This window comes from Oncorhynchus kisutch, linkage group LG1 (assembly GCF_002021735.2).
Source record: "Oncorhynchus kisutch isolate 150728-3 linkage group LG1, Okis_V2, whole genome shotgun sequence".
In the NCBI taxonomy this organism is placed as follows: domain Eukaryota; kingdom Metazoa; phylum Chordata; class Actinopteri; order Salmoniformes; family Salmonidae; genus Oncorhynchus; species Oncorhynchus kisutch.
In genome coordinates this window covers 50,848,491-50,901,962 of record NC_034174.2, presented here as the reverse complement: position 1 = coordinate 50,901,962, position 53,472 = coordinate 50,848,491, and the positions used below count along the sequence as shown (strand labels likewise).

The window sequence follows — 53,472 nt, the reverse complement described above, 5'->3', positions numbered from 1 at the left end:
GCAAAAACCAAGCCATGAGGTCGAGGAAATGTCCGTAGCGCTCCGAGACAGGATTGTGTCGAGGAACAGATCTGGGGAAGGGTACCAAAACATTTCTGCAGCATTGAAGGTCCCCAAGAACACAGTGGCCTCCATCATTCTTTATTGGAAGAAGTTTGGAACCACCAAGACTCTTCCTAGAGCTGACCGCCCAGTCAAACTGAGAAATCGGGGGAGAAGTGCCTTGGTCAGGGGGGTGACCAAGATCCCGATGGTCACTCTGACAGAGCTCCAGAGTTCATCTGTGGAGATGGGAGAACCTTCCAGAAGGAAAAACATCTCTGCAGCACTCCACCAATCAGGCCTTTATGTTAGAGTGGCCAGACGGAAGCCACTCCTCAGTAAAAGGCATATGACAGCCCGCTTGAAGTTTGCCAAAAGGCACCTAAAGACTCTCAAACCATAAGAAACAAGATTCTCTAGTCTGATGAAACCAAGACTGAACTCTTTGGCTTGAATGTCAAGCGTCATGTCTGGAGGAAACTTGGCACCATCTCGGTGAAGCATGGTGGTGGCAGCATCATCATGCTGTTGGGATGTTTTTCAGTGGCATGGACTGGGAGACCAGTCAGGATTGAGGCAAAGATGTACAGAACAAAGTACAGAGAGATCCTTGATGAAAACCTGCTCCAGAGTGCTCAGATTGTAATGGCGCCGACAGAGAGGGCTGCCTCGCATCTCGCTATTTTTTTTTTTCTTTATGTATTATTTCTTACATTGTTAGCCCAGAAATGTTTTTGTGTTATTACATACAGCCGGGAAGAGCTATTGGATATCAGAGCGACAGTAACTCACCAGCACTACGACCAGGAATACGACTGTCCCGAAGTGGATCCTTTGTTCGCACCCCGATTGAACTGATTCCAGAAGCTGACCCAAAACAATGACGGCAAAGGTACTCAGAGCGGTATTCTAGTCCGACTTAGGAGGAGCGCACACCACCCACAACTTCCGAGTATATTACTCACAAACGTTCAGTCACTGGATAATAAAGTTGACGAGCTCAGGGCGAGGGCTTCTTTCCATTGAGACATCAGAGATTGTAACATACTCTGTTTCATGGAAACATGGATCTGTCGGGATATACTGTCTGAGTCGGTCCAGCCAATTGGATTGGGAAGAAGAAGGGCGGGGGTGTATGTTTCATGATTAACGGCTCATGGTGTAATTGTGATAATGTACAGGTCCCTTTGTTCACCCGACCTAGAATACGTCACAATTAAATGCCGACCCTATTATCTCCCAAGAGATTTTCCTTTGTTTATACTCACGGCCGTATATATCCCCCTCAAGCCGATACCACGACGGCCCTCAAAGAACTTCACTGGACTTCATGCAAACTGGAAACCACATATCCTAAGGCTGTATTTATTGTAGCTGGGGATTTTAACAAAGCAAATTTGAGGAAAAGTCTGCCAAAGTTCTATCAACATATCGACTGTAGTACTCGCGCTGCTAAAACAGTCGACCACTGTTACTCCAACTTCCGGGATGCATACAAGGCCCTGCCCCGCCCTCCTTTCGGGAAATCTGACCATTACTCCCTTTTACTCCTCCCTTCCTATAGGCAGAAACTGAAACAGGAAGTACCTGTGCTAAGGACTATCCAACACTGGTCTGACCCATCGGAATCTGCGCTTCTAGATTGTTTTGATCACACGGACTGGGATAAGTTCTGGGTAGCTTCAGAGAATAACATCGATGTATATACTGACACGGTGACTGAGTTTATCAGGAAGTGTATAGGAGATGTTGTACCCAATGTGACTAATAAAAAATACCCTAACCAGAAACCGTGGATAGATGGCCACATTTGCGCAAAACTGAAAGCATGAACCACCGCATTTAACCATGGCAAGGTGATTGGGAATATGGCAGAATAGAAACAGTGTAGTTATTCCCTCCGCATGGCAATCAAACAGCCAAAACGTCAGTATAGAGACAAAGTGGAGTCGCAATTCAGTGGCTCAGACACGAGACGTATGTGGCAGGGTCTACAGACAATCACAGATTTCAAAAGGAAAAGCAGCCATGGCGTGGACACCGACGTCTTGCTTCCGGATAAGCTAAACACCTTCTTCACCCCCTCTGCGTTCTGAGTGCATGTGCAGACCAGCTAGCTGGTGTGTATACGGACATATTCAATTTCTCCCTATCCCACTCTGCTGTCCTCACATGCTTCAAAAGCAAAAGTAACTGAACTAAATTACTATCGCCTTGTATCACTCACTTCTGTCATCATGAAGTGCTTTGAGAGGCTAGTCAAGGATCCTATCACCGGGGCCTCCAGAGTGGTGCAGTGGTCTAAGACACTACATCGCAGTCCAGGCTCTGTCACAGCCGGCCGCGACCGGGAGACTCGTGGGGCGGCACACAATTGGCCCAGCGTCGTCCGGGTTAGGGGAGGGTTTGTCCTTGTCCCATCGCGCTCTAGCGACTCCTGTGGTGGGCTGGGCGCATGGACGCTGACACAGTCGCCAGGTGTACGATGTTTCCATCCGACACATTGGTGTAGGTGGTGGACACACGACTCTCGACCTTCGCCTCTCCCGAGTCCGTACGGGAGTTGCAGCGATGAGACAGGACTGTAACTACCAATTGGTTACCATGAAATTGGGGGAGAAAAATATCAAATAAAATTAATACCTGTCACCCTAGACCCACTTCAATTTGCTTACCGTCATAACATAACAATTTGTAGATGTCAGCCCTCATGAAGACACTGTCATGGAAGAGTCATGTGAAAGCTATACAAGTGGGATGGAGGACGGCAGCTGGAGGAAAGAGATGTTAGCCCTCATGAAGACCCTGTCGTGGAAGACTATGGAAGTGGGGTGGATTCACCCACTGCCTGGAATGGCAGGGGCATCAGCAATGAATAATGAATCAGACCTTGACAGAATCCCTGAGGGCACATCGTTGGCCGTAGACCTGCCTGCTTTGACCAGTGAGTTCAAGCTGAAGCACAATTATGTGGATAAGCTACTGAAACTATTGCAAAGCCATCTCGTCAAAACTCCTCGAGAAGTGGCCTGTCCTCTGAGCAGTCATGCTTAGTCCAGTGACCATTTTCCCAACAGTACTGACCTGTGGACTGAAAAGGCAGACTAACTTTGTGTTCCTAGAGGACACGTGGCTGACCTAGATGAGATCTTGACGAATGGCCTGGACTACAGAGGGAGGAACATCAAAATAACAGTCCAATGCTTTGTGTGTGATACTCCAGAAAGATCCATGGTCAAGAACCCAAAATGTTACATGGGGGGACTGGTTCAAACCGATTGACATACCAGGAGACAACTAACCTAACCTTGCGCACAAATGCATAACTCCACGCTCAAACACAGCCAGAGAACCATCACGACAACACACCACTGTCTGACCTCCCGGTTGACAAGTTGCTGTGTTTCCCCATGGATTACATACACCAGGCCTGCCTAGGGGTCACCAAAAAACTCCAGGTGACCGACCTGGTGTAGAGGGGAGAAAGGGATGAGAATCTCTGCCAGTCAGGTGCGGGAGGTGAGCAGCTGGTTCCTACAGTTGAGGTCGTCGATCCACTCAATCATTGCCCGCACCCCCGAGGCCTCAATGAGTTTGAGAAATGGAAGGCAAGAGTTCTGCCAGTTTCTCTTGTACACAGGGAAACTGGTGCCTAAGGCTGTCCTCAGAGAAGGACCTTCCTACCATCCTTTCTTGACCTTCAGTGTTACAGTTGGGTTGCAACACTAGTACCAACACTGGTACAGCAGCATCACCACTATGCTCACAACCTGCTGCAGTACTTTGTTGAAAAAGGACGTGAACTTCACGGGGCCACCTTCCTTGTCTACAAAACGCATATCATGCTGCACAGCAGATGGTGTCAGATTTGGTGGCCTGGACAATTGCAGTGCTTTCATGTTTGAAAACCACCTGCAGACAATCAAGAAGATTGTGCGATCAGGAAAGAGTCCGATGGCTCAAATAGCCAACAGACTGGAGGAGAGTCTGACCAGGCCTACCTGTTGGAAGATGGAGAGAGCTGTGAGCTTGTGGAGCTAGTTGAGAAAGAGGGAAAGGTGCTGTTCCACCATCCAGAACCTCTGCTATTGGACCCATGCAGCTCATCCAAGATTGGTGTATACAAATACCACAGGAGAAACACAATTGTAAAATGGATACCGACCACGGAGATCCACGGAGATCTGGCAGAGGGCCATACGAGTGGACAGAGGACAGAAGACCACTTTTGTGTCAGTGCTACACCAGGTCTGAAGATGCCTGCTGTAGAGACTAACACACACAAACACAGTGGCTGACTTAGCTGAGATCTTGACAGGTGGAAGGTGTTCCAATGCCACTAGTGGCACAAAAGTGGGCCTGACAGAGCTGACTGCTGAAGATGCAAAGTTGGAACTCTCTGGAGAGGAGATGCCACTCTTAGACACACAGGAAGACGTGCCACTGCCCAGTGACTCTCAGAACTCACCACATTTTTGAGATGCCTGCTGTGGAGACTGACACAAACACGGTGGCTGGCCTAGCTGAGATCTTGACGAATAGAAGATGTTCCACTGTTGGAGGTAGGTACTGTTGGACCAATTTATTGTCATTTTGGCCTCCATTGAATTCATTAACAGTGCCCCACAAACAGTCCTAGTCAGGCTTGTGAAATTGCTAATGTTTTCCACTTTTCAGATAGGTACTAGTTGTCCTTCCCTTAATGTTCTTCTATCTTTTTAGATGACTTTCCAAAATCTGTGAAGTGGTCTAAGGTTCCGGAAGGGAAGTCAGCAGTTGAAAGCGTGGATGAAACGTTACCTGACAAAAGGCCAGTGAAAAGACAGAGGGAATACAGAGACAGCAGCTGTGATGAGGGTATGACACAAACTGATCTGGTAACAGATCAATACACCCACTGAATCTGATCTGGTCTCTGTAACCCTTAACCCTGACTGCATTTTTGACCAAAGTATCCTGTATGCTATTTATGTTGATTAGTCCGTTCATGAAATGGACAAAGATGTATATGTACCCGTGAAGAACTACTGATTCATCACAGTATCTTGTTCGTGTAAAAAGGTGATTCTCCACAGAATGTTGACAATTCACACTACTACTAGGCCTATTTGAAAAATCCAATACAGCCATTGATGGACCCTCAACATCTTGCTACCTGGCAGCAGACAATATCTTAGATACAGACTACTCCCAGACAGACATGTTGCATGGTATTAATATTTTTTGCTATACTGTGTCATTATTTTCAGTGTCTGGAAGTGTCTGTCATCAACACAGGAAAAGTAGCCTACTGGCCTAGTGATTATTACAGTTGGAATTCTGCCATCATCTAGCTGTCAGTGGATAATGACATGATTTCAAACTTTTAAAGCTGCAATATGTACATTTTTGGATGCGACCTTACCAAATTCACATAGAAATGTGTGTTAGAGATCTGTCCTTCTCATTTAAAGCAAGTCTAAGAAACGGTAGAGCTGTTCAATGTGCGCTATTTCTATACTAACTTTCCTTACATTTTGTTGTTGCATCTTTTACTTTCGGTTATGTACACCAGCTTCAAACAGCTGAAAGTACAATATTTTTGGTTATGGAAAATATATCTAACAGCAGTCAGATATTCAAATTTTAGCAACCAGGAAATGGAGGAGTAATTTCTGCATATTGAAACAGAGACCCAAAACACCATTCTGAGATGGCAAGTACACAGCCACCCAGCAAACAGCTCCTTCCCTGGCACCAGAGATTAAATTAATTAATGGTATTTTAACCTTTTATTTGAGTTTTATTTTAATTAACCTGGAACTTAGATACTAGTAAGAGTGACAATGACTGTGAAATTGTTCATCTACTTTGAAGACCCAAATTGTCCAAAACATGTTACTGTACCAAAAGTATGTGGACATCTGCTCGTTAAACATCTCATTTGAAAATCATGCAAAAGGGTCCCCCTTTTGCTGCTATAACAGCCTCTACTCTTCTGGGAAAACTTTCCACTAAATGTTGGAACATTGCTGCAGTGGCTTTCTTCCATTCAGCCACAAGAGCGTTCGTGAGGTCGAGCAGTCGGCATTCCAATTCCATCCCAAAGGTGTTCGATGGCGTTGAGGTCAGGGCTCTGTGCAGGCCAGTCAAGTTCTTCCACACCAATTTCAACAAACCATTTCTGTATGGACCTTGCTTTATGCACGGGGGCATCGTCATGCTGAAACGGGAAAGGGCCTTCCCCAAACTCAGTCCTTCTCAAATAGTGGGGTGCGCCCCCCTGGGGGGGCTTGGAGCGATGCCGGGGGGGCGCGTGTGACCCCGGGGAACATGCTTTTTTTTGACACAGGGAGTAGGGTTTTTTTGCAGAGCACAGAGCAGGAGATATGAAGTGCAGATAACAAACCCTTAAGAGACACCATGGAAAGATATTTAACAGGGAAGAAAAGAAAGGCGGAGAGAGACGGAGATCATGAGACAAACGTAAGTCTCCCGAAAGCTACGACGAGGAAATATGACGAAGCGTATGTAGCGCTTGTCTTCACTGTGGTGGGAGACAAGGAAAGACCGGTATGTTTACTGTGTCTAAAAATGTTGGCAGCGGACAGCATGAAGCCAAATAAATTAAGGCGTCACAAAGACATTACACCCCAATCACGCTGATAAGCCGCTTTAGTTTTTTTCATCGAAAACGTGCCGAATATTGACAACAATCGTCCCGCTTTGTGAATGCTACTTCAGTAAACCAGCGAGCACTGTTAGCATCATTTAAGGTGGCGTACCAAATTGCTCAGTGCAAAAAAAAACACTCCATTGCAGAGGAGCTGATACTGCCTGCAGCATTAGACATGGTCTCTGTCATGCTGGATGTTGCAAGTGCTGCAAAAATAAAAACTATCCCTCTGTCCAATGACACTGTTGCCAGACGTATAAATGACATTGCTAACGGTCTTAAAGAACAGCTGGTAGATAAACTCAAAGACAAACGTTTTGCCTTACAGTTCGATGAAGCAACTGACAGCAACAAAGACGGTTTGTTTATCGCTTACGTACGTTTTGACATGACAAACACCCTGTGTGAGGATCTACTTTTTTGTAAATATGTCAGAGACAGAGCCACAGCTGAAGAGCTATTCAAAATGCTGGACTGCTTCCTGACTGAGAATGGGCTAAAGTGGGAGAATTGCATTGGTGTTTGCAGTGATGGTGCACAGATCATGGCAGGGATGAGAAAAGGAATTTGGGCACTCATCAAGAAGGCCTCACGTAATGCTGAATGGACACACTGTGTTATACACAGAGAAGCACTGGCATCAATGCAACTTTCCTCTGAATTAAGTGAGGTTATGACTGACATTGGAGGTGTCGTCAATTTTATAAAGACCAGACCACCAAAAACAAGAGTCTTCTCTGCTATCTGTGAGGAGATGGGAGCTGAACATCAAGCTGTGCTGTTTCACAGTGAAGCAAGGTGGCTGTCACGAAGAAAAGTCTTGTCCCGAGTTGTTGAGCTCAGAGAGCAGATAAGAATGTTTTCGGAGCAGAAGCACAAGTATGACCTCGCAGAACATTTTTGTGATGAGAACTTCCTGGCAAAATTGGCCTACCCGAGTGACATATTTGGAAAGCTAAATTAACTAAATCTACAGCTTCAAGGGAAAGATAAACACCTCCCTCAGGTCACAGACAAGATCAGCTCTTTCACTCGAAAGCTTGCAATGTGGGGCAGGCGACTTGATGAAGGAAACACTGATTCATTTGAGAACCTGCATGAATTTGTTGACACTACTGACTATGATGCCACCTCAGTGATTCCATATATTAAGGAGGACATTTCATCACTGATGGGATTCTTTAAAAAGTACTTCCCTGAAAACAGTTCCCAAAATGACTGGGTGAGAGATCCTTTCAATGCACCAGTTCCAACTGGTTTCAGCTCTGCAGAGGAGGACAAGTTCATTGATATGACGTCTGACTACACATTGAGACTGAGGTTCACATCACAGACACTGAGTGAATTCTGGCTGAGTGTAGAGAGGCAGTATCCACTCTTAGGGCAGAGGACCATGGGCATTCTTCTTCCTTTTGCAACATCTTATATTTGTGAGACTGGCTTCTCTGCTGTTGCTGCACTGAAGACCAAGTACAGGTCCCAGCTAAACATTGAGCAGGAGCTGAGAGTTGCAGTATCATGCTTCAAACCCCGCTTCGAAAAGCTATGCTCTGCAAAACGTACTCATTGTAGCCATTAATCCTGACCTCCTCATTTTGATTTTTAAAAATCAGCACAAATTGCTTTATTCATTTTTGTTTTTTAGGTCAAAGTGTTTCATATATTGTGCTCCTGAGTTAATGTTGCTGATCAATTCAATTTGAATGTATTATTATTTATTGATTATATTTCATTTTATTTTTCAGTATCAAATGGTAAAAAAAAATTTTCAGTTTAAATAAGAATTGAATTTTTAATTTCAGGCAAATTGATGCACTTTAAGTCTTTTCTGTTACAGACTAAAAAACAATGTTAATAAAGTTATTCTTTGTTGTAAGTTGATCTATATTTCTTTCTTTTTTCTTTTTTTTCTTTTCTTTAATGTTAATAAGGATACAATGTTAAGCAGAGGTGTATTTATAACAATTTTAAAGACAAATTATACTATTTACAGTTGCGGCGGAGAGTTGGGGGGCGCAAAATGTTGACTTCTTCCTGGGGGGGGGGGGGAATAATTGAGAAGCACTGCCCAAACTGTTGCCACAAAGTTGAAAACAGAATCGTCTAATGCCATTGTATGCTGTAGCGTTAAGATTTCCCTTTGCTGAAACTAAGGGGCCTAGCCCGAACCATGAAAAAACAGCCCCAGACCATTATTCCTCCTCCACCAAACTTTAAAGTTGGCAGTATGGATTGGGGCAGGCAATGTTCTCCTGGCATCCACCTAATCCAGATTCGTCCATTGAACTGCCAGATGGTGAAGCGTGATTCCTCACTCCAGAGAATTCCGCTTCCACTGTTCTAGAGTTCAATGGCGGCAAGCTTTACACCACTACAGCCAACAGTTGGCATTGCGCATGGCGATCTTAGGCTTGTGTGCAGGAGCTGTGCTATGGAAACCCATTTCATGAAGCTCCGTCTTGTGCTGACGTTAATTTCAGATGCAGTTTGGAACTGTGTAGTGAGTGTTGCTACCGATTACAGACAAATTTTACGCGCTTCAGCACAAAGCAGTCCCGTTCTGTGAGCTTGTGTGTGGCCTACCACTTAGGGCTGAGCCGTTGTTGCTCCTAAATGTTTCCACTTCACAATAACCGCACTTACAGTTGACCGGGACAGCTCTAGCAGGGCAGACATTTTACAAACTGACTTGTTGGAAAGGTGGCATCTTATGACCGTGCCACATTGAAAGCCACTTAGCTATTCAGTAAGGCCATTCTGTTGCCAATGTTTGTCTATGGAGATTGCTTGACTGTGTGCTCGATGTTATAGCCCAGTGTCCCTGCTCATCTGAGTGAACATGCCTTAGACATGCTGGAAGGAGGCATGAGGACTGCAGATGTGGCCAGGGCAATAAATTACAATGTCTGTACTGTGAGACGCCTAAGACAGTGCTGCAGGGAGACAGGACGGACAGCTGATCGTCCTTGCAGTGGCAGACCACGTGTAATAACACCTGTGGGTGTTATTACACCAGTGGGACAGGTACAGAATGGCAACAACAACTGCCCGCGTTACACCAGGAAAGCACAATCCCGCCATCAGTGCTCAGACTGTCCTCAATAGGCTGAGAGAGGCTGGACTGAGGGCTTGTAGGCCTGTTGTAAGGCAGGTCCTCACTAGACATGACCGGCAACAACATCGCCTATGGGCACAAACCCACCGTCGCTAGACCAGACAGGACTGGCAAAAAGTGCTCTTCAATGACGAGTCACGTTTTTTTCTCACCAGGGGTTATGGACGGATTTGCGTTTATCGTCGAAGGAATGAGCGTTACACCAAGGTCTGTACTCTGGAGCGGGATCGATTTGGAGGTGGAGGGTCCGTCATGGTCTGGGGTGGTGTGTCACAGCATCATCGGACTGATCTTGTTGTCATTGCAGGCAATCTCAACGCTGTGCGTTACAGGGAAGACATCCTCCTCCCTCATCTGGTACCCTTCCTGCAAGCTCATCCTGACATGACCCTCCAGCATGACAATGCCACTAGCCATACTGCTCATTCTGTGCGTGATTTCCTGCAAGACAGGAATGTCAGTGTTCTGCCATGGCCAGCGAAGAGCCTGGATCTCAATCCCATTGATCACGTCTGGGACCTGTTGGATCGGAGGGTGAGAACTAGGGACATTCCTCCCAGAAATATCCGGGAACTTGGTGGAAGAGTGGGGTAACATTTCACAGCAAGAACTGGAAAATCTGGTGCAGTCCATGAGGAGGAGATGCAGCGCAGTACTTAATGCAGCTGGTGGCCACACCAGATACGGACTGTTACTTTGATTTTGACACCGTTGTTCATGGACACATTATTAATTTTCTGTTCGTCACATCTCTGTGGAACTTGTTCAGTTTGTGTCTCAGTTTTTGAATCTTATGTTCATACAAATATGTACACGTGAAGTTTGCTGAAAATGAACGTAGTTGACAGTGGGAGGATGTTTCTTTTTTTTGCTGAGTTTATAATACATGGATTTATTATACTTCTTAAAATGGAGATGTTTCAAAGATCTGTATCAGTGGCTTGTAGCTTCTATCTCAAGGCCATCAGACTGTTAAACAGCCACCACTAACATTGAGTGGCTGCTGCCAACACACTGACTCAACTCCAGCCACTTTAATAATGGGAATTGATGGGAAATTATGTAAAATATATCACTAGCCACTTTAAACAATGCTACCTAATATAATGTTTACATACCCTACATTATTCATCTCATATGTATATGTATATACTGTACTCTATATCATCTACTGCATCTTTATGTAATACATGTATCACTAGCCACTTTAACTATGCCACTTTGTTTACATACTCATCTCATATGTATATACTGCACTCAATACCATCTACTGTATCTTGCCTATGCCGCTCTGTACCATCACTCACTCATATATCTTTATGTACATATTCTTTATCCCCTTACACTTGTGTCTATAAGGTAGTAGTTTTGGAATTGTTAGCTAGATTACTTGTTGGTTATTACTGCATTGTCGGAACTAGAAGCACAAGCATTTCGCTACACTCGCATTAACATCTGCTAACCATGTGTATGTGACAAATAAAATTTGATTTGATTTGATTTGGAAGCCAGGAGACGCTAAATGTGTTTATGTTTTTTTTTTTTTTTTTTTATTTCACCTTTATTTAACCAGGTAGGCTAGTTGAGAACAAGTTCTCATTTGCAACTGCGACCTGGCCAAGATAAAGCATAGCAGTGTGAACAGACAACACAGAGTTACACATGGAGTAAACAATTAACAAGTCAATAACACAGTAGAGAAAAAAAGGGGAATCTATATACATTGTGTGCAAAAGGCATGAGGAGGTAGGCGAATAATTACAATTTTGCAGATTAACACTGGAGTGATTAATGATCAGATGGTCATGTACAGGTAGAGATATTGGTGTGCAAAAGAGCAGAAAAGTAAATAAATAAAAACAGTATGAGGTAGGTAAAAATGGGTGGGCTATTTACCGATAGACTATGTACAGCTGCAGTGATCGGTTAGCTGCTCAGATAGCAGATGTTTGAAGTTGGTGAGGGAGATAAAAGTCTCCAACTTCAGCGATTTTTGCAATTCGTTCCAGTCACAGGCAGCAGAGAACTGGAACGAAAGGCGGCCAAATGAGGTGTTGGCTTTAGGGATGATCAGTGAGATACACCTGCTGGAGCGCGTGCTACGGATGGGTGTTGCCATCGTGACCAGTGAACTGAGATAAGGCGGAGCTTTACCTAGCATGGACTTGTAGATGACCTGGAGCCAGTGGGTCTGGCGACGAATATGTAGCGAGGGCCAGCCGACTAGAGCATACAAGTCGCAGTGGTGGGTGGTATAAGGTGCTTTAGTGACAAAACGGATGGCACTGTGATAAACTGCATCCAGTTGGCTGAGTAGAGTGTTGGAAGCAATTTTGTAGATGACATCGCTGAAGTCGAGGATTGGTAGGATAGTCAGTTTTACTAGGGTAAGTTTGGCAGCGTGAGTGAAGGAGGCTTTGTTGCGGATTGATTTTCGATTGGAGATGTTTGATATGAGTCTGGAAGGAGAGTTTACAGGAAATATTAAATATTTACTAAATAAATAAAAAATATTTTAAAAAGTTACACACAAAATAACAATAATGAAGCTACAGTATATACGGGGTTTTTGGTACTGATTCAATGTGCGAGTCAATGTGCGGGGGTACAGGTTAGTCAAGGTAATTGAGTTAATATGTACATGTAGGTAGGGGTAAATTGACTATGCATAGATAATAAACAGCGAGTAGCAGCAGCGGGACGGGGTCAATGCAAATAGTCTGGGTGGCCATTTGATTAATTGTTTAGCAGTCTTATGGCTTGGGGGTAGAAGCTGTTAAGGAGCCTTTCGGACCTAGACTTGATGCTCCGGTACCGCTTGCTGTGCGGTTGCAGAGAGAACAGTCTGTGACTTGGGTGGCTGGAGTCTTTGGCATTTTTTTGGTCCGTTCTCTGACACCACCTATTATAAAGGTCCTGAATGGCAAGAAGCTTCGCCCCAGTGATGTACTGGGCCGTATGCACTAACCTCTGTCGCGCCTTACGATCGGATGCTGAGCAGTTGCCATACCAGGCGGTGATGCAACCAGTCATGATCCTCTCCATGGTGCAGCTGTAGAACTTTTTGAGGCTCTGGGGACCCATGCCAAATCTTTTCATTCTCCTGAGGGGGAATAGGCGTTGTTGGGCCCTCTTCATGACTGTCTTGGTGTGTTTGGACCATGATAGTTTGTTGGTGATGTGGACAACAGGGACCTTGAAGCTCTTGACCCACTCCACTGCACCCCGTCGATGTGAATGTGGGCTGATTTATCGGCCCGTCAGGAAGTCCAGGATCCGGTTGCAGAGGGAGGTGTTTAATCCCATGGTCTTTAGCTTAGTGATGTGCTTTGTGGGTACTATGGTGTTGAACGCTGAGCTGTAGTCAATGAACAGCATTCTCACATAGGTGTTCCTTTTGTCCAGGTTGGAAAGGGCAGTGTGGAGTGCGATTGAGATTGTGTCATCTCTGAATCTGTTGGAGTGGTATGTGAATTGGAGTGGGTCCAGGGTTTCCGGGATGATGGCGTTGATGTGAGTCATGACCAGCCTTTCAAAGCACTGCTTGGCTGCAGACATGAGTGGTACAGGGCGATAGTGATTTAGGCAGGTTACCTTGCCGTTCTTGCGCACAGGGACTATGGTGGTCAGCTTGAAACATGTAGGTATTACAGACTCGGTCAGGGAGAGGTTGAAAATGTAAGTGAAGATACTTGCCTTTTTGTCTGTGCATGCTCTGAGTACACGTCCTGATAATCCATCTGGCCCAGCGGCCTTGTGAATGTTGACCTGTTTAAAGTTCTTACTCACATTGGCTACGGAACAGCTGGTGCTCTCATGCATGCTTCAGTGTTGCTTGCCTTGAAGCGAGCATAGAAGGCATTAACTCGTCTGTTAGGCTCGCGTCACTGGGCAGCTCGCGGCTGGGTTTCCCTTTGTAATCCGTAATAGTCTTAGTCCTGAATTGACGCTTTGCCTTTGATTGTTTGTCTGAGAGTATATCAGGATTTTTTTCATCGATGCACTTATTCATGAAGCCGGTAACTGAGGTGGTATACTCCTCAATGCCATGGGATGAATCCTGGAACATATTCCAGTCTGTGCTAGCAAAACAGTTCTGTAGTTTAGCATCTGCGACATCTGACCACCTCCGTATTGAGTGAGTCACTGTTATTTCTCTGCTTAAGTTTTTGCTTGTAATTAGGAGGATAGAATTATGGTCAGATTTGCCAAATGGAGGAAAAGGCAGAACTTTGTACACGTATCTGTGTGTGGAGTAAAGGTAGTCGAGAGTTGCTTTTCCTCTGGTTGCACATGTGACATGCTGGTAGAAATGAGGTAAAACAGATTTAAGTTTTCCTGCAATAAAGTACTGCATTTTGTAGTCATTGAGGCAATCATTTACTATTCAATATATATTTTAAACCTTTGTGTACAGTATCTCAAACAGACACACTACAGGTTTTCATTCAAAAAGTGAAGGTCATTAAAGAAACACAACAAGAGATCCTCCTTCATTTGTGAAAGATGTGGGCTGCTAAACAAGGAGACCTGGCCTGGCCATGTAACAGTTAGTTCTGACTGAGTTTCAATATCCCCATATCACCCCTTGGCCCGATAATTATTTAGAAAATGGGTCATGAAATAAATCAACTAGGCTCACCAATTTGCCATCAACATTAGTCTACTTCCTCAATGGCCAATGAGCACAAATGTGTGGCTGGCACACAGCTCTGTTGTCTGCCACAACTTTATGGCGGTAAAACAATTTCACAAGTGTGCAAATACTGACATCAAACCTGTTGTCTTAAAAACGTTATGCCCTTTCCCAACAGCATTTCTGATTCAATTCCTGTTACGTTGCAGACTCATCATCTCAGCCTTATAGCTGGGTCCAACCCCGGAAGAGTGTACAAGGAGGGTGATGAGGACCCTCACAACGAGCCAAGTTTGGAGGCTCTATACTGTAGCCTGAAAGAGAAACGGGGGGAAATTGCACTTACTGTAAAAACATGAGTGTGTGCAATGCTATCAAACGTGAGTTCAATTACAAAACAGTTACTTCACAGCAAGCCATGGTAATAGATTCTTCCCAAACACAGATTACGCCTTGCTCCTTTATGCTGGACTAGGGCTGTTACGGTGAACGAATTGCCGCCACACTGGCAGTCACGAGTCATGACCTCAGTCAAAAACCACGTGATAATTTAGTTATGGTAACTAGGCTTCTCCAAAACTGCGCTCTGATGCCGCCAATGGCCATTAGTAGCCTACCAAACTTGCTAACTGCCAGTTGCTAATGGTCTGGTACTCAGTGCTCTATTGTCCCCACAATCACTCGGACATCAATGGAAATGAAATCGAAAATCTAATCAAACACTTCACAAGAGCCCATAAACCCATGTTGCGCAACATTCCTATAGGCTATGCAATAGTTTTGATGGTGTCTATTAAAAAGAGGATCCCATCAGCTTTCTATAGGAGAGGCCTACTATATTTATTTCTTAACTTCCCTAAAACTAAGCACATTGCTTTGCTTTCCAACCGGCTGGCATGAAAATTAACTGCGAGAAAAGCGTCCTCCATTCGCTATTGAAGTGCATAGGATGACATATTTTTTTCCCTGCCCCCCTTGCTGAAGGAGAGAGAGAGACACAGCTGAATGTGAGTTCTCACATTTTTCAAGATGTTTTTTTACTAAAAGATAGATTTGGAGTTAGATAAACTTAGATTTTTCGGCAGGGACATGTATGGGATGCTATCCACCACAGCATAACCTTCACTCCAGATCAAAACACCAAACCTATAACCTAATTTTGGACAGAATTACCTGGAAGGATTAATACTGCCAAGGACACCATCCAACCTGGAACTGAGACAGACCAGACACAACTTCAATTAGCACAGATGTGTGAAGTGAGAGGTGTCTGTCAATTCATAAGGGATTGTATGACCCTTATTTGTATAAAATGGACAGAGCCCATTCTTAAAGTCAACCAGCAGCTTTTATTCACGAGTACTGCCCATTACACATTTTACCACAGGTGATAAACTGAAAATGACGTCATTAGTTTCAGTACTAGCCCGTGTCATCTCCGCTCTAGTACAATGGCTGTATGGTTCTCACATGTCTCTCCCTATTAAGATAATATATGACCGAGCCAAGGTAAGCTTGTGTAGATAAGCCTTCTAGCCAGTCTGGCTATAAGTTCATTAATTTCTACCATGGTACAGACAGACATTGTTCTAATTCTTGATTATATTTACACACATTATATTCAGTACTAGGATTAAAAAGAAAATTCATACATATACAGTAACATAATAGTATTCTGATTAGTACATATACAGTAACATAATAGTATTCTGATTAGTCAGTCCTGATTTAAATTTATACATAATTAGTCATCATTGATAAAAATTCCCTTAACAGTGTCAAAACCTTTAAACCCAAAAAATGGCAGGCTAGCCGACCCAAATCCAGAGTCCTTGAAGCCCCCTCCTGCTGTTCAGAGACCATCCACTGGCATTTTCTACAAGAAATCTGCCTCCAGAAATAAAAGCTTCTCCCAAGTGGGTGTGACACCTACTCCTGTTGCCTGCTGCACTGCTGCTTGGATTCCACCTGGCGATCTGTTCACCGTCTGCCCTGGTTGTCTCCCCCTGTCTGGTACAGGTACCCCACCACACTCCTGCCTGTTTCCCAAGCTTTCGCTCGCCTCCAGCACACAGGCACTGTTGAGTGACTCTGAACTTGGCTAGCCCTAAGTCGTTATATTTTTTTCTTATGCATTTTGCTATTTGCCTCATATTGACTATGAACTTCCTTGTTTACCCAACCGTGGGACAGACTATGTTTGTTCCCACACTGGGGACTCTGACTCTCTATTGGTTACACAGACTTTTGGCCTCCCATCCTATTCTAACCACCTCTCGCCAGCTTTGTATTCATGTTACCAGATGAAATTTGCTGTACAATATGATCTTGTTGCCATCTAATGCACATTCACATGTCATAAATCAACACGGCAGAGCTCTCCCTGTCCTCTGCCGTGCCCTGATTGTATTACCGCTGATGATATCTGAAAATGTGCATGTACACCCTGGCCCGTCTACTGTTGCTAGCCCAAATTTTGACTTGTGCTCTATCTGCTTCACTGATTTCTGCTGGGTTTTCTGTCTGGGTTTTCTGCACATTAACACAAGAAGCTTATTACCTAAAAATTGATCAATTGAAAGTGTGGGTTCACAGCTCCAATTCAGATGTGTTGGTCATTACTGAGGCGTGGTTAAGAAAGAGTGTTTTGAATACTGATGTTTACCTTTCTGGTTATAAACTTTTTTGGCAAGACAGATCTTCTAACAGTGGGGGAGTGGCAATCTTTACCAAGAATCACCTTCAGTGCTCGGTTGTGTCCGCAAAGTCTGTCCCCAAACAATTTGATTTGCTGGTTTTAAGCATTAAACTTTCAAATAGCTCTTTGTTGACTGGTGCTGGGTGCTATCGTCCTCCATCTGCACCCTACCTGCCCTAAGCTCTCTCCTGGTCTGAATTTGTCCTGCTAGCTAACCTAAACTGGGACATACTTAAACCACCTGACCAAGTCCTAAAGCAATGGGACTTCCTAAATCTTACTCTGATTATTATCAACCCCACAAGGTATGAGCCCAAACACCCAGAAAAGGCTACCCTCCGTAATGTTATACTCACAAATAATCCTGATAGGTATCAGTCTAGTGTTTTATGTAATGACATTAGTAATCCCTGTTTTACAGCCTGCGTTTGTAATGGCTGCTAAGAGAAACAACCTGTCCTGATTTGTCATAAATGCTTGCTAAAAAACTTTAATGAGCAAGCCTTCCTTCATGACCTGGCCTCTGTAAATTGGTATAGAATCAGCTTGATCCCCTCTATTGAAGACGATTGAAGACGCTTGGACCTTCTTTTTTGATATTTTCAGTGATATTGTTAACAAACACACCCCAGTAAAAAAAATAGAATTAAAAACAGGTTCAGCCCCTGGTTCGACTGTGATCTGGCAGAGTTACTCCGCCTCAAGAATTGCATTTTGCTCAGCACACGCATACTCAGGCTGACTGGCTCTCATTCAGGCAAATGAGAAATAAGTGCACTCAGGCTATCCGGAAGGCCAAAGTTAGTTACTTTAAGGAGCAGTTCTCTCTCTGTGGGTCTAACCCCAAGAAGTTCTGGAAAACGTTTAAAGACCTGGAGAAAAAACCCTCCTCCTAACAGCTGCCCATGTCCCTTAAAGTTGATGATGTGGTTGTTACTGACAAGAAGCACATAGCTGAGCTTTTTAGTCAACACTTAATTGAGTCAGGATTCCTATTTGACTCAGCCATGCCTCCTTGCCCATCCAACATTTCCTCATCTCCCACCCCTTCTAATGCAACTAGCCCTGATGCTCCTCCCTCTTTTCCCCTGTCCCGTTACAAAGCTTCTCCCTGCAGGCGGTCAAATGAGTCCGAGGTGCTAAAGGAGCTCCTTAAACTTGACCCCCAAAAAACATCTGAGTAAGATGGTTTAGACCCTTTCTTCTTTAAGGTTTCTGCCCCTATAATCGCCAAGCATATATCTGACCTTTTTAACCTGTCTCTCCTCTCCAGGGAGGTTCCCATTGCTTAGAAGGCAGCCACGGTTCGTCCTTTATTTAATGGGGGAGATCAAGCTGATCCTAACTGTTATAGGCCTATTTCTATTTTGCCCTGTTTATCAAAGGTGTTGGAAAAACGTGTCAATAATCAACTGACTGGCTTTCTTGATGTCTATAGTATTGTCTCTGGTATGCACTCTGGTGTCCGCTCAGGTGATGATGTCACCATTGCCCTTGATTCTAAGCATACCTCTCTCAAAGAGTGCAGTGTATAAAGTCAGAACATCTGTTGTCTCAACCACTGCCTGTCAACAAGGGAGTACCCCAAGACTCGATCCTAGGCCCCACACTCTTCTCAATTTACATCAACAATGTAGCTCAGGCAGTAGGAAGCTCTCTCATCCATTTATATGCAGATGATACAGTCTTATACTCAGCTGGCCCCTCCCCAGATTTTGTGTTAAATGCTCTACAACAAAGCTTTCTTAATGTCCAAAAAGCTTTTTCTGCCCATAACCTTGTTCTGAACACCTCCAAAACAATGGTCATGTGGTTTAGTAAGAACAATGCCCCTCTCCCCTCAGGTGTGATTACTACCTCTGTGGGTTAGAGTACTTGGGAGTATGGCTGGACGGTACATTGTCCTTATCTCAGCACATATCAAAGGTGCAGGCTAAAGTTAAATCTAGACTTGGTTTCCTCTATCGTAATCACTCCTCTTTCACCCCAGCTGCCAAAATAACCCTGATTCAGATGGCCATCCTACCCATGCTAGATTATGGAGACATCATTTATAGATCGGTAGGTAAGGGTGCTCTCGAACGGCTAGATGTTCTTTACCATTCGGCCATCAGATTTTCCACCAATGCTCCTTATAGGACACATCACTGTACTCTATACTCCTCTGTAAACGGGTCATCTCTGTATACCCCTCGCAAGACCCACTGGTTGATGCTTATTTATAAAACCGTCTAGGCCTCACTCCCCCCTTTCTGAGATATCAACTGCTGCCCTCATCCTCCACATACAACACCCATTCTGCCAGTCACATTCTGTTAAATGTCCCCAAAGCACAAACAATAATGTTTGTACACTATTTTGTGCCTCTACCATCTTGTGCTGCTGCCATGTTGTGTTGCTACCATGTTGTTGTCATGTTGTTGTCCTAGGTCTCTCTTTATGTAGTGTTGTGTTGTCTCTCTTGTCGTGATGTGTGTTTTGTCCTATATTTTTATTTATCCTGCTAGGTTAGTTCTCATACCTACTAGGTTAGTTCTCCTAACCTCCCAGGTTAATTATCCTAACCAGCCTCTCCAGCATAGCTAAAATGTTACAAGGAAATAGCAATTAAGCAGCCACGCAAAACGATCTTGGCAACCAATCTGCCCAATTAGCTATGTTTTCAGTTATGTTGATCCTCTTATTTTGATCTTCCCACTTACACTCTCCACGTATACAGTTACCAGGGGAGAATGATGACTGCCCCATTTCATTGAAGCTACGGAAATTCAAGGTTGACCGCAGTACTGCAGGCATTGTTAGCAGAAAACATGATCCCCTATTACAGTGAATGGAAAAATTGCAATCTTTGTGGTCATTCTACCACAGCCACAATTTCAGGCTTTTTCTTTTGCTTTTTGGTCTCAATTTAAGGTTAGGGTTAGCAGTGTGGTTAAGGTTAGGGATAAGGTTAGGTTTAAAATCACATTTTAAGAAGATCATTTATAGAAATAGGCAGGGTTTATGACTGTGGCTGTGGTAATTAGTGACAACTGGTCAATCTTCGTGTAAATAAAAAAGTTTTGAAGACAATCAAGGTACCAATAATTGCTTCTAATAAGCCAGACGTATGTCCTTGAACCGATTATTTAAAAATATAAGGATATAAGGATAATAAAGTTGCTAATGGCAGCCTGCAGTACATCAGTCGGCCTTCAGCTTGAGTTACTCAATAAGAGGGGGCAGCACTCGTCACTTCCTGGAGTAGCTCAAACTGCACATGTTATGTCTCCATGAGACGCCATCTTAACCGACTTAATTTGGCTACAATGTGCTATTGAGTCTTCACATGAATGAAAGGTGTCACTTGATTGATGGCTTTGTCCATTCATACTGTATATACAGTCATTGCTCTCTTCCCCGGCCTCTATTTGGCAAATCTGACCATAATTCTATTCTCCTGATTCCTGCTTACAAGCAAAAACTAAAGCAGGAAGTACCAGTGACTCACTCAATATGGAAGAGGTCAGACGCTACGCTACAGGACTGTTTTGCATGCACAGACTGGATTATGTTCCGGGATTCATCTAATGGCATTGAGGAGTATAACACCTCAGTCATCAGTTTCATCAATAAGTCCATCGACGATGTCGTCCCCACAGTGACCGTACGTACATATCCCAACCAGAAGCCATTGATTACAGGCAACATCAGCATTGAGCTAAAGGCTAGAGCTGCCGCTTTCAAGGAGCGGAACACTAATCTGGACGCCAATAAGAAATCCCGCTATGCCCTAGATGAACCATCAAACAAGCAAAGCATCAATACAGGATTAAGATTGAATCCTACTACACCGGCTCGGACGCTCGTCGGATGTGGCAGGGTTTGAAAACTATTACGGACTACAAAGGGAAACCCAGACACCTGCTTCCCAGTGACCAGATGAGCAAAATGCCTTTTATGCTCGCTTCGAGGCAAGCAACACTGAAGCATGCACGAGAGCATCAGCTGTTCTGGATGACTGTGTGATAATGCTCTCGGTAGCCGATGTGAGCAAAACCTTTAAACAGGTCAACATTCACAAAGCCGCAGGGCCAGATGGATTACCAGGACGTGTACTCAAAGCATGCACAGACCAACTGGCAAGTGTCTTCATTGATATTTTCAACCACTCCCTGACAGTCTGTAATACCTACATGTTTCAAGCAAACCACCATAGTCCCTGTGTCTAAGGAAGCCAAGGTAACCTGCCTAAATGATTATCGTCCCGTAGCACTCACGTCGGTAGCCATGAAGTGCTTTGAAAGGCTGGTCATGGCTCACATCAAGAGCATCATCCCAGATACCCTAGATCCACTCCAATTCGCATACCGCCCCAACAGAGCCACAGATGACGCAATCTCAATCGCACTCCACACTGCCCTTTCCCACCTGGACGAAAGGAACACCTATGTGAGAATGCTGTTCATTGACTACAGCTCAGCGTTCAACACCATATTTCCCACGAAGCTCATCACTAAGCTAAGGACCCTGGGACTAAACACCTCCCTCTGCAACTGGATCCTGGACTTCCTGACAGTCCACCCCCAGGTGTTAAGGGTAGGCAACAACACGTCTGCCCCTGATCCCCAACACTGGGGCCCAGTGAAGAGGGCATGACAAAACCTTTTCACCCTCGGGAGACTGAAAAGATTTGGCATGAGTCCCTAGATCCTCAAAAAGTTCTACAGCTGCACCATCGAGAGCATCACCGTCTGGTATGGCAACTGCTCGGCATCTGACCGTAAGGCGCTACAGAGGGTAGTGCGTATGGCCCAGTACATCACTGGGGCCAAGCTTCCTGCAATCCAGGACTCCAGTCACCCAAGTCATAGACTGTTTTCTCTGTTAACGCACGACAATCGGTACCAGAGTGCCAAGTCTAGGACCAAAAGGCTCCTTAACAGCTTCTACCCCCAAGCCATATGACTGCTGAACAATTAATCAAATGGCCACCGGACTATCACATTGCCCCCCCCCCCCCCCCTCCATTTGTTTGTACACTGCTGCTACTCGCTGTTTATTATCTATGCAGTGTGGCACTGGTAACCCTTGTATATAGCCTCATTATTGTTATGTGATTGTGTTACTTTTGATATTTTTTTATTTTTATTTTGTTTATTTGGTAAATATTTTCTTAACTCTTCCTGAACTGCACTGTTGGTTAAGGGCTTGTAAGTAAACATTTCACGGTAAGGTCTACACTTGTTGTATTCGGCGCATGTGACAAATAAAGTTTGATTTGATTGGCAAAAGATACCAAAGATGGTGGATAAATGAAGATGGGTCACTTAGGCGGTTTACAATTGAAAAAAATGGTCAGTTCCAGTATACTTAATAACTGAATATATCTCCCATAGACACCAATGCAATAGCAGTTGGATCTGGTCTTAGATCATTGACTTTCATAGAACCAGAAAAAAAACTATACAGAAAAAAACATTGAATGGCTATCCATTTATCCATCCACATCATATGATGCTGCCTGCCGCTCTTTACAACAAAATGTAACAAAAAATTAAGGTATCATATTTCTCAGGTGAGTATTCACAGAGGAAGAGGCAAATGGCGAAGGTTGATTCTACCCTAAGTCTGACCATGCAGATGTTAAGCAGAACAAGTAAGGAGGTTTTGTATGGGGGGCAATGAGTGTCGAATTTGTTCAAGATAAAAGTGAATTCCAACAGTATTTTGATAGGTGAGGAATATTTTATTAAATTTAAGTTTTATAATGGTAGGTTGTTACGAGTATATTGATGTTTTCTACAAAAGATAATTACGTCTGACAGGGTTTTCCAAACTTGGTCCTGGGGACCCCAAGGGGTGTGTCACGATCGTCGTAAGGAGCGGACCAAAATGCAGCGTGGTATATGTTCATGATGATTTTTTAATTAAAGAAAGCACTGAATACAAACTATACAAAACAATAAACGAATCACAACCGTGCCGCTATACTGAGACCTGTGCTAACACAAGCAACTAACATAAACAATCACCCACAACCCAAAATGACAAAACAGGCTACCTAAATATGGCTCCCAATCAGAGACAACGACTAACACCTGCCTCTGATTGAGAACCATATCAGGCCAAACACAGAAACAGACAAACTAGACATCCAACATAGAATGCCCACTCAGATCACACCCTTACCAAACAAAACATACAAACATACAAAGCAAACTATGGTCAGGGTGTGACAGGGTGCATGTTTTGGTTTTGCCCAAGCACTACACAGCTGATCCAAATAATCAACTAATCATCGAGCTTTGATTATTTGAATCAGCTGTGTAGTGCTCGGCCAAAAATATAAATGTGCATCCCTTGGGGTCCCAGCAGTTTTGGAAAGACTGGGCTAGAATATTCCCTCCCACCTGCCTTTCGCCGATACGTATTTACATGGTTATAGCGGACAATCATCTTGTCAATATAATAAATAATCTTTTGTATTCATCCTGCAATCTACCTTGACGATGGTATGATTAACATGATGAGTTAAGTGTAGGCTTTATCCTGTGGAAGCGATTTCTTGAATATTGTGCAAAATAAAATACTAATTTAAACACTCATTACAAAGACCGCCCCCCGGCCGCAGGGTAATTTACTGACTCGTTTACAAGTTTCAACAAGAGGGTGGAACATGTGTTTCATGATGTCTATCGACTGATTTTGAGGAAAGCTAGTGTCCGTTTAACTGCAAGACAACCTTTTTTAACACGGCCGACACAAATGTTACATGGGTATAGCAAAGTCATGTGTGTGAGAGAGAGAGAGTCCTGTCTGACATTGGTACCGACTCTTCTGCTCTCCACCCCTAAGTACTTCAACAAAGATATAAGCACCAGAGCAGTGATTTCACAAGAGGAAGCAGTAGCAGACCAGAGTGAGAGAAGAAACTATGGCAGAGAACAAGATGGGGCAAAACATTGGGGCTGGGGCTGGAATTCTTGCCAAACGAGTACAAAAGTCATTGAATCGTGCTCAGGAAAAGGTAAGCAACAAGTTAGTGAACCGTGATATCTCTATGTTATCCTGAAATCAAGATTGCCACAATTCATTAGGCTACTCTACAACTACAAGCTTAGTCATTCGGGCTACTTGGAACTTAATGATGCTTAACTGTTGTTGGCCAGGGCCCGGTTTCCCAAAAAGCATCTTCAGGCTAAGTTCATTGTTAGAACCATAAGATGAAATTAGTTTTAAGATGCTTTGGGAAACCAGGCCCTGTTTATGTATTTTGGTCAGTGTGGAGGAACCTACTCTGAAAAGAGTTTACCAAGTTACCAATTAGTTCACACCAAAAGCAGTTAAGTTACACTAAAGCTACCACTACAAAAAAATATAGTTTACTTAACTAAAGTTACTGTGAAAAAGTAGTTCACTACATCCAAACTACTTTGTGAAAAATTATCATATATTGATCAGAACTGTCAGACTATAAATTGCAAGAACAGATCAATTTGGGGTCATATGTTAACAGAATTTGTGATTTATCCTATTAAACACAATAATTATGTTTCAAGTGAGAATTAGGCAGGTTTGATGCCGAAAAATAAAGGAAATTATTGCCAACTTCACACTCATATTTTCTTTTCTTTTTGCAAAAAAAGTTGTGTGTAGTTCCAGTAGGAAAAAAGTAATTAACTACTGAAAACACTACCTAGATTTGAATTTAGTTGAATTACCACCAAGCTACTGCAAAATCATAATCTACTGAATGTAGTTGATGTTGATATCTCAATGACCCCAGGTTAATTCCTCAAGACAAAAAAAACAACAGTTTAAATAATATTCCATTGACCTTTTATTGTGAACTAGCCTATATCAAGTTAGTTGTCTATCCCAACAGAAAGCATCCACATTAATGTTGTGCTCATCTGTTAATGCCATTTTGTTGATGTTGCTTGTGCAGCTGCATGTGGACACAAAATCTTTCACTTCCTGCCTCTGCATACACTTCCTCTCCCTCACTGCTCTTACTCGGTGGCTTTGTGGTTCACTTGGCCTTGCTGGCATACTGCTCTGCTAGTTTCACTTTGCTGCTGAAACCAACAACAAAAAAGGACAGGGAGCATGGTTTGAAATGTCTGTCAGATGAAATCGGTTCAATTGTGCCCATGTTCCATCCTATCATTTGGGGTCAACAACATATGTCCTTTTTGGGAAAGGGGAATAATATACATTTTGTTGGCCTGGGTTTGGAAAATAGTGAACGTTACACCAGTAAGTTACAATAGTTGTTTAGAATCATTATGGAATACAGTGTAGGGCCTAGATACTGTAAGTATCATGAAGGACATGAACCACCCGAGCCACGGCCTGTTCACCCCGCTATCATTCCGAAGGTGAGGTCAGTACAGGTGCATCAAAGCTGGGACCGAGAGACTGAAAAACAGCTTCTATCTCAAGGCCATCAGACTGTTAAATAGCCATCACTAGCCGGCTACCACCCAGTTACTCAACTCTGCACCTTTAAGGCTGCTGCCCTTTATACATAGACTTGGAATGACTGGCCACTTTAATACTGGAACACTAGTCACTTTAATAATGTTTACATCCTGCTTTACTCATCTCATATGTATATACTGTATTCTACTGTATTTTAGTCAATGCCACTCCAATATTGCTCATCCTAATATTTATGTATTTCTTAATTCCATTCTTTTAATTTTAGATTTGTGTATTGTTGTGAAATGTTAGATACTACAGCACTGTTGTAGCTAGGAACACAAGCATTTTGCTACCCCTGCAATATCATCCTCTAAATATGTGTATGTGACCAATACATTTTGAATTGAAGGGTGATTGTCAGTACCTCACGCAGGTCAACCTGAACAACGGTACAATACCTATTATAGATTCATGCCCATTAATGTTGATTGAATGAAAGCTGTGGATATATCAACAGCTTTTGTTTTTGTCCTGTCATAGGTCATGCAGAAGCTAGGGAAGAACATGGAGACTAAAGATGAACAGTTTGAGCTGTACTCCCAGAACCTTCTCAAACAACAGGTACCGATGAAGAAAAGCTCTACTTCAGTGTCATGCTGTTTCTGTCTCCCATGGTGAACTGCAACACTGATGCAATAGGTGTTTGTATTGATAAGCCCACTTTTTGTAACATGCTGTACTAGGCCTATATGAGTCATACTGACTGTTACTGTTGGTTGCTCAAGCCTCTCCATCCCCTAAAGGCCTTCCCACACTGTACGTCGGATGCAGTCTTTATTACATGTTACACTGTCAAATTCAAATCTTGATTATCAATCTGGCCAGATTGTACGATTTGATTCAGTTCTCTCGTCACATTCTGCAATTGTCATGCATTGCAAGGATACTTCAGCGAAGTAGGCTACATCAACTGCGTCAACTGGGCGTATCAAGCATGGCATCGAAAGGTGTCCTTGTCGGCAGTGTTCCTCCTATTGGTCAGTCACCCCAATCCCTGGTGACTCATATGAGCTCGTAACACTAGCCAAACTCCACGATAAAAGCTCAACATTTCTGACACTTTCAGAACGTTGTCGGAGCTTACAACACACATAGTGGTACATAATCATCAGATCTATATATACCCTGTCATACTGAATGAGAGAAGACGTCAGACAATCGTTTATGACCAAAAAACTTGCCCACGACGTGGACATTTTGTCTGGGACAGCAAAGCCGTGGCATAAGATGGAAAAATCTTTAAAATTTTTGTTTACATTATTCTTTTTTTAATGTAATTTCATTGACTTAAATGCTGTCAAATGGCCAACTGACTAGCCACTGGTTGGTCGCTCATTTGAAAAAGTACTGGAAAACCAGAGGTTGTTTTGTCTGCTAAATCAGTGGTTCCCAAACTGAGGGGCGCGAGGGTCCGGCATTAAATTTAGTCTTGAAAGTTGTAATAGTAGAATGCACAAGACACATCACTTCTTCTTGTCATGTTAGTTATTGCATACCTTAATTAAGAGCTATTTATAATTTGTCAGAAATGTCCAGATCAACTAGCTTTAAAACTGCAACATTTTTGTAAAAATCTCTCCACTAGGGCCTCCAATGTGGTGCAGCAGTCTATGGCACTGTACACATTGCTGGAGGCGTCACTATAACCCCGGGTTTTATCCCAGGCTGTGCGACAGCCGGCCGTGACCAGGAGACCCATGAGGCGGCTCACAATTGACACAGCATTGTCCGGGTTAGGGGTGGGTTTGGCTGGTCGGGATTTCCTTGTCCCATCGCGCTCTAGCGACTCCTTGTGGAGGGCCGGACACCTGCAAGCTGACTTTGGTTGCCAGTTGTACGGTGTTTCCACCAACACATTGGTGCGGCTGGCTTCCAGGTTAAGCGAGCAGTGTGTCAAGAAGCAGTGCGGCTTGGGAGGGTCGTGTTTCGGAGGACGCATGGCTCTCGACCTTCGCCTCTCCTGAGCCCGTACTGGATTTGCAGCGATGGGACAAGACTGTAACTACCAATTGGATATCACGAAATTGGGGGAGAAAAAGGGATAAAAGTACCCCAAAGAAATCTCTCCACCAACAAGAGGAATGTGAACAGTTTGTCATGAACAGCGCTTGTTCCCATAAATATAGACGTGGCGCGTGCGCTGGGGGGGGGCTGTTCCCCTATGCTGGAAGGGGGGCCCCCAGAGTTAAAAGGTTTGGGAACCCCTGTGCTAAATTACTGTTTTTGTGTTCACATAGAAATGTCCTCTGATAGATTCAGCTTGTAAAGTGCATTTGGAAAGCATTCAGACCATCACTTTTTCCACATTGTTACGTTATAGCCTTATTCTAAAATGTATTAAATAGTTTTCCTCGTCAATCTACATACAATACCCCATAATGACAAAGCAAAAACTGTTTTTTTTAGGAATAAAATAAATAACAGAGATCACATTTTACATAAGTGTTCAGACCCTTTACTCAGTACTTTGTTATGGCACCTTTGGCAGCTCTACAGACAATTCCTTTGACCTCATGGCTTGGTTTTCGATCTGACATGCACTGTCAACTATGGGACCTTATCAAATCATGTCCAATCGATTGAATTTACCAATCAAGTTGTAGAAACATTTCAAGGATTATCAATGGAAAAAGGTTGCATCTGAGCTCAATTTGGAGTCTCATAGCAAAGGATCTGAACTCTTGTGTAAATAAGGTATTTATTTTTATGCATTAATAAAAACTTGTTTTCACTTTGTCATTTTGGGGTATTGTGTGTAGATTGATGAGAAATGAATAATTGTATCAATTTTAGAATAAGGCTGTAACGTAACAATGTGGAAAAAAATCAAGGGGTTTAAATACTTTCTGAATGCACTGTATGTTGCAAGGGAGCTATCTCTGACATTCGGTTAACTGTTTATATGCCCTCAGATCTGTTTGCATTTTTAAATATCTGTATTTTGGGTCATTTCACCAAATCAACACATATTAAGAAAAGGTTTTTGAGTGGCTTAGCGGTCTAAGGCACTGCATCTGTGCTAGAGGAGCCACTACAGACCTGGTTTGATTCTAGGCCGTGATTGGAGTCCCATAGGGCGGTGCACAATTGGCCCAGCATCGTCCGTGTTAGGGCTTTGCCGGGGTAGGCTGTCATGGTAAATAATTTTTGGTAAATAATTTTTTCTTAACTGACTTAAAGGTTAAATAAAGGTTAAATATATATACAATTTATATATTTTTTTTTTTTTAAAGAGCGACTGACGCTAAAAAGATACTTCTTGTTTGGAAAATGGTTGATGTGCCATTGATATAAGTCAAACATTTATTCTAGTGTCAAAATTGACTACAAAGTGTGAATGGGTTAATTTTGGTCATAAAGTAGTCTTGTCCAAAAATTTGATTTGGGAGAAGATAGGAAAAAAATTAAGGTTACCATAACAGTTTTCTGTGGGTTGGGCTTATTTTAATCCTGCCCACAGCTGTCAGCACCCAAGTAACCTGATCATAATGCCTATGGTCAATTTGGTTTGACATTTGATATCCCTATTGGGCTTAGGGATCATCAGGAAATTACACAATGTACATGGGACAATATTTTATAGGTCAATATCTCCAAATGTTAATGACTTAGAAATCTTAAACCAACTATAAATTGTAGAAGTTCATATATAAATATCGACAGCATTTAATAAGACATGATAATATTGTCCCATTTACATTGTAATTTATTGATGGTCCCTGACTATCCCCAGAGATTGGCACATTTGTTTTGACTTTGGATAGCCTCTCTTCCCACCTATGAGCACACACGAGACACCCACATCAAACCTTACCCCAAAACCAACTCAAGTTTGAATTCCGTCATGGCTGCTAGCATTTAATTAACCAAACAATGGCCACCCAACCTGGTTTCAGAGCATTTCGTATTATTCTGTATGTAAATCTGAGACACTCAATTTAGTTTTTGTTATTCCATTTAGTATATGTTAGGTATGGTTACATAAGACAGATGGTTACTTAAGGCTAAAATGGTGGGGGTAGGTGTGTATCCATCTCATCACGGTCAATGTGAGCTAATTAACTACTTTATAACTACTTTTTAGCTACTTTGAAACTACTCAGCATGTTAGCTAACCCTTCCCCTAACCTTTAACCTGACCGTAACCCTTTAACCTAACTCCTAAACTTAACCCTAACCCCAAGCCTACCTAACATTAGCGAACTAGCTAATGTTAGCCACCGAGACAGAATTCATAACATGTCATAAATGTTGCAAATTGGTAACATAATACGTAATGTAAAAAATGGAGTGTCTTGGATTTCCGTAGAGAATCATATGAAATGCTCTGAGACCAGGTTGGGCCACCATGCCTTGCGTAAAACAATATACTCCTTATTCAGATTTTTTTTTTTGTCATTAGTTTCTCTGGCTCCTTGAAGCATCAAAATATAAATAAAAAGGTCATCCTTGTTCGAAAAGGACAGTGTCACTTTTAAAACACATACTGTACATTCTTTACTGTTATTGTTTGTGGTATGATTGTACATCTTGAATTGTGAAGATCCTGGTGTCTTTGTCTTTCAGTGTTTTTGGAGATGTATCCTCTGTAAAGGTGACGTCAACTACTTTAATGGGTCTTTGATTGATGGATGCTCTCACTGTAAGAAATGTACTATAACAACTCCCTCATTGAATCTTCTGTCTTTTCAACCAACAGAATGATGGGGGAAGACTATTCAAAGAAGTCCAAGCGTACTTCCGTGCAGTGAAAGGTAAGGAGCTATTTCATCTCACTCCATAGCAGAGGTTTCTCATGGGCACAGGAGCACCTACGGTTCTGATTAGTCTAATCAAATCAATTACATAACCGGTGGCTTAATTTAAGTTGTTAAAACAACAAAACTGGCAAAACAGGCAGGGTTGGCTTAGAATGTTGACAAATGTTATCCAATTTTTTATTGAAAACATAAATACATTTGCACAATGAGCACTTGTCTCTCAAATACATTGTTACAGTTGTTGGTTAGCTAGCTAGCACATTTTTTTTACCATATTACCATTGAAATGAAATCAGTCAAAACACCTTAAAATGAGACATGGTATCAAGAACATGATGAAACTAGCTGAAACGAGCCACTTGTAGTGCCCCCACAAGGTAGTTTCTTGTCATTGTTCCTAGCTATCTGGCGATCCAGAATTACAACTCACAGACCTCTGCCCCATTAAGGCTTCCGTATTGTTTTCATGATGTTGTCTGCTAACCCATCTATAGATTCAATACTTATTTATTATTATTATTATTATTTTAGTGTTGTCCTGTGCATTTAGGCAGTTCAGGCTGCCATATTCATATTCAGGTCAAAACCAAATATCTATAATCTTTGTGTAGTCATGGCCACAAGATCAGAAATCTTTACCCTATTATTTTTTTCTCTTTTGGCTTTGATGTAGTTGTAGGCCTATATTATGTACAGTAATGTGTTAAATTTGACACATTGGCCCAAGTCTCTTTTTGTAAACTGACCATACTTTCAAATCCTCTCTGGTGGCATGAGGGAGAAAGTAAAGAGGGAAGTGAATTCCATCTATTATTAGATTTTTTTGTTGTTGTTGCAATGCTGTCTATACTGTCAATTTAGAAAAGCAAAGAACTGAGGACCATTAAAAAGGGTAGACTCGGCAAATGAATGTATTATTGATTTGAGAGAGAAATGATTGTGTTAGTATTGTTTGTTTTTAGTGCAACCGTTTGCATACCACTTCAAATGAAGCCCATGTTGTTTTGGCCTTGCGTAGGTGTAGCCGAATCAGAATTGTGCCTCAAATCCAAAACGTTCTTTCCATTATGATTTCTGTCATGCCAGGTTGTATTTATTAGGTCTACACTTGACACTTACCTGTGATTTCTGCTATCAGAATACGAAGATCCCATTGAAAAGACGGGTCTGATTGTGGAGGTGGTCAGGGATGGATTGTGTGCGGATTTCTCCTGTCTTGATGTAATCAGGCTACCGAAAGTGTATACAGTGGGCGATGTCATCAGAACCCCTCCCACAAGTCTCCAAAAAATGTGTATTTTGGGACCGAGGCAACTTTTCGTTATAACGTCGGGGAAATAGATTCCAAGTCTGTGAGGAAAGTGTTTGCTGGACTCAAATGCTAGCCAGCTAACTAATATTTAGAAAATAATGTTTGTCTGGCTAGAGTTATGCTAATCCGTTTGCAATCACTTTAGTATTGCTTGCTGGCTAGCTAGCTACAGAAGTTAGCTGCCTAGTTAGCTACTGCCAATTGTGTTGTTATCATATTTAACCTATTCCACCGTTGGTGGCATTTGAATATATAGCGCGGGAAAAGGGAATCCGGAAACACTGGACACGTTAGACACATTTAAATGTAGACTCATGACGCCTTCGGAACTATGATCAGAATACTAAAGCTGCATGAACTGTGAAGTCTAGACACAGCCTTATTAGTGTACACCGTAGTAAAATGTTTTGCTCCAGAAAAGAATAGTTTTTTTTTTGACAACTTCATGTAGTCCCACCTTGTTTGGTAGTGAATACTACCCTTGACAGTGTCTAGGCACTACATCCCCAGACACTGTCCCCTAGCCTAGTTAACAAGTGATCTGATAGGCAAGTGGTGTTATCTACACACAAACTTTTTTATGACAAATGCAGTCAATTTTCCTTCTGTCCTTCTCTACAGTGATGCATGAGACATCCAAGCGACTGTCCCAGACGTTAAGAGACGTCTACGAACCTGACTGGCAGGGAGGAGAGGACCTGTCTGTCATCATGGAGGTGGGCCACAGCTGGGTATTTTGTTGTGATCTATAGTAGGGATGGGCGCGATTATTCGAATATCCAAACAAATGTTAGAATTAGATCACTTGGGAGAGTATTCATTTGAGAGAAAAAATATAGGTATATTTTTAACAATGAAAAGGATTTGTCAAAATTTTTATAAAACTGACATTGCTACATAACCTACAAGGATAGATCATTATATATATTTTTTTATAATACAAGTTTTTTATAATACCTGTAGCATTCACACGTGTAGCTTGTTACTCTCGGTCAATCAAATTGCCGTTCCAGTCACAGGCTTCATGTGTAGCAAGGGAAGTGGGCATATTTAGAATCAATGCAAAATGGAATTAAAATGACAGAATTAAGTTGGCTAAATGAGAAAACGTGTAGCGATCTTTATATGTACCACAGAAGAACCAAGAAATAAAGAGTGACACCTCAGCTGTCTTTTTGGGCTTTTATGTAGATCTGCAATGGTATTATGAAAAGACAGGACAGGAATACTTCAGTCTTCAATGCACCATCTGACAAGTTGTTCTGTCATTGTTGACTCATTAATGTGATGACTGCTATTTATCGAATAAATACCTACTATGTTTAATTATTACTCAATTAAATTAATCATATAACAATTAACTCATTAGGAGTTTGGGGCACCACGGGTTAAGTTGTTTACAGAGTTACTATCTCCCAACTTAAACTCTAAAGATCTAAATATTTCTTTCATCAATAACAGTCAATTATTAATTACTTCCTCATCAGTCTCATTCTGAACGTCGTTGACTTCGTAAATCTGCACGAACCCTAACTTAAGTGATGAATCAGCAATACACATATTGACATTATTATGTATTTACTAATTAACTAAATAATAACACAGAAATACATAAACACACACACACGGAATAGGTTATGGTTACTAACACAATGCAGTGTTCCGTCCTGTTGACACAATGTCTGTGCTCACGTCGGCGTGGTTATGACTGGGCTCAGGTTTATATGAAAAGCCATCATCTCATTTAAAGGCTTAAATCACATTTCTATCTTTTCAAAAATAGTTAATCTAAATCTGATATGCACATTGTGAAAGCTCTAAAAGTTACGATGTTTCCTTTTATAACGTCTTTCTGATCATGTTAATGACATCACAAAATATACATTAATTTTCCATATTCCATCGATCATCATTCCCAACATTCTTTGTTCGAAATATTGTTTCATTATCCACTTTTGGATGTTGGAGTTTTGGCGGCAATGTCTCTGTGTAACAAAGGATTTTCAGTCTTCCATTTCTGCAGAGTGGGGGAGAGTTTCTGCAAGGTATTTATGTCATAAAACAGGCCAAACTCCCCCCTCTCCTCTCCTGTGGGAGGGTCTGGCTATCCTCAAATCTTTGCCGAGCTGACGGCTCCATTTGATCCTCACAAAGGATAGACAGTCATGACTGGAGCATGAAGAAAAGTGAAACAAATATTCTGTCTCATCTCTTAATACATTGCTAGGTGCTTTCAGTGTTGACAGTATTAAAATACAACTCATGTACAAAAACTTTGTAATACAGACAAGCTACAAAGTGAAATTGCATTTATCCCATTCAGACCTTAAAGAGCTAAAAGTACATCTCCCATAATGCAACCCTAGCATACGTTGGCAGCTCAGATAACCATGGGCATCACAGAAAGACTTTCTAACTAGCAACAGCAATACTTTTTAGCACTCTGTAAAACTATATCAATAACAATGATACAACCCTGAAAGTTACATGTTTCAATAGTCCCACACTCCCTTATAACAATACCTATATCATTAACCTTGGGGTGCTTTATTTATTTAACTTTGTGGACTTTTACACAGGAGTAATCTGTGAAACATACCTTTCTCTCTGTGATTTCTCAGACTGAGGAGAACTGGAGCTACGGGTAGTACCAGGGTGTTAGAAGGTTCCGTAAGCACCCAGGTTTAATGAAATAAAAACCGAAGATGTTAATATCATCCAGCTACTGTAGCTGCCAACTTAACATCATCAGGCAGTACTAGTAGCACAACAAATGAAAATATAAACTAAAGTTCCTGGCGGTCATAGCGATCTGATTCCCTCATCTGTCTGAACTTGGAACATTCCTGTTAGCGGGCTTGGGCCACTGACCCTTAACCTGGATGTTCTGTTCTGTGTTGTGTACTGTTCTAATAATTTGAAGTTTAATGCAATAACCATTTTAACTCTCCTACAGAAGTAGGCTACAATGATCAATCAACAGGTCTGCTGTTGTTTCATATGAATGTAGTTGTTGTAGACATGTATGGGGCCTTAATTAGCCTTGCTACTTTAGCTAGCTAGCTGGCTAACTTACCTCGCTACTGTAGCTAGCTAAATTCTTTACAACGATTTGATGCGGTCAAGATGGGCTCTACCAGATGGTATGATAGATAACCTATGACATCAACAAGTTTGTCTAACTAGAGTGAGTCGGTTTGTCTACTTTCTACCTCTCCCTAACGACCACACATACTGGCACCTCCTCGTCCTCTCTCGCCTCTCCCCCACCCGAAACAAGCACCTGCTCTCTTGAGTAGCGCAAGCAAGTCTCCATTGACGTTTCCCCCGCAAAATGTTTTCTTTAAACCACATGTATTTCTACTATCCGGATATCCTAAAAAATATCATGATATATTTGAATAGTGAAATCATTTCAAATGTCCAACTCTAGACTATAGTTAGAATCCTGATTTAACAATGATTCTATTGACAGAAACATTTGTTTGAGATTTAAAATAACTGGAGCCTACAAGAATACCAGTGTGTTGACCAGAATTTCATTTTGAAAGACGAGCGCTTTTTAATTTGTTTTGTTTATTTATTCATACCAAAGAAAAGAAGTGAAAGAAAAAACAGTACAGATAAACAAACTGGTAAAAACGGTGTGCAGGTGTTGTAAGCCCACATTTTGTTACGTTACAGCCTTATTCTAAAATGTATTAAATACTTTTCCCTCATCAATCTACACAAAAAAAACTGAATTTCACATGTACGTATTCATGTACGTATTCAGACCCTTTACGCAGTACTTTGTTGAAGCACCTTTGGAAGCGATTACAGCCTCGAGTCTTCTTGGGTATAAGGCTAAAAGCTTGGCACACCTGTATTTGGGGAGTTTCTCCCATTCTTCTCTGCAGATCCTCTCAAGCTCTGTAAGGTTTGATGGGGTGCGACACTGCAGAGCTATTTTCAGGTCTCTACAGAGATGATCGATCAGACATGATTTCAAGTCTGGGCTCTGGCTAGGCCACTCAAGGACATTCAGAGAATTGTCCTGAAGTCACTTCTGCATTGTCTTGGCTGTGTGCCTGAGCCCTAGGACCATGCCCCAGGATTACCTGACATGATGACTCCTTGCTGTCCCCAGTCCACCTGGCCGTGCTGCTGCTCCAGTTTCAACTGTTCTGCCTTATTATTATACGACCATGCTGGTCATTTATGAACATTTTGTTTATCTTGGACATGTTCTGTTATAATCTCCACCCGGCACAGCCAGAAGAGGACTGGCCACCCCACATAGCCTGGTTCCTCTCTAGGTTTCTTCCTAGGTTTTGGCCTTTCTAGGGAGTTTTTCCTAGCCACCGTGCTTCTACACCTGCATTGCTTGCTGTTTGGGGTTTTAGGCTGGGTTTCTGTACAGCACTTTGAGATATCAGCTGATGTACGAAGGGCTATATAAATACATTTGATTTGATTTGCTTAGGGTCGTTGTCCTGTTGGAAGGTGAGGTCCTGAGCACTCTGGAGCAGGTTTTCATAAAGGATCTCTCTGTACTTTGCTCCATTAATCTTTCCCTCAATCCTGACTAGTCTCCCAGTCCCTGCCGCTGACAAACATCCCCACAGCATGATGCTACCACCACCATGCTTCACCGTAGAAATGGTGCCAGATTTCCTCTAGAAGTGATGCTTGGCATTCAGGCCAAAGAGTTCAATCTTGGTTTCATGGTCTGAGAGTCCTTTAGGATCCTTTAGACTGTCATGTGCCTTTTACTGAGGAGTGGCTTCCATCTGGCCACTCTACCATAAAGGCCTGATTGGTAGAGTGCTGCAGAGAAGGTTGTCCTTTTGGAAGGTTCCCCTATCTCCACAGAGGAACTCTGGAGCTCTTTCAGAGTGATTATCGGGTTCTTGGTCACCTCCCTGACCAAGGCCCTTCTCCCCCGATTGCTCAGGTGGGTTGAGCGGCCAGTTCTAAGAAGGGTTTTGGTGGTTCCAAATTTCTTCCATTTAAGAACGATGGAGGCCACTGTGTTCTTGGGAACCTTCAATGCTGAAGACATTTTTTGGTACCCTTTCCCAGATCTGTGCCTCATCACAATCCTGTCCTGGAGCTCAATGGACAATTCCTTCTACCTCATGGCTTGGTTTTTGCTCTGACATGCACTGTCAACTGTGGGACCTTATTTAGATGTGTGTGCCTTTCCAAATCATGTCCAATCTATTGAATTTACCACAGGTGGACTCCAAGTTGTAGAAACATCTCAAGGAGGATCAATGAAAACAGGATGCACCGGAGCTCAATTTTGAAACTCATAGCAAAAGGTCGGAATACTTATGTAAATACGTGTTACATATAAACATTTTTTGAAATAGATTTCTAAAAACCTGTTTTCGATTTGTCATTATCGGTTATTGTGTGTAGATTGATGAGGAAAATGTTTTCTTTAATCCATTTTGGAATAAGGCTGTAAAGTAACAAAATGTGGAAAAGGTGAAGGGGTCTGAATATTTTCCGAATGCACTGTATATGAAAACCACACCACAAATATAAGTTAAACAAAGCATATTCATTATAATTGTACATGATATACTCAGTAAACAAGAAGAAACATGTTTGACGCTACATGGAGGGGATTATTGGCTAGTTTGGTTCATCAAGCTGACCCCCTGTCTTCATTTGAAGTTATTGAGGGATGATGAGGTTTTGGCAATGTGAAGATAAGAATTCCACAGTATGATACCTCTGTATCTGATAGAGAATTAAGTATGTGATGTGTGGCAGTGGGGAGGGTGAAGGTAATCTCAGTGTCTCGTGTTATATAGATGGATTTCAGAATTAACCTTGAAGAATCCATTGAAGTGTTTAGGTAAACTGTCTGGGAGGTATGAATATTTGTAATGCATAACTGACATACATTAATGTTCTAAATGGACAAGATATTTAGTTTCTTAAACAAAGGTGCAGATGGAGCCAGGTAATTAGAGGATGTGGCTAGACTTGCAAATGTATTTAGTATTATGAATAATTTGTGTAGGTAGGAGGCATGTGTACTGCCCCAGACAATATTACAGTAAATGAGATATGGGTAAATTAAGCTATAGTATAGAGTTAGGAAGCAAGCCTGATGAACCAAACCACTAATCTTTCTGATGATACCAACCGATTTCTTCACTTTGCTGCGGACAAATTGAATATGATCTTTACAGGATAACTTTTCATCAATTAGAACTCAAAAGGAATCTAGTGGATGTGACTTGTTCCATTTCATTTCCCCTAATTGATATTCAGGTTCTTTTTTTTTCTTCTTTTTTACAGTATTTCTTATTCTTACTAGTGAATACAATAAAGTTAGATTTTTTTCTTTACATTTAAAGATAATTTGTTTGTCTGGAACCATTCAGGAAATATTGCCATACCTGAGTTGGCTTCATTAATCAGTGAATCAAAATTGGAATCATCAGCAAGGAGAATGGGAAGTATGGTAGAAGACACAGCAGCAAGTTCATGAATATACTGTAGATTAGGAATAACAAAGGTCCGATTATTGAACCCTGTGGCACACCACAGGATATATTGGCCCTGGTAGATGCACTGCCGTTTGCATGAACAAATTGTGCTTCTTCATAATAAATGTAGCTATATAACCAACTATATGTAATATTATGAAAAAAATGTAATAATACAATTTAGAAAGTAATATTTCATTATCCACCATGTCAAACGCTTTGGATAAATCTGAAAAGATGCCAAGAGCGTATTGTTGTTAAGGGCTGTAAAGATTTTTTCCAGAAGTTGCAAAAGAGCAATGTCTGTGTTGTAGTTTTTACGAAAACCATATTGGTGCTCATATAGAATAGTGTTGATTTAAATGTTTTAAAATGGTCTTATACTGTACATTCTCTTAGTGTTGGGCAGTATTATTATTTCCATGAAAGAATGTTTCAGGTGAGGCAGAGGCACTTCTTTCTGTGAATATTCTGGAAATGTCGAAAGCAGGCTGAAGTTTTTTGTTTTGTTTTTTTACCTTCCCATTATTACAGAGTGAGGACTTGCTGTGGAACGATTACGAAGAGAAACTAACAGACCAAATAGTCCGCACCATGGAGAATTACACTGGCCAGTTTCATGAAGTCAAGGTAGCTTCTGATGTACTTATATCAACTGTTTTTGGTGCAATATATCTGGTTCACATCGAAACTTATCTCCCCATGTGTTTACATTGCTGCTTTGTCTTACAATCAAGAGACTTATAGTGTCACTTGACTCATGGGGATTATGGTTTAGAAATATCACTTCTCCCCGTGCCTCTTAGGAACGATTGGCCAAACGCGGTCGGAAGCTAGTAGACTACGATTCCTCACGTCACCACTTGGAGGCGCTGCAGAATGCCAAGAAGAAAGACGATGCCAAAATCACAAAGGTGTGTTGAAAATTAAACGGAAATTCTATCTTTTTTTTGTCAACATATTTGGATAAAGGTACTGAAGGCATTTGAATGCCATTTCTCTCTAACCAGGCAGAAGAGGAGTTCAACATAGCCCAGAGTGTGTTTGAGGAAATCAACAAAGAGATGAGGGAGGAGCTTCCTGTTCTCTATCAAAGGTAAAGTCAATGGACCACAGCACATCAGGGTCATGTTCATTATGCATGATTTTTTTTTTTTTTTACTGAAATGGGTCAACTACTGTACTTATGAAATACAGAATGTTCATTTTCTGTTACAAAATGTGTTTTTCAGTTGCATGCCATAATGAACTCGACCAGCTTACTGTAAACTAGTAGGGTTTCCAAAAGACTGGGCCTGAGAATGGTTGCGTATGCAGGGGCCTATTTCATGGGATGGAGTGTTCAGAATGTGTAGAGCAGACATGGTAGAATTTATCTAACATGTATACTGAACAAAAATATCAACACAACATGTAAAATCTTGGTTCCATGTTTACATGAGCTGAATTAAAAGATCCCATAAATGTTCCATATGCACAAAAAGCTTATTTCTCTCAAATTATGCACACATTTGTTTACATCCCTGTTAGTGAGCATTTGTCCTTTGCCAAGATATTCCATCCACCTGACAGATGTGGCATATCAAGAAGCTGATTATACAGCATGATTATTACACAGGTTCACCTTGTGCTGGGGATAATAAAATGACACACTAAAATGTGCTGTTTTGTCACACAACACAATCTCACAATGTTAAGGGAGGGTGGAATTGGCATGTGGACTGCAGGAATGTCCACCAGAGCTGTTACCAGAAAATTGAATGTCAATTTCTCTACCATAAGCTGCCTCCAACATAATTTTAGAGAATTTGGCAGTACGTCTAACCGGCCTCACAACTGCAGACCACGTGTAATCACGCAAGCCACATCCTCTAATTACCTGGCTCCATCCGGTTTCATCACCTCCGTCCGTGATCATCTGAGAATTGCACCCGGACAGCTGATGAAACTTTGGGTTTGCCAAACCGAAGATTTTCTGCACAAACTATCAGAAACAGTCTCTGGGAAGATCATCTTGACCTGATTGCAGTTCGGTTTCGAAATTGTTCACCTTCGATGGCCACTTTCACACTGGAGAAGTGTGCTCTTTACGGATTAATCCCGGTTTCAACCGTACCGGACAGCGGCTTGCTGACGAGCAGTTTGCTGATGTCAATGTTGTGAACAGAGTTTCCCATAGTGGCGGTGGGGTTATGGTATGGGCAGGCATAAGCTACGGACAATGAACACAATTGCATTTTATCTATGGCAATTTAATTGCTCTGAGATACCGTTACGAGATCCTGAGGCTCATTGTCATGCCATTCATCCGCCACCATCACCTGTTTCAGCATGATAATGTACAGCCCCATGTCACATGGATCTGTACACAATTCCTGGATGCTGAAAATGTCCATCTTCTTCCATTGGCCTGCATACTCCCCAGACATGACACCCATTGAGCAGTTTGAGATGCTATGGATCAATGTGTACAGCAGCTTGTTCCAGTTGCCACCAATATCCAGCAACTTCGCACAGCCTTTGAAGAGGAGTGGGACAACATTCCACAGGCCACAATCAACTCTATTCAAAAGAAAGGCGTCACATTCCCAGTCATTTGAAATCCATAGATTAGGGCCTAATACAATAATTTTAAATGGACTGATTTCCTTATGAACAGTAACGCAGTAAAATCTTTGAAATTGTTGCATGTTGAGTTCATATTTATAGTCAGTGTAGAATGAAGAATCCTTTGTGTCTAGTATATTTCTAACCGCAAACAGCCTGAACTTATTTGCACCAAGTGGCTCCAGTGTAACAGACTATTTCCCCTTTTTGTCTAAAGCCGGATTGGCTGTTACGTGACCGTCTTTCAAAACATTTCCAACCTGAGGGATGTCTTCTATAAGGAAATGAGCGTGGTGAGGTTGTTTTTGTCCTACATTCTAAATATGGATTTTATTCTCCCAAAAGGAATAAAGCTATTACAGCATTTTTTGACACGTCTGTATCACTGATATAAATAATAGATGTTACTCTGTGTGATGTCGTATGGCATCTCACTGTTCAGATTAAGAAATGTCTGCAGGTCAACTGAAATTGACTAATAGAATAACCACTATTGATTGCAGCTGAACCATGAGCTTTACAGTGTGATGAAGAAGCTGGAGACTCAGCATTCAGGAAAAGCGTTCATCATCAAAGGCCTCAACAGGTCAGTTGTTTTAGATGACCATGAGAATGCATCACATTGGTTTAACCTCTCATAGTCCATATGTGATATACTGTATATATTGCTAATCAAGTAAAAGTCAAGTCATTTTATTTTCAATTGAGAAAACCAATATTTACTTTTGACTTTCTCTCAATAAGTCTGAAATTTGGGAAATTATCTGAGAATATCAGACCAAACGTTCTGCCACCAGCCAGATCAACTCACCCTCTATCTCCTCTCTTAGCACCAAGTCCAAGAAGAAGAAATCCCTGCTCATCTCAGCACCCATCCCCTGTAACACTGCCTTCCCCTCGGACCACACATCCCTCCAAGCATCCGCAGCCCCCGAAAACAGCAAAGAGACTGTCCTGTCCAGCCACGAGACCCACACCCAGAGCATCTCTGAGGAACACGTTTCCCTCGCAGGAGAGGCAGATGAGGGCACTCACAGCGTCCTCACGTCAGAAACGTCCGACTTCTCAGACGAGCTTAGCTCCAACGGCGCTGCTACGCCCAACAGACGGTCGGCGTGTGACAGCGACAACTGGGTCGGAAGCGACGTCGCGTCAGAGGGTCTGAATGATGTCCCAGAGGGTGGGGCTTCAGAGGAGCAGGGCCCTAGCCAATCCGTCGGAAAAGGGCAAGTTCAAAGGTCAGAGGTGACTGGGTGTGAAGTCACAATCAGTCAGGAGGCTCTTCCAATGTCCACAGAGAGCGACGGCCCACATGACACTGAGCAGGAGAGTGCACCTGTATCTCCAGAGAATGGGGAAGCCCCACCTCGTCCTGCTCCACGCTGCTCCTTCCCCCCCCCTGAGAGGCACTCCTTCCCTCCTGCGGAGGCCAGCCAGGTGGAGATGAAGGTGGAGGAGGGAGAAGGGGCTTCCCAGGCCCTGCAGGTAGGTAATGCAAAGAGGACTGGAAATTACTCAAACTCCCAGAATCCACCTGGTTTCCTTATCAAGGTGATTCTCTATTGTAATAGTGGTACTCTCTTTATAATATATTATAGTTTTAATTCAACGTTACTATTAACATTTCTGCTGAGTGTCTAACAAAGTTGTTTATGTGGCGCTGTGATTGATATCAGGGAGTGGCGCTGGAGGGTCACGCTTCAGAAGACGGGACACTGCAGTTTGATGTGGAAGACGTGATTCTCATGTTCGCTGACGCAGAGGAGAAGGTATGTTTGTGTGTATATTTGTATGTATGTCAGCCTCTGTGTCCTTGGCAGCGGTGGGGGTAATGCGTTATGTAATCAGATTACTCTTACGAGTAACAGAGTAAAGTAGCGGTCTACTTTTTCACATTTGGTAATATTATTACAGTTACTTTGTCAAATGTATCTCAACTTGTTTTTTTATTTAGTTCTCGAGCGAGCAGAGAAAGGCTGTTTGGAGAAATGTCATGACAGCTGCTGTCCATGGAAATGTATTAGGGATGGGCACGTTTATTTGAATATCCCAACGGACATTGGTATTAGATTACTTGGATAGTATTAATTTGAGAATTAAAAAAATATAAGCCTATTTTAACAATGAAAAGGGTTTGTCTAAAATGAAATAAAACTGTGACATTGATACATAGCCTAAAAGGATATACCATTACATTTGACATTTTTATAAAGCAACAGTTTCATGACAGCTCCCCATTAAAAAAGACACACCGGTAGCCTTCACAGGTATAGCTTGTTGTTACTGTCGGTCAATCAAAGCGGCGATACAAAAATTATGGAATTAAGTTGGCTAAATATGAAGAAGTAGGCTATAATGATCAACCAACAGGTAGGCTGTTGTTTTATATGAATGGAGCCTCGCTACTTTATCTCGCTAGCTGGCTAACTTAGCTGGCTACTGTAGCTAGCTAGCCTCTACCAGATGGTATGATAGATAACCTATGGCAGCAAGAAGTTTGTCTAACCTGCGTGAGTCGATTTGGCTACTTTCTCTCTTTCCCTCTGTGCCACACACATAGACTGTTACACACTGCCCCCCCCCCCCCCCCCCCCCCCAAAAAAATGTTTACTTTAAAACATGTCTTTCGACTATCCGGATATCCGAATAAAAATGTCATGATATTATTCGAATAGTGAAGAAATGTAATCGTTAAATGTATACAGGGTGCACCTGATCTTTGCCATGGATCGCTTCTGTGATAGCAAAGTCCATAGAGGGCTTTCCCATCTAGTGGCAAGTGTGCCCTCTATTCATTTATATTCGTCCGTGTACATGCGGTCTATAATCAGAACTGGCGGCTCGAGATTTTGAATGAATAGTTTAAAAAAAAACATTTGTACAGATATATGGCTAATAAAGCAGCCCATATACAGTGCGTTCAGAAAGTATTCATACCCAGCAATCTTCGAGTTTTTCCACAGATTTTCAATGGGATTCAAGTCTGGGCTTTGGCTGGGCCACTCAAGGACTTTCACATTCTTGTTCTAAAGCCATTCCTGCATAGCTTTGGTTGTATGCTTGGGGTCATTGTCCTGTTGGAACGTATATATCTGTCATTTGCACTCTGAAGCAGGTTCTCATCAACCTGTATTTGGCTCCATTCATCGTTCATTCATCCAGACTCCCAGTCCCTGTCGCGAAATAGCATCCCCATAGCATGATGCTGCCCCCACCATGCTTCACGTTAGGGAAGGTGTTAGATGGGTGATTAGCTTTGCCTGGTTTTCTCCAGACATAGCGCTTCACTCAGGCCAAAGAGTAACATTTTTGTCTCATCAGACCACAGAATCTTTCGCTTTATGACCTGTCTTTCCCGTGCCTTTTTGCAAACTTGCATGCTATCATGCCTTTTTCTCAGTGGCTTCTGTCTGGCCACTCTCTCTCATAAAAGGTGTTTGATGGGGTTGAGGTCAGGGCTCTGTGCAGGAGAGTCAAGTTCTAACACACCAATCTCGACAAACCATTTCTGTTTGGACCTCGCTTTGTGCACGGGGGCATTTTCATGCTCAAATGGGAAAGAGTGTTCCACAAACTGTTGCCACGAAGTTGGAAGCACAGGATAATCTAGAATATAATTGTATGCTGTAGCATTAAGATTTCCCTTCACTGGAACTAAGGGGCCTAGCCTGAACCATGAAAAACAGCCCAAGACCATTATTCCTCCTCCACCAAACTTTACAGTTGGCACTATGCATTCGAGCAGGTAGCGTTCTCCTGGAATCCGCCAAACTCAGATTCGTCCATCGGACTGCCAGATGGTGAAGTGTGATTCATCACTCCAGAGAACGCGTTTCCAATGCTCCAGAGTCCAATGGTGGCGAGCTTTACACCACTCCAGGCGACACTTGGCATTGTGCATGGTGATCTTAGGCTTGTGTGCGGCTGCTCGGCCATGGAAACCCATTTCATGAAGCTCCCGATGAACAGTTCTTGTGGATACGTTGCTTCCAGTGGAACTCGGTAGTGAGTGTTGCAACCGAGGACAGTCGATTTTTACACACTACAGCACTCGGCGGTCCCGTTCTGTGAGCTTGTGTAGCCTACCACTTCGCGGCAGAGTAGACGTTTCCACTTCACAATAACAACACTTATAGTTGACCGGGGCAGAAATTTGACGAAATGACTTGTTGGAAATGTGGCATCCTATGACGGTGCTATGTTGAAAGTCACTGAGCTCTTCAGTAAGGCCATTCTACTGCCAATGTTTGTCTATGGATATTGCATGGCGGTGTACTCGATTTTATACACCTGTCAGCAACGGGGAGGCAGCGTAGCCTAGTGGTTAGAGCATTGGACTAGTAACCGAAAGGTTGCAAGTTCGAATCCCCGAGCTGACAAGTTACAAAGCTGTCGTTCTGCCCCTGAACAAGGCAGTTAACCCACTGTTCCTAGGCCGTCATTAAAAATAAGAATTTGTTCTTAACTGACTTGCCTAGTTAAGTAAAGGTTAAAAAAACCCAGGTGTGGCTGAATTAGCTGAATGCACTAATTTAAAGGGGTGTCCATATACCTTTGTATGTATTTCGGAGATCTACGGACAGTTCCTTGGACTTCATGGTATAATTTCTGCTCTGACATGCATTGTCAACTGTGGGGCCTTATATAGACTACTGTTGTCGCGATACCAGTATTGCGATACTACGATACCAGATTTAGCAAAAAAAAAGAAAACACAAAGCAGACTTAACTCTAGGGTCCTTTAAAACCTACTTTTGTGAAATAGTGTGCTATATCTTGCAAAGGAAACAAATAAGACTAAGTGACAATATCAGCTTTTTTCCGATTAGGACTGTTTTTCTCAAGAAATTGAGTCTGCTTCATGTTTTGCTTCCTGACTTCCTTATATCGCAATACTGGTACATGACAACTCTAATATAGACAGGTGTGTTTCTTTCTAAATCATATCCAACCAATTGTATTTGGTATTTATTAGAATCTCCCATAAGCCACTACAAAAGCATCATCTACTCTTCCTGGAGTCCAGATGAAACATGACATAATACATTGTACAGAACATTATTAGTCAAGGACTGAAATAAATAAATGTAATACGTCACACAGCCTACATATCAGTACATACACACAATATCTAGGTCAGTTGGTGACCGGTGGACTCCACTGAAGTTGTAGTGACATCTCAAAGATGATCAAAGGAAATTGGATGCACCTGAGCTCAATTTGGAGTGTCATAGCAAAGGGGTATGAATATGTCAATGAGAATGTATTAAATAAATGTTGAATTCAGGCTGTAACAACAATATGGAATAAGTCAAGGGGTATGAATACTTTCTGAAGGCACTGTATAGTGTAGCACTTGTAGACTAGCACAGTAAAAGCAGCTCCACAGATGAAAAGAGAAACTAGTGGTCAAACCTGAGTTAGTAAGTAGCCTATCTTTGGTAGAGCGTTCGAGGCTCGCCTTGCTCCCCCCCCCCCGACGGTCAAACAAACAGTGAGATTTTGAGAAGTATTCATGAAAGTAACACAAAGTAATAATATTATTTGTATTTACAGATGGCATACAAGTTTGTTATTAAGACACATGAATGTTCACATGTTCCAGAAGGCATTTCTGCCCAAAAACGCATTTTGCGTTCAAATGCCTCTGTGAAGTGCGACATATGCCTCGCTTCCTGAAACAGGTCACATATTATTAGTAAAAAGGCAATACTTTACAATATTGCTTTGTGTGGAAAGTAACGCTTTACTTTTGTTAAATGTAACGACTAATATTACCTTTTCAAGTAACCAATCGCAACACTGCTCCTTGGTGTAGTGTAAGTTCCAAATAGGAACGCTAAGTAAGTAATACTGAAGGTCACAGTCTTAACTTAGCACTGTGCATCAGACTGCCCTAGTTTCAGTGACACCGAAGTTGATAACAGTTTGCCCATATGCATGTCACTTCAAATGTGTTTGTCAATGTGCACCAAATACATGTAAATTATGAGAGTTTCTCTAGAGTTCCCTTTTTACCAGGATAGCAGAACCGGGCCTGTTTTCACAAAGCGTCTGAGTAGAATTGCTGAACTAGGATAATTATTACCTTTAAGATCATAATGAATGAGAGGGGGGGACCTGATCCTAGATCAGCACACCTATTTGAGACAGTTCATGAATATGGGCCCTGATCTCTACTAAAATGTGAATAACATGGTTGTGTGTTTTTTGTTAACCCTTACCCACTACAGCAGGAAAGCATAGCGACGGGGGTGAGGGAGAAGACCTGTATCCAGGGAGATCTATCAGATTCAGAATGAGCCAATGGTGGCCTTTCGTTTCCTGCTGTCATGACACAGCTGCACACAAAATGGCAATGGACCAAGATGATGTGGAGGACATCTTAAAAAAAGAGAGAGGAAAAAAAAAGGAACACAAGCCCCATGTGATTATTACTCACATGCTTCCATGTCGCAACTTGTTGGTAGATACTGATGAGTTTCATACCTACCGAGAGATTTTTGCAGAATGTTCTGAATTGTTAACACATGATTGTTTAATCTACAGTATTTTGCCCTTGTTTGTATTGTTATTGTGTAAGTCTAGAAACTGAAATGCATAGAAACCCTTTTGTATTGACGCTGATGAAAGATGTATAGATTAATAAAGTTAAGTGTGAGAGCAGTGGAGGTGTTGTTCAAAGAGCAGTAAGAAGAAGCTATATTGCAGCATACTTACCATTCTGTCTAAAATGGGTTTCATGTGTTGTTTTTAGGGCAGTTTACTTTTCCATATGCCCCTAAGTCAACGTTTCCCAAACTTGGTCGTCGGGACCCCAAAAAGTTTGGGTTTTTGAATAAGCTGTGTAGTGCTAGGGCAAAATCAAAAACGTGAACTCCTTGGAGTCCCGAGGACAGAGTTTGGGAAACCCTGCCCTAAGTAGTCAAGCACCTGTGTATCACACTTTACAGCACAAGGTGGCGGTAGTGGTCTAACACTTAAACTACAGAGACAAGCCTTTTACACTTGAGATGCTTTTCCATGTTTTTTGCAGTGATTTTGAAGCTATATTAGCATCAACTTTATAAATCCCAATGCCCTACAGTGGTTGCTCATTTAAAAGTTGCGTCATACTCCAGCACAGCTTGCGGGCTGCTGCAGCATTCTGTGGCACGTTATCTAATTGTCAGCCATTTTTTCTGTTAATGCAAGTTAGTGCTAGTTTCACCATCAGAGGGCATCTTTGAGAAGTATTTGATAGTCTTCCATATTGGCTTTACCAGAGAATTTAAAACATTTTTTGTAATAACATAGAATATGGGATTGATTTTAAAAAATGTGGCTTAATTTGATTAATATTATGGTGTTTCTATTCTGAGAAAAACGAAACCCTCAGGGTTTCCATTAGGATGGAATGGAAAATATGGCGCTGTACATGACGGTCGGGAGTAGGCTACAGCATAGGAAGATTGAAGGATTCTGAATTGTTTGCCTTCATTAGACAACTTTGTTCCAATATTTCTGTAAATCAGTGATATTTTTTCCCATAATAATTCGTTATGGATCCATAACTAAATCAACACATGCATTTTGAAAGAGTATTTATCATTATTTTATTAAAGAAAGCATAAATATGCTGAAGAAATACAGTACTGTATATGCTTTTACATTTGGATAATAAAGTATTTAGAAGATATAAGCCACCTGCATTTGTTTATTAGGCTAATGTGCAGTCTGACAATGAAACATAGTCTACAATACATACTGTAGTAAACATGGGAGAGTGCTTAATTACCTACATAAGGGAGAGTAGGCCATGCCTGTACTACAGAATTCAGGCACGGAGGGAGACCTGGGTTCAATTCCCTGGCGGGGAGGAAGGAGTAGGCTGCCCTTGTAAATAAGAATTTGTTCTTTACTGATTCCGTATGTGTTATTTCATAGTCTACAATGTAGAACATTTAAAAAATAACAAAAAATCCTGGAATGTATACTGAGGGAGAAAAAGGTGTAGTTTCACACGCAGAGTGTGGCAGGTGTTTATTTTGCCTTCACAGAAGGCAGGAATTCTGGTCGCAGGCAATGGTCATACACAGGTAGGCAAACAGGCAGGTGAATCAAAACTATGACTGAAGACTATAACTGGGTCTCACAAACGAGCTAGGAAAAGGCTTAGTAGAGTCAAAACAACACAGTAACTAACACAGGTAACTAACACAGATGAAAACAATTAACAAAAATGAAAGACAGGGCTATGTTCAAGAACACAGAAACAGGGCTACATTCAAGAACACAATGAAACAGAACACCAGGTTGACTAAGAAAATAAATACAGAACCTTACAGAATGAGTAGGTGTGTCCAAACTTTTGACTGGTACTTGCTTAATTCATTTGATTAATATTATGGTGTTTCTATTCCAAGAAAAACAAAAAACCCTCTGGGTTTCTGTTAGGATGGAATGGAAAATATGGCGCTGTACAACATGACGGTCGGCAGTACAGTACTGGCCTATTTAGCTAAAGAATCCCTGTGTCGTGCGGGCATGGCACATGGGAGACCGGGGTTCAATTTCCCGACGGGGAGGAAGGAGTAGGCTGTCCTTGTAAATAAGAATTTGTTCTTAACTGACTTGCCTAGTTAAATTCAATTTGGATTGCCTGCGCTCATAAATTCAGTTGTCAGTTTGTAAATTCAGACCGTTTTGCTCTCGGAGCGCACACTGGACATTCGTGCCGAGGAGTAGAGTTGATTTGAGCGTTCTGGCCTTACAATGGCAGTCAAGCACCCATGCTAACATTGGCTAGCTTGCTAGCTACTTCTAGACACAAATGAGACCACTCTGACCATTTTACTCCCCCTAGCAGAGCTGGTTAGGCCATTTTTGTGTTATCCAGAGCGTTGGTGACTGTAACTGTGCTGTTGGAAACAATTTAATTACACTTTCTGTCTATGTTTACTGACACCGGCCATATTCAATGGGTGTTGAGTGCTCATAAATTCATTATTCTGCGCTCCGGTACACTCAGATGAGAGTGCTCTGAATCGGAGTAAATAGCCAGAGTGAATTTGCGAAAGCACCCGAATGTCCATTGAGAACGAACAACGACTACACCATTTAGCTAAGCTAAGAATGACGATAATAATCAAGTCAATAAATGTTGGGTAGTTAGCCTATAGTTAATATAGTGGCAAGTTTGATGTATAACTACTAACATTAGGTAGGTAGCTAACATACTGGTACATACTGCTGTAATGATATGCTATGTGGTTTGTAAGGACAGCGTAGCTAACAAATTGTCAGCCAACATAACGTATAAGGTAACTTATTTGAAAAGTCATTACTTTATTACATTGAGTAGCAAGCTACTGCGAGGCGCACTCTATCGACTCTGAGGCTTGAGCATGCTTTTAGCGTGCTGGACTTCGGGCCAGAAGGTTGAGGGTTCGAATCCTTCTCCCTGCTGGTTTCATTTGAAGTCATGCACAATTATCAGTTTATTATTTGGTTGATATTGCCCATTCATTGTCAGTTAGATACACAGTAGTGCATTGGGACCCAAAAGCATAATCAATGCTCTGGTCTGTGATAGGGAGGGGGGGTTCACACCTAGCTCGGCTATTAGACTATTCTTCAGTAAAGGTTGAATAGTCTAATGTTCAGCTATTAGCCCCCCTCCCCAACTTGCAACAAATTGTTGTTACTCCCATCTCGCTCCTCACCCTCTTCCACGTGTTATTCTCTGCCTGAGTGGCTCACTTGTGGGCGTGCATACAGGATATGGCAGCATCTTCAGTTGTGTGTCAAGAATTCTGCATAGCAAGTTTGTATTAAGGTCTGGTTATTCACAGGCAAATTGCTATATGCTATGGAGGTACATTTGTGTCTTTTTGTCAAGAGCAAAACCTTTTTTCAATCAACAATAATTGTTCTGAAAGCAAAAAGGAGGCTTCAAAGTCATTTGCAATCAAATATTTTTGTATTAGAGCGCAAAGCTTAATGCATTTTATTCCACCAAAAATATTTTGAGAACAAAAAATATATTTGAAAACAAAACTTAGTTTCGCTATCAACCACCCTCCATTTTGGCCATTTTATGAGTGTTCAGACTTTTTCCCGACACAATGGAAGTCATAGCGGACACCTACGAAGGACTGTGTGATGACGACATCTCAGGTAAGCAGCACTGGGCATTCTTCTGTCCAACTTCTACATAGCTAGTAGTTAGCTCATACAATTCAGTGTCGGTTCATAACATTATATTATATTATGTCGACACATACATACCATAGAATGATAAATCATGCAATTATTATTCTCAGGCTAACCAAAAACATTTTGCTTCGAACGCCTGTTCTCGCCAATTTCAGTTGAATTCATCTAACTTTCTTTCATGGCAACTCATAAGCAGGCCATGTCCTATTTGTTTCCTAGTCGATATATAATCATATTTCATGACAGTGTAACAGTTAGCTTTTTTTTACAGGATGAAAGAACACAATATGTCTGTCAGGGAATGCTATTCTGATATGTCAGATGAAGAGTTAGACCAGAAAGTCAGGGCCATTAAGGCAAGGATGCCCCATGCAGGCTTTAGAATGGTCAAAGGAAGTCTCCAAGCAATGTACAATGGCGAAGAGTTAGGGAGTCATTGCAGCATGTAGATGGTGCAGGTATCATTACTTATTCGTAGACACATTTTAAATGATGTATGGTAATACATAAATATATAAATGTGGTAATACATATAATGAAGCAGGTTAATAGGTTAAACATTTCTCTTTTAATTCCAATGTTTTTTTTCAAGCTACAACATTGTCATCTTTGGCGGTATGGATGGATTTTCAAGGAAGGTAAGTATATTGTTTTGTACGCATTTAGCATATTTCCCATCACCTAATGAACAACCCTAATACCAGTCTGGTGCTGTACTGACATATCCTGAAAATGACATATATAGCTTTAGATTTAACGGTCATATCTCAGTTATTTTATTCATATCACAAAAAAATAAGCTATTTTCTTTACTTTCAGAGTGCGAGCTGTTCCAAGGATTCAAAAATGTAGGTATTGCCAGATTTACTTTCACTGTCCGAGGAACAGGCCGTGGAAGCTTTATTGCTGGCAAAAGTGTCCATAACCAAAGGTAACTTAACTGTTCTGTGTTCTTTTTCTCTCTTCCTCTCTGCCTGTCTTGTTGTACATGGAACCAGTCTCACATGCATTAATAAAAAAATATATAAGATGTCAGCTGCTAATTTTCAGATTTATACCACATAAACACTCAGCCAGTTTCACTGGACTACCAAGACCCTGTTGCTGCCAAGTCCTGAATTCAATAACCAATAACCAAGTGGTGAGACACACAGCCCTCTATATTTAAATGTTTCAGGTACACTCGGATAGGTGTCTGTGTCACATGTAGTCAGTAACCACTCACAGAGGCACACACAACTTGTATTTCTATAACATCGGACCAACCTCAGTGTTCACTATTCATGGAGGAGGACCACAGAGATTAGGTGTGTGTGTGTGTGTGTGGCCGCCACAAAACCTTTTCTTTCTCTCTGTTAGAGTGGAACGCTTATGGATAGATGTTTGGAGTGCTGTGACATGTCAGTACTACAATTTGCTGCACAGTTTGGAGGAAGAAGGCTACCTTGACCTGTCAAATTCTATCCACCTCTTCTGTGTGGGATATATGATCCTACCTCGTACCGGGCAGATCTGCAGCATTTCACAGAGAGTTGGAATAATCACCCTTTAAGTACGGAGGCGAACCTGACACCTCAAAACCAGCTTCAAGTGGTATTTATGTATTCATTTGTGATGTGGTAATGTAAAAGTCTAATAATGACATTATCTTCTATTGTTTGTCCTCATGTTTCTGTTTTTCAGCATAAAGTACTTTGTAGCCACTTAGTGTCGACACCAGGTGAGATTACACACACAGTTATATCAGCTGTGTGGGTGAACCCCTCGTGCATCTGAACTGGCTGACACAGAGGGCACAGCATGATCATAGGTGAGAGGTCACTTTCTCGGGTCAACAGGAAGTATTATTAAGAGATGCTTAACATTGAAATACTACATTGAGATATAGTAGTCCCAGAGTTAATAATCCAAGGTCAGTTTTGCATTTCACCTCCTGATGATTATGATGACTGACTGTGTTAGAATAAAAAAAGCAAAGCTTAATCATGCGCTCTCTCTATCCATCTGTCTCTCGTCGGCAGGTATGTTTTGATGTGAGAGAGGAAGCCAGTCCCGTCATCGCCACCTCACCCGCTCTTAAGATAACCTTCGGGCCGACTGGGAGCCCAAGGCTGGTTAGGAGACACTGCTAGAGACACTATGTAATTGTAATGAACTGAGAGAATATTATAATTCATGAATCATATGCTGTCTTCCCTGCTCCTCTGTTTTAACTCTTTCCTTTTCTGTCTTCTACACCTCTCTCCCCACCTCCTCTTTGTTACGCTTTTTTAAATAATGCATACCATACGTACATTGAAGTACATATTGAACTTGCATTTATAATATAATATTACAATTATAATATTTATAATGCATGTATTATGTATTTATAACACCTGGATAATGAACTTTCAATAAAGTGTTTCACATTCTCCACTGGTTGAAATTAAGTATCTCATTGAAATTCTACACCTATCCTGTGTCCTCAGATTAATGCAGATGAAGGGA

The 53,472-nt window shown here is 41.9% G+C and overlaps 1 protein-coding gene across 4 annotated transcripts; it reads left to right on the top strand.

Annotated features, from left to right (window-relative positions):
- The first annotated feature begins 4,518 nt into the window (after positions 1-4,518).
- On the top strand, positions 4,519-48,466 carry LOC109891673 (bridging integrator 2). 4 transcript variants are annotated; one of them, XM_020484204.2, is made up of 13 exons: positions 4,519-4,604; positions 4,765-4,899; positions 26,096-26,176; positions 30,315-30,369; positions 32,309-32,403; positions 38,713-38,808; positions 38,985-39,092; positions 39,189-39,274; positions 41,003-41,078; positions 41,289-41,371; positions 41,616-42,336; positions 42,462-42,554; positions 47,019-48,466. In XM_020484204.2, the coding sequence occupies exons 2-13, from the start codon at positions 4,894-4,896 to the stop codon at positions 47,085-47,087; spliced, it is 1,569 nt and encodes a 522-aa protein (XP_020339793.1). In that variant the 5' UTR covers positions 4,519-4,604; positions 4,765-4,893; the 3' UTR covers positions 47,088-48,466. The 4 variants fall into 4 exon arrangements, with proteins under 4 accessions (XP_020339793.1, XP_020339782.1, XP_020339794.1 ...); XM_020484193.2 differs by lacking the exons at positions 4,519-4,604; positions 4,765-4,899 and adding an exon at positions 23,807-24,155; XM_020484205.2 differs by lacking the exons at positions 4,519-4,604; positions 4,765-4,899 and adding an exon at positions 23,809-24,155 and having other exon boundaries at positions 41,616-42,274.
- Positions 48,467-53,472: the final 5,006 nt, after the last annotated feature.

Bases quoted from the DNA above. Each gene is read 5' to 3' on its own strand.
- LOC109891673 (XM_020484193.2), top strand. From the start codon at position 24,063: ATGGCAGAGAACAAGATGGGGCAAAACATTGGGGCTGGGGCTGGAATT. The intron at 38,809-38,984 runs GTAGCTTCTGAT...CGTGCCTCTTAG, and splicing joins GCCAGTTTCATGAAGTCAAG to GAACGATTGGCCAAACGCGG. The intron at 39,275-41,002 runs GTAAAGTCAATG...TTTTGTCTAAAG, and splicing joins CTTCCTGTTCTCTATCAAAG to CCGGATTGGCTGTTACGTGA.